Source organism: Camellia sinensis, chromosome 14 (assembly GCF_055761805.1).
Source record: "Camellia sinensis isolate YWXY chromosome 14, ASM5576180v1, whole genome shotgun sequence".
Lineage (NCBI taxonomy): Eukaryota > Viridiplantae > Streptophyta > Magnoliopsida > Ericales > Theaceae > Camellia > Camellia sinensis.
In genome coordinates, this window is record NC_138974.1 from 5,757,501 (window position 1) to 5,811,215 (window position 53,715).

Below are 53,715 nucleotides of genomic sequence, written 5' to 3' on the forward strand. Positions count from 1 at the left end.
TCTAATACCAACTGTTAACCCAAGTAGGCAAACCAATAGGGGGTGAATTGAGTTATTAAAAATAATTTCACAATATTAAATATAATAGCCAAAATATTCGAATTTAACAAATAAAAAATGGAACAATAATAATTAATATAAATATAGCGACCCCGGTCTTCTCCCATTTGATTATTGTATCCGAACTTAGGTTCCGTAGATTCTGTCATTGTATAATTGTTGTTGTTGTCCCTTATTTTCTCATTTGGACCTATAGGATGTGTTGGGCAGGTTTATTTCAGGTTGGTTGGGTTTAGAAACCAAGTCTTGCTGTCCAGAATTTTGGATCTTCGCTCGAGCGAGGAGTTTGTCGCTCGAGCGAGCTGTTATTTTTGGTTCTTCGCTCGAGCCGGGGTTTGGTAGCTCGAGCGAGAGGTTGCGTCTGATTTGGACCTGTAGCTGTGCATTCTTGGCTCGAGCGAGCTTTTCTTCGCTCGAGCGAGTTAGTTCGTTCTTCGCTCGAGCGATAGTTCCTTCGCTCGAGCGTGTGTCTGGTTATAGACCTGAGGGTTTGAGTTCTTCGCTCGATCGAGTTTTCTTTCGCTCGAGCGAGCTTTTGGGTTGTTGGCTCGAGCAAGGCTTCCTTGGCTCGAGCGTAGCTTCTCTGTGTCTGGTCGCTCGAGCGACCAAGTCTTCGCTCGAGCGAGCCTGTCCAGTTTATATACACAGCAGCGGGTTTTGATCAGTCTTTTTCATCTTCTTTTGATTCCAAACCCTAGGTCCGACTTCTCTCTCTCCCTACTCACCTTCTTTCTTAGATTTGATCTATTTAGAGGGTGTTTCTACCCTAGTTGCTTTATTAAAAATATAGAGGGAGTCGAGGGCTTTCATTTAATCTGAACATTTGGCGATTTGGAGCACATTGGTATTTGGGCACTCATCTCTGTCTTCACCATTTGGGTTGTTTTCTTCGAGGTAGGGATTTCCTACTCCATTTTATAGGTTTTGTTCTAAGCTTTGGTATTTTGATATGTTGGGGATACTTTGGTAAATTTTGGGAAAAACCCTAGTTGTATTATTAAATTAATTTGTATAATTAATTCATGGAATTGGGAAAAGATGGTTAAATTCATGGAATTGGGGAATTCATTGATTAAATGGCGTAATTGGATAATTTGAATCATTTGTCTATTGAATTGTTGACATAGTTATTTTCAGTTTAGAAATAACTGTTTTGTGCTATCGATGGAGGATAGTCGTGATTGTTGTAGACATTGCATGTGGATTAGGAATAACTGAAACTAATCACATTGATTAAGTCATTAATTTTGACTATTGCATTGATACAGAAAATACGTGTATTGATTGAGCATTGCATTTGCATACATTGTTTTGTGTGGGAGGAGATAGGGGATGTACTCCACGGTTTAGGGGAAGATAGGGGATGGACCTCTAAACCGGATTTTGTTTGGGAGGAGATAGAGGATGGACTCCATTAGCATCACTTTTATGTGTGCTTATTTATATAGAAGTGTTTTATTGATACAGCACTAAAATGTGTATCAATCTGGAAGTATGAAGTGTTTTGATTTGAGCTTGAGTCTCATTTATTTGTTGATATTGGAAGGATGTGAATATGATATATGTAATTCACTGTTGTAAGTTTGGACAGGTTCTGAGCCATGTTGATAAAATTGGAAAGTAAAACGTGTCTTAGACAATAGTGTCATGAGACTGTAAAATGAAGTAATTAATTATCTTGGTTAACCATCTGTTGAATGCTATTGCTTTATTCATTGCTTATATGTGGTTTAGTATATTTCTACTGGGCTGTGGCTCACCCTTTATGGGAACATCATTTTCAGGTTCAGGTGATAAGCTACCTCCAAGGACTTAGCTTGGAAGGACTTGGATTTTGAAGACTATTTTTAGTTATTTGTTTTTTTTTTTATTGTTAGTACATGTAAACACTCAAGCCTAGGGCTTTATTTGTATTTGAGTTAGAACTCATACTTTGTGTCCAAGTGTTGGCTTGGAAAGATGTAAGCTGGTAGGGCATTTACTTTGATGTTACATGTAATGCTTTTGTTTAGTAAGACTCTGATGGATATTATAATGAATTATTAAAGTGTTTTCTTTAAATAATGCATGTCAATGATATATATAATGGGTATATTTTGAGGGCGTTACAACTTGGTATCAGAGCGTACCGGGTTTGAATACTTTGGGTACGTGGGAAGTGATTAGTATCACAATGGGTTCGTCTCATTTGATAGAGACTTAGTGTAACGTTATATGCTTATGTGATAACATGTTTATGTGATTATGTGGGTATGGAATGTAGTTTCTGGGATGATGATTGGACCCTTGAGTTTCTAGTAGTCTTGTTGGAAGGGCACTTGATCACTGCTGCTTCCAACCGGAACTATAGTAACGCATTGGGACTATCATTATCCGGGAATGAAATTCGTAGGTGCTTATGTGATTATGTGCTTACGTGGAATGAATTATTGTTGTCCAGTGCATTAGGACGTGAGTGTTTAGCTTCAGCACATTTATTAATGTGCTAATGTCTTTGTTTCCTTTATTAGGATGTCAGGACGAGGACGAGGACGCGGTAGGCGTGGTAGGCCGGGTAGGCAGGAGGTGCCTGTGCCAGAGGAGATTCCGGCAATTCAGGAGGGAATTGGCCAGGCCAATGTGGCCGAGCCAGTAGGCCAGCAGGCTATGGGCGCTCTAGCCCGAGAGATAGCAGGGGCATTCAGGGAGTCAGTAGGCATTCTCAGAGTTGAGAATCAAGCTCAGGTTGTTGTTGCGGATGCAGGACCCTCCTTTCTGAAGAGGGAGTTCTTCCGGTCTAACCCGGATGAATTTGTGGGTGATCCTAAAGAGCCGCTTAAGGCAGATGAATGTCTCGAACAGACAACGAAGACGTTTGAGATGCTTGGCATCGAAGACGAGGGGTTGAAAGTGACCTTGGCATCTTTCCAGTTGAAGGGGGATGCGGGTCAGTGGTGGAAGTTTACTAAGGGTCGTATAGGAGGTACATGTGAGGCTTTTGTGAATGCTTTCCAGGAGAAGTTCTTATCTCCAGCAGTCAGGGAGAAGCTGAGAGACCAGTTTTGTCAGCTTAAGCAGTCGAGTTCTTCAGTGGCCGAGTTTGAGGCTGCATTTACTAGTTTGTCCAGGTTTGCACCTGAGTTGGTGGCGTCTGAGGAACGCCGTTGTATTGAGTTTGAGAAGAAGTTGAGGCGTGGCCTCAAGTTGAGAGTTGGGGGAACTATGATTCGGGATTATGGGCGTATGGTTGATGCTGCAGCCCACATGGAAATTATGATGCAGGAGGAGGAGGAAGGACAGAAGGGCTCTAAAAGGAGTCAGGATGGTCAGAGTGATGGTAGGAGACAGAAGGGTTTTAGTCCTTAGCAGTCTCAGGGTAGCTTTTCTAGATCGACTTTTCCTGTGCCGAGTGCCAGGTCGGGAAAAGGCAGTCAGGGAGACATTACCTATTTCAAGTGTGGCCAGCTGGGCCACAAGTCTCCAGTTTGTCCTCAGAGGGGAGGAGTGCAGAGAGCAGCATCATCTTCGGCTCGATCTCAGAGCCAGAGTCAGGGTAGAGGCCAGCCATTCTCGTGTTATCAATGTGGTCAGTCAGGGCATATGAAGAAGTATTGCCCGCAGTTGGGTGGCACACCTGGTGCATCTGGTTTGAGGCAGATTCAGGGTCAGCAGCCAGCTCAGTCGGGTCAGGCCTCGAGGGCCAATCAGGGGGCTTCATCGTCCCAGTCAGTGCAGCAATCTTATGCTCCTAGGGGTGAGCAGGTTGATCAGAGGTCGTCTGGGCGCGTGTACGCTGTTACCGCGCAGGATCTTGTACCGGCACCATCAGTTGTGAGAGGTACCTTCTTGTTTTGCAACTCGGTTGCTAATGTTTTGATTGATACGGGTGCATCTCATTCCTTTGTGTCTGCTGCATTTGCATCTATTTTGGAGTTGGAGTTAGCACAGTTAGCATCTCCTATTTGTGTAGTGTCACCTCTTGGGGGTGAATTGATTTTGAAACACGGTGTTAGGGGTTGTGATATAGAGGTTGATTACCATAGAATCCCATTTTCCTTTGTAGTTATGCCTATGAGAGGTTTCGATGTTATTTTGGGTATGGACTGGTTATCGTCATACCGGGCAGTTATTGATTGCTACCGCCAGAGGGTCACTTGTTGTACCGTGAGCAGAGAGTATTTTCATTTTCTGGGGGACCGGGTGGGTAATGTGTTGCCACCGGGGTATGTTCCGCGAGGACGGAGTGAGCTTAGTGGTCTACTTGCTAACCTTTCGATTAGTGAGGATGATGAGTCTCAGATTGTGTTGCCAAGGGTGGTTTGTGAGTACTCGGACGTCTTTCCCGAGGATCTTGTTGGTTTGCCACCGCATCGAGAGATTGAGTTCTCTATTGACCTAGTGCCCGGCACGGCGCCGATTTCTATGGCACCTTATCGTTTTGCCCCAGCCGAGTTAGTTGAGTTGAAGATTCAGCTCCAGGAGTTGCTAGATAAGGGCTTTATACGTCCTAGTGTTTCGCCGTGGGGAGCACCGGCCCTCTTTGTTAAAAAGAAAGGTGGTGCTTTGAGACTTTGTATAGATTACCGGAAATTGAATCGGGCTACGGTTAAGAATAAGTACCCTATGCCTCGTATAGATGATCTGTTTGACCAGTTGAAGGGTTCCCGTTGTTTCTCTAAGATAGACTTGAGATCGGGTTACCACCAGTTGAGGGTCAGGGAGGAGGATATTCCGAAGACGGCATTCCGTACACGGTATGGCCACTATGAGTTTCTGGTGATGCCATTTGGGCTCACCAATGCACCGGCAGTTTTTATGGATTTGATGAACCGGATCTTCCGGAAATTCTTGGATCGGTTTGTAGTCGTTTTTGTGGATGATATCCTTATCTATTCGCCTTCTGAGGAGGAGCACGAGGAACACTTGAGAGTGGTGCTTGAGTTACTTAGAGCCCATAGGCTGTATGCCAAGTTTGGGAAGTGTGAGTTCTGGCTGAGGGAAGTCAAATTCTTAGGCCACGTGGTATCCAGGGAAGGGGTGTCTGTTGATGCATCCAAGGTTGAGGCAGTGCAGGATTGGGCACAGCCTAAGAGTGTGTTTGAGATCCGCAGTTTTCTGGGATTAGCTGGGTATTACCGTCGGTTTGTGAAAGATTTCTCCAGGTTAGCGTCACCGTTGACTAGACTGACTCGGAAGGGAGTCAAATTTGTATGGGGTGAGACTTGTGAAAAGTCGTTCCAGGAGTTAAAAGTTAGACTGACCACCGCTCTAGTATTGATTATTCCAGAGAGAGGGTTGGGTTATGCAGTCTATTGTGATGCCTCACGAGAGGGTATGGGTTGTGTGTTAATGCAAGAAGGGAAAGTAGTTGCCTATGGCTCACGTCAGTTGAAAATTCACGAGCAGAATTACCCTACGCATGATCTAGAGTTAGCAGCTGTGATATTTGCCTTGAAGATTTGGAGGCATTATCTTTATGGTGAGAGGTTCGAGGTGTTCTCGGATCATAAGAGTCTGAAATATTTGTTTACACAGAAAGATTTGAACTTGAGGCAGAGGAGGTGGATGGAATTTATAGAGGATTATGACTTTGAGTTGCATTATCATCCGGGAAAGGCCAATGTGGTGGCCGATGCCCTTAGCAGAAAACCTGTTGGTGTCATAGCTAGTATAGCCATCCGAGAATGGGAGATGTTGGGTACACTTGGGGAGTTTGACTTACTTCTGGGCGAATCCGTAGAGGCTGCGGCCTTGTTTTCTGTTGTTGTACAGCCTACACTCGTGACTCGAGTGTTAGAGGCTCAGAGGGGTGACCTTGAGGTAGAAACCCTCCGTGAGAAGATTTCTGGTGGGAAGGTTGAGAAGGGTTTGGCAGTGTATCCCGACCTCAGTGTGAGATACCGAGACCGTCTGTTTGTGCCGGAGTCTTGTCGAGAGGAGGTACTTCGAGATTTTCATCATTCACGCCTTGCGGTGCATCCGGGCGGCACTAAGATGTATCGGGATTTGGGTCGCCAGTTCTGGTGGCGGGGTATGAAGAGAGATGTGGCAGCTTTCGTATCTAAGTGCCTTACTTGTCAGCAAGTGAAGGCCGAACATCAGAGGCAGCGGGTTTGTTGCAACCCTTGCCTATTGCCGAGTGGAAGTGGGAACACGTCACTATGGACTTCGTTATGGGTCTTCCGAGGACTCAGCGGGGTAGTGATGCTATTTGGGTGGTTGTAGACCGGTTGACTAAGTCGGCGCACTTCATTCCTATGCGCGTGAGAGATTCGGTAGATCATCTTGCCGACTTGTACATTCGGGACATAGTGAGGTTACACGGGGTTCCAGTGACGATCGTCTCAGATAGAGATCCTCGTTTTACTGCCAGGTTGTGGCAGAGTTTGCAGAGTGCCTTAGGCACTAAGTTGACCTTTAGCACGACTTACCATCCTCAGACTGACGGGCAGTCCGAGCGTACTACTCAGATCCTTGAGGATATGCTGCGGGGTTGTGTTCTAGACTTTAGTGGGTCGTGGGAGAGGCACTTGCCGTTGGTGGAGTTTGCCTACAACAACAGCTTCCAGTCTAGTATCGGTATGGCACCATTTGAGGCCTTGTATGGCCGACCGTGTAGATCTCCTGTTTGTTGGGCCGAGGTGGGTGATGCACCTCTGTTGGGTCCGGAGTTGGTAAGGGAAACAACGGAGAAATTTGAGCTTATCCGTAAGAGACTTGTTACAGCACAGAGTCGTCAGAAATCTTATGCCGACCGTAGGAGGAGATCTTTGGTGTTTGAGGTGGGTGATCATGTCTTTCTGAAGATATCACCCAGACGGGGTTTGATGAGATTTGGGAAGAGCGGGAAGTTGTCCCCTCGGTTCATTGGTCCGTTTGAGATCCTTGAGAGGATTGGCGAGGCTGCTTATCGTTTAGCTTTACCACCGCAGTTGTCCGGAGTACATGACGTGTTTCATGTGAGTATGCTTCGGAAGTATGAGCCGGATCCAACACATGTGTTGGATTGGACTGATTTAGTGATTGATGAGGATGTTTCGTATGAGGAGAGACCGGTTCGGGTCTTGGATAGGCGGGATCAAGTTTTGCGAGGCAAAACCATCCCTTTGGTCAAAGTTTTGTGGAAACACCACGGAGTGGAGGAAGCCACTTGGGAACGTGAGTTGGAAGTCCGCCAGAAATATCCGGACATGTTTGTTGATTTGTAATCTTATAATTAGATTCTGTTATATTGTTGAACTTAAGAGCTTTATATATGTCTTAAGCTGTAAAACATTGAGTTTGTATTGGTAAATGGGTGTATCTTGAAACTTGCTTCATTATAGAAGTTTAGTGTAATATTGCATCTGTTGAGTACATTGTTGAATGGGTTGTATATATCATGCGATTGAATATGATATGGGAATTGTTAACATTGAAAGGAATAATGCATAATAATGATACAGGTTCAGATATATGTTGTGTTATATGTTTAATGTGAGATGCCTCTTGATAAAGAGATGAAATGACCAGTTTTGGGTCAAGATGTTTACTAATGAATTGTAAAAAAAAAAAAAAAAAAAAAAAAAAAAAAAAAAAAAATCTGTTTTCAAAAACTTATGCTTAATTTCGGGGACGAAATTCTTTGAAGGGGGGGAGGTTATAGCGACCCCGGTCTTCTCCCATTTGATTATTGTATCCTGACTTAGGTTCCGTAGATTCTGTCATTGTATAATTGTTGTTGTTGTCCCTTATTTTCTCATTTGGACCTATAGGATGTGTTGGGCAGGTTTATTTCAGGTTGGTTGGGTTTAGAAACCAAGTCTTGCTGTCCAGAATTTTGGATCTTCGCTCGAGCGAGGAGTTTGTCGCTCGAGCGAGCTGTTATTTTTGGTTCTTCGCTCGAGCCGGGGTTTGGTAGCTCGAGCGAGAGGTTGCGTCTGATTTGGACCTGTAGCTGTGCATTCTTGGCTCGAGCGAGCTTTTCTTCGCTCGAGCGAGTTAGTTCGTTCTTCGCTCGAGCGATAGTTCCTTCGCTCGAGCGTGTGTCTGGTTACAGACCTGAGGGTTTGAGTTCTTCGCTCGATCGAGTTTTCTTTCGCTCGAGCGAGCTTTTTGGTTGTTGGCTCGAGCAAGGCTTCCTTGGCTCGAGCGTAGCTTCTCTGTGTCTGGTCGCTCGAGCGACCAAGTCTTCGCTCGAGCGAGCCTGTCCAGTTTATATACACAGCAGCGGGTTTTGATCAGTCTTTTTCATCTTCTTTTGATTCAAAACCCTAGGTCCGACTTCTCTCTCTCCCCACTCACCTTCTTTCTTAGATTTGATCTATTTAGAGGGTGTTTCTACCCTAGTTGCTTTATTAAAAATATAGAGGGAGTCAAGGGCTTTCATTAAATCTGAACATTTGGCGATTTGGAGCACATTGGTATTTGGGCACTCATCTCTGTCTTCACCATTTGGGTTGTTTTCTTCGAGGTAGGGATTTCCTACTCCATTTTATAGGTTTTGTTCTAAGCTTTGGTATTTTGATATGTTGGGGATACTTTGGTAAATTTTTGGAAAAACCCTAGTTGTATTATTAAATTAATTTGTATAATTAATTCATGGAATTGGGAAAAGATGGTTAAATTCATGGAATTGGGGAATTCATTGATTAAATGGCGTAATTGGATAATTTGAATCATTTGTCTATTGAATTGTTGACATAGTTATTTTCAGTTTAGAAATAACTGTTTTGGGCTATCGGTGGAGGATAGTCGTGATTGTTGTAGACATTGCATGTGGATTAGGAATAACTGAAACTAACCACATTGGTTAAGTCATTAATTTTGACTATTGCGTTGATACAGAAAATACGTGTATTGATTGAGCATTGCATTTGCATACATTGTTTTGTGTGGGAGGAGATAGGGGATGTACTCCACGATTTAGGGGAAGATAGGGAATGGACCTCTAAACCGGATTTTGTTTGGGAGGAGATAGGGGATGGACTCCATTAGCATCACTTTTATGTGTGCTTATTTATATAGAAGTGTTTTATTGATACAGCACTAAAATGTGTATCAATCTGGAAGTATGAAGTGTTTTGATTTGAGCTTGAGTCTCATTTGTTTGTTGATATTGGAAGGATGTGAATATGATATATGTAATTCACTGTTGTAAGTTTGGCCAGGTTCTGAGCCATGTTGATAAAATTGGAAAGTAAAACGTGTCTTAGACAATAGTGTCATGAGACTGTAAAATGAAGTAATTAATTATCTTGGTTAACCATCTGTTGAATGCTATTGCTTTATTCATTGCTTATATGTGGTTTAGTATATTTCTACTGGGTTGTGGCTCACCCTTTATGGGAACATCATTTTCAGGTTCAGGTGATAAGCTACCTCCAAGGACTTAACTTGGAAGAACTTAGATTTTGAAGACTATTTTTAGTTATTTGTTTTTTTTTATTGTTAGTACATGTAAACACTCAAGCCTAGGGCTTTATTTGTATTTGAGTTAGAACTCATACTTTGTGTCCAAGTGTTGGCTTGGAAAGATGTAAGCCGGTAGGGCATTTACTTTGATGTTACATGTAATGCTTTTGTTTAGTAAGACTCTGATGGATATTATAATGAATTATTAAAGTGTTTTCTTTAAATAATGCATGTCAATGATATATATAATGGGTATATTTTGAGGGCGTTACAATAAAAGTAAAAGCGATAAGGAAAAAAAATCAAACACAACGATTAATAGTGGTTCGGCACGCCGGGCCTATGTCCACTCCTCAAGGATCCTCCTCGAGAATTTCTTCACTATCAAAATGAATCAATACACCACGAAAGCTTCACCAAGCTTGTGGATTTTACACAAGACTTACTTTTATCCGTTGAGCCTCACTCAACAATAAATGTCTAACCCTTACAAAATCCCCTCACAAAATAATCAATAAAGATAAGAGGTATTTCAATCTCTTTTATAATGATTTTTTCACAAAGAGAAGATATGAAAGTGTAAGAACAGAGACAACACTTAGATTTGAAAATGAAAGAGTAGAGTGAAAGTACAATCAAGATTTCTATGCACACAAATTTTTTCTTTCAAAGTTCTTGATTTTTCTCCGAACAAAACACTTATATTTATACCCAAAAATCTATCTGTTGGGAAGACAGACACTCCTCTACACAGCGCTGGAATAGATAGCATGCAACTAACTTTACTTTTTTTTCTAGCTTTGCAGCTGGCAAATTCAAACACTTCACCAAGGGATTGATTTGATTATATAAATATAATATAAAACTCAATCATTCTCCTTCAATCAATACCTTTGAATATTATATTATTTATATATATATATATATATAATTATAATATAAATGATATTCACGTATATATTTTTGCAATAAACAATATACATACATGTAACATCATATATATTAAACATAATCAAATAAAAGATTCGCCCTGAGACACCACTTGAGTATGTTTTTTTTATCTTTTTAAATTATATATATATATATATATATATATATATATATATAATATTCAAATGATGCAAAATAATGGCTCATGATATACTCATCACGTGAGTGTGTCTTACATACAATTAAACTATTAAAAGATGCAAAATAAATTTGAATTCGGTGCAACATATATCAAAAAGATATAATATATTTTTATATTTTGTGTCAAATTATTATAACATGTATATATTAAAAAAATCACAAATTATCAAATAATATTTGAGACATCATCAAAATTAAACCACATGATTAACAAAATGGGTTTCAGTTGTTGAGATATTTCTACAACAATGCAATCTTCCATAGACCATTAACAATAGTTATCTCTATCAAAATATTCTAAACAGGCAACATTAGAGCATAACTAACAACAATATATAATGATGTTGTCAACAAGTTCAACAAGGTATAAAGTGGAGCAATTTCAAATCATTATTCATCTAAATCAATTATTCAAATTCTCATCATTTCATCAAATCACATTCATACCCAGACCGAGTTCTTTGGTCACGGTGTATCGGTGGCCTATATTGGTAGGAGTCAGGATTTTCTAGTTTCCTTAAAAAGATTAGGTGGCGACTCCAAGTCTAGTGATACGGTCTTTATTTGGCATTTCAATAGCTTAGTAAATTTTCTACGAATTTACCAGATTTAGACCCTCACTCGTTTCACATTGTACATTATGAACAAAGACTGGGGCGAATTGTCAGTGTAAACACCTCATTTTGACTAACCATAAGACTTAGGTGTTTGGATGCTTCCCGATGATAAAAATAGTGTAGTTTGACAAAAGTTTGGGCCATTGTTGGGCTCGTTGAACATCTTTTTGTTCCATCAAAACTTGCCATTTCAATATCTTTCAAAAATAGGAGAAGGAAGGAGGCCCAATTAAATTCAAGTTGACAGATTTTACAAATAAAAAACTATTTTCATGATATCAATTGGAGTTTTATTGGGCTTTGTTGTGCAACTAGATAGTCCAAGAGTTGAAGCATGGACCTACACATCCAGTAGGCATGCATGTTTTTTAAGCCTTTGTATATCTTTGGTCCAACCGCACATCCCACTAAGGGCCGCAAAATGGGTTCACAGTCGCACTATGTATGTTCTGCGGCCACTCCACCATTGTATGGGCACATGCATGAAAATGCGGCCACACGGGGATCTTTGCCTCAGCAGATTCAATTTTTGAAAGATCTTGTTACCTTATTGGGAGAGAGGCGCTTTGAGATGAAGTGTATTGACATTAGGCTTAGCCCTAATATGTAAGTAACAGTTTAATACATATAAATAACAGTTAGCCAGTTGTAACAAGTCCGCGGGGGGGGGGGGGGGGACCTCGCTGCTACAGTTCGGACTCGATTTGTGTCACGGTTCTTAATCTGAACCAAAGAGTCCAAATCTGGCAAATCGTTTTGAGAAACAGATTTTTGAAAAAGTAGTGCCAAACATGGACTGCTTTGCCAGATACAGAGTCGCCACCTAAATATTTTAAAATGGGGGAATTTAGGAAACCCTGACTCGGTGCCGAAGGCCACATGTCCGTCATCACCAGAGTTGTCTCGGCTCGGGAGCTTGGGTACGATCGGGGAAGGTCAGCTATGAGCACCCCCTTTCGCCCGGTCCGAAGACCGGCCTCTACTAACCGTGATATCCGTTTTTGAAAACTTTACGTGTTCTAAAACCAATTATTAGCCTAGAATTACTATGTTATGCGCACAGCAAACAAGTATAGACTAGATTGCCTAATTTGGAAATAAACATTGCATATCCGTTCGGTTTGAAAATGCTTCGGAATTTGCTACTCGCAAGTAGGCTAAAATACGGATTTCAACGAGTTTTTTCCAACTCAAACAATCCAACCTTCACCCACAGGCATTCAAAACAGTTTAACACATAAGCATCTAGCCACATGTTAAGCATGCTGTCATGGCAACATTCACACTCATGCGATATGCTAAAGCATTAAAATACTTACATAGTACTCCATGCCAAAACAAAGAACTTGTTAGCAAACATGCATGATCCAAGTCCATGTTAAGTGCCTAATGCATTGCATACAAAATGTTGCTAGAATAGGCTCGGCTATCCTAAACATGTCATGTGAAAATGCACAATTATCACGTATTCAGTTTGGGAATTGAAGTATTGATGCAGTTAGCGTGATGTACCGAGCCTAATGCATGCAATACAAATGCATGGATGCACACATGCATAGCATAAGGTATGCTAAAATAAATGTGCCATAATCTACCATCATAAGCAGGTAAATAAAAGGGAAGAAAGAAGTGGGGTTGGAAGACATACACACCACCCACACACACTTATTACAGATTTACCCTCACTCGGAGGGACCGAATAAATATTACAAATTAATTAACTACGCAAGCTAATTAATATTACAAATTAACTAATTTAATTAACAAATTAAATAAATTAATTAAAGCAGGAAAACGCCTCGGGAAGCGCGCCGCCATGCGCAAGCTGCCTCTGTTTTCCTTCTTTCACTCCTCTGGAGGCTGTAAAAACCTCAGGGTTGCATCCCTGAGCACTGGGGAGTACCACCGGCTAAGTGGAATCACCACCGGCACTGGTGTGTATCCATCGGCACAAAATTGAAGCTGTCGGCAGAGAAAAGATTGCCGGCCGGCACCTTACACTGCCGGTCGGCAAAGAAAGCCTGCAGAACCTGCAACTCACAGCAACAGAGGGAAAAACAAGGCATGGCAGCACAATTCAAGGCATGTATGCACCAACCATGTCTCTTATCATTGTAATGACTCAAAGGGACATGTGCCTCGATTCCCGGACCACCAATCACGCATTTCCATGCATGATGGCCCAAGGGACCAAGTATGCAACTTTGATTTCAAATGTATGCAAACCAATCAAACAAAACTCCCAATCCCTATCACACAAGTCAAGGGACAAGGAATGCATGCAAGATGCAATGCAACCTAGGCATACAAGCTAAGGATGCAACATGGCATGGCAAGGCACTTATGCAAGCATACAAGCATACATATGGCAATGCAAATAGATGGAAAGGTGGTCTTATACATGAATTAGGCAGCTCTAAAATAGGCCTAAAACAGTAGCCAAAGTGCTAAAAAGTGAGGGCTAAATGGCATACACACACACATGCACATAAGGACCAACACTTAAGCACAAATCAAACAACATTCAAGCACACTTGAAAGGAGGAATCGTGGACAATTAGCATGCAACATAAGCATTGAAAATGCATGTTAGGATGGTGCCAAACCAAGCAACAAAATCAAGCCAAACATGCAACAAATAGTCTAAGTGTTCAAAGCAAATCCAAGGAGCATTGAACTACACTTGCAAGACTAAACATGGTATGAACTTATTGACCCAAAACAGAGTTTTAGCACATCAATACAAGGCCTAAAGGACTCCTTAGATGGCATCTAAGTGGCTCAAATACAAAGGCATACACAATAGCCAAAACATGGGGCATGCAACACATGCTTATGAGGCATTAAAGATGCATGCAAGGCAATCAAGCAAGCATGGAAATGGGACTGAAATAACATATAAAGTGACCCCAAATCACCAAAACAATGCAAAGATGGCATGCTACACATGCACATACCCAAGGCCAACAAGCCCAAATACAAAGGAGCTATATAATGCATGCTAAAATCAACCCAAATACTTATGGACAGACCTAGAACATGGCAAAATAAGCACATAATCTTCACAAGACTAAGCCTAAAACATGCTCCAACAAAGGCTAACAACCTAAGGCACATTAAGGCATAAACAAGTCATTACATGGCAACTATGCTAAACATGCATGGAGTTCCAAGACCAACTTGAAATCATGTTATATTATGGATATATAAGCATGAAAAACAAACCAAACATGCTCAACACACACTCAAGCATAGGCTTCCTTAAGAGGCCAAAATATGCCCTTTTCAAGGACAACAAGGAGAGGGGGTGGCCCTCTCCTTCTTGGGACTTCAAAGCATCATCTTCACCACTGAAATCCCTCAAGATTTCAGTAGTGAAGAGACCTCAACACCAAAATCCCGGAGCTAGCACAAAACGGCTCAAAATGAGGCCTTTCGAGGCCTAAGGGTGGTCAACAACCCTCAAACAACAAAACACTCTTAATAAACAATAAAGAGGGCTTAAAAACAGAACTTTTTTATGTTATACAATAATCACAAAAACAGCTCTAAGATAGGTGGAAAATCAATGCAAAAATGGGGGGAAAAGGGACTAGTTTCTTACCCTTGTAGTCATCTTCAACAATGGTGCTCCAATGGCCTCCTTTGGCTCCAAACCAGTCAAGAAACTCAAGAACAAGCCTTTAGAACCCTAGTTTCAAGAGGAAGGTGAAACACTAGGTGTTTGTGTGCAATAGTGAGACACAAAACACCTAGTGTACAAATAAGAGGGAAAGAGAGATAGAGAGTGTATATCTAACCCTAACCCTAGAAAAACCAGAGCTTGGTCTGTATTTTCCTCTCTCTAAAATGTCTAAAAGCTCTCCTTCTTGCCTTAGAGAGAGCCTCTCTCTATATCCCTCTTGTAAAGCTTACAAGACAAGCTTTGCAAGAGGGAGATCCCTCCATACACGTGTATGGAGGGGAGCAAAAGCAATACAGCTGTTTAAAAATATCTGCAAAAGCAGATGAACAGCAATCGGCCGGCCAAAAATGCCATCTTGGCCAAAAAGAGTGCCGACCGGCACAAAAAAGTGCTGACCGGCAACAAAGAGTGCCGGCCGGCAAACTATATTGCCGGTGGCAGCAAAAACCAGCCGGTGGCATCTAGCCACTGCCGGTGGTGGGTGGGGATGGTCTACAAGCCCCACCCTGCCTCTCAAAGGCAAGATGCAAGTGTTTGGTGCAAAACCAGACACTAAACGGTCGAGTTCGGGGATCCTGAGGCAAGGCGCGCGAGCCGAGACCTCCGGGAACTCCAAACGAACACAAACATGGAAGATCACCGTGTGTTCAAACAGTGACGTCCAAGTCTTGAGGACGGTCAAAAATGGGGTGTCTACAGTTGCCCCTCTTTGACAGAACTCGAAAGTCATAACAATGACGGGAGTGAATGTCAAAGCCCAAAGACGACCCATTTTTGACAAGGCCGAAGACTCAGACAAGCATACAAGACAAATAAGGTATGCGCCCGGAGGCAGGGGCAAAATGCAAGACAATGCACGAAGCCGAGCATAACTTATGATCATGCAAAGAAAGCTGTAATGAAGCAAACATGCGACAGTTTTAAGCTAGCATACACCAAACTACACTACAATGCAGAAAGGATGTAAGAGAATTATGTAATTCTCAATACGTCTCACTCGGAGGATACAATACCTGTGCGGCTCGTCTGGTTGCACCAACCTCAAATGAACCGTACATACAATATCATGCCTGCAAAGAAAACAAACTTAACAGGTACAATATTGTTAGCAATATGCATGACAATGCAAGAATAGTGTACTCGAAATGCGTGACAGCGCAAAGCAAGTGGGGAGCATAACAATGCTTGCGAAAATACAGACATGTAAATGAAGCATGCGGTCTACGCAGGCAACAAAATTGATCATAAGCATGCGATCTACGCAGATAATGAAGTTTAACAAACATGCGGTCTACGCAATCAAAGCATGCGGTCTACGCAGGTAATGAAATTGATAATGCGGTCTACGCAATCAAGACATGCGGTCTACGCAGGTAATGAGATTTGAATAAGCATGCGGTCTACGCAGTCAAAACATGCGGTCTACGCAGGTAATGAAATCGATAAATCATGCGGTCTACGCAAGCAAAACATGCGGTCTACGCAGGTAATGAAATTGATAAATCATGCGGTCTAAGCAATCAAAACATGCGGTCTACGCAGGTATTGAAATTGAACATGCGGTCTACGCAATCAAAACATGCGGTCTACGCAGGTAATGAAATTAAACATGCGGTCTACGCCATCAAAACATGCGGTCTACGCAGGTAATGGAATTAAGCATGCGGTCTACGCAATCAAAACATGCGGTCTACGCAGGTAATGAAATTAACAAACATGCGATCTACGCAATCAAAAACATGCGGTCTACGCAGGTATTGAAATTGAACATGCGGTCTACGCAATCAAAACATGCGGTCTACGCAGGTAATGAAATTAAACATGCGGTCTACGCCATCAAAACATGCGGTCTACGCAGGTAATGAAATTAAACATGCGGTCTACGCCATCAAAACATGCGGTCTACGCAGGTAATGAAATTAAACATGCGGTCTACGCCATCAAAACATGCGGTCTACGCAGGTAATGAAATTGATAAATCATGCGGTCTACGCAATCAAAACATGCGGTCTACGCAGGTATTGAAATTGAACATGCGGTCTACGCAATCAAAACATGCGGCCTACGCAGGTAATGAAATTAAACATGCGGTCTACGTAGGTAATGGAATTAAGCATGCGGTCTACACAATCAAAACATGCGGTCTACGCAGGTAATGGAATTAAGCATGCGGTCTACGCAATCAAAGCATGCGGTCTACGCAGGTAATGAAATTAAACATGCGGTCTACGCAATCAAAACATGCGGTCTACGCAATCAAAACATGCGGTCTACGCAGGTATTGAAATTGAACATGCGGTCTACGCAATCAAAACATGCGGTCTACGCAGGTAATGGAATTAAACATGCAATCTACGCAAGTAAAGAAATGATTACAAACATGCGGTCTACGCAGGTAATGTAATTAACATGCGGTCTACGCAAGTAAAGAAATGATTACAAACATGCGGTCTACGCAGGTAATGTAATTAACATGCGGTCTACGCAAGTAAAGAGATGAACATGCGGTCTACGCAAGTAAAGAATTGACATGCGGTCTACGCAAGTAAAACAATGATTACAAACATGCGGTCTACGCAGGTAATGTAATGAACATGCGGTCTACGCAAGTAAAGAAATGATTACAAACATGCGGTCTACGCAGGTAATGTAATTAACATGCGGTCTACGCAAGTAAAGAGATGAACATGCGGTCTACGCAAGTAAAGAATTGACATGCGGTCTACGCAAGTAAAACAATGATTACAAACATGCGGTCTACGCAGGTAATGTAATGAACATGCGGTCTACGCAAGTAAAACAATGATTACAAACATGCGGTCTACGCAGGTAATGTAATGAACATGCGGTCTACGCAAGTAAAGAAATGATTACAAACATGCGGTCTACGCAGGTAATGTAATTAACATGCGGTCTACGCAAGTAAAGAATTAACATGCGGTCTACGCAAGTAGTGAAATGATTACAAGCATGCGGTCTACGCAGGTAATGTAATTAACATGCGGTCTACGCAAGTAAAGAATTAACATGCGGTCTACGCAGGTAATGTAATTAACATGCATGACAATGCAAAATGCAATGAGATGCGCAAAACAGCGCGACGGAATGCAATGCGCAAAACAGTGCGACGATTTGAAATGCACAAAACAGTGCGACGATTTGAAATGCACAAAACAGTGCGATGCTAAGTGCGACATGCATGCCACACGGAATGTAAATGGGCTTAAATGCGCAACAACGCACGTATCCCAGAATGCATGACAATGCATGGAATGGAAATGCAATGATGATGCATGAGAAATGTGCACGATAATGCAAAGGGGTGTGTGTTGCAACGCATGTAACATGTGCATAACAATGCAAATGTGTGGCGCATGACAGCGCAATGTAATGCACCGAAGTAGTCTGATGAACTCGTGCAACACACATGGGGCAACTTTTGAATTTAAAAAAGGATACAAAAAGGATACACCTTGCATGAATTCGAGTGCCACGCACTGGAGACACGGCCCGCGGTCAAAACGGAGGCCGGTTGAATGTCGGAGATGCACTTTCTTGCACGTTCTTGAGCTATGAAGACCACGAACTTCTCATATGGCCTAAACAAGGCTGTGGGAACCCCACCGGCCGAAAGATGATGCCACCGGCTGGCCATCGGCACAAAAACAATTCCATCGGCACAAAAAAAAGTGCCGGCCGGCACAAAACGTTGCCGACCGGCAAACAGTTGCTGATGCGGGGCAGTTTTGACTTTTCACCTTGGGTGTTATAAAATAGGGCTTCAAGCCCTATTTCCTCATTTCCTCTATGCCGAAATCCCTTGCTCTCTCTCTCTAGAGCTTTTTCTCTTCCCCGTTTCTCCGTTTCTTCGCGTTCTACGCCCGTTTCGTCGTCGGATTCGCGTTTCTCTTCGCGTTTCGGACGTTTTCCACCGATCACATTCTCGTTTCGGTGCCTCGTTTGGCGTTCTCGCCTTTTCAGGGTTTGTTCCCCTCACTTTCCTCTTCATTTCCGTGCCCTTTCACATTCCGGCCTTCCCGGCCATTTCCGACCCTCTCAGGAGTTGACTTTCCGGTTGACTCTTCGTATTCCGACCCGGTTTTCCTTTTCCGGGCAATTTTCACACTACTCTCTTCATGGCGGACGACATTCCACGTGGCGGGACTCCATCGGACCACGAGATGGATCCCGGGGTCGAGCTCTTACCACTGAGCGAGCGCCCGTTCGACCCGGCGACCTACCGGCCGGCGATCCACGTTCTGCCCCCAGACGGCCTGCGTCTGTTCCGGAGCTTTGAGAGGTACGCGGCGCCTGAGCTACTACTACGCGAGCCTACCTTCCACCTTTCATTCGGCACTTCCGAGGTAACTTTTCATCTTCTGCTTTACTTTCTGCAATGTAGGATACAAAACTGCCATAGTTAGTTGTATTCTCTAACTGTTGAAATCTGATATGCCGTAGACCGTAGTTGACTGTAAACATACATACAACTGATATCTGCTTGAGACTGACACATGCACACACACTGCACTAGCCCCGAATCATTCAAACACACTGCGCTCACTGTATTTCACTGCATACACACTGGCACCCAGTATTTGTCTGAATCTGTCAAACTTGCACACATACCACATCTGTTTTGAAACACCCAAACACGCTGACACAGCACACGTATTTTACTGTAAGCACACCGGCACCCGGTATTTGCCTGAATCTGACAAACTTGCATACATGCCATATCTGTCCTTTCAAAACTGCATTTTGAATGTTGTCCTGCAATTGTCATTTTCTGTTTGCAGGAGGGTTCCCATACCATTCGCGGGTATGGGAATACTAGTGCATGGGAGTGGTATGATGAGCTCCCTGATGCGGTCCAGCGCATCGTGGACCGGGCGGGCTTCGGCACCTTCTGCCGAGGGCTCTCCAGGTTGTCCACATGCAGGCCTCTCCTTGCCGCTCTGGCGGAGAGATGGTGGGACACCACCGATTCTTTCCACTTTCTGCTGCAGGGGACATGACGATGACCCCTTATGACTTCTCGATGCTCACAGGCATCGGGGTAGGGGGGGATCCGATCCCTTTCGACACAGACATGGATGGGTGGACCGCCGCTCAGGTCCATCTACTGGGGGAGGCCCCGCCACTAGCTCATCCAGGCTTCGTGCGGTACTCCTGGTTCGAGACACAGTTTCGGGTCCAGCCCGCATTGAAGGAGGTGCAGATGACCCCAGAGGACGAGGAGAGGTATGCTCGCGGCTTCCTCATGTTCCTGTTCGGGACTACCATCTTCGTCGACCGGGCGAACACCGTGCCTCTTTGTCTTCTCAGCGCACTGGTGGACGTCCGGGATATCTTGCACTACGATTGGGGCGGCGCTGCTCTGGCCACCCTGTACGGATATATGAGCTCGGCTTCTCGTGGCAGCGGCCAGCTGCTTGGAGGTTACTGGCGGGCTTGGGAGGTACATTTCTTCTCCACTTTTTCATTCCTGTCTCGTACTTTCTGTACTCAGTACACGGCACACACTGTGGTCTGCTCTACACTTGCTGTATACTGTACACACGGCACACACATACATTCTGCTTTACACTGACTGTACACTGCTCACACTGTACACTGTACACAATACACTGCACAACACACGGCTCTGCCATTTCTGCTTTATTCTGTATATTCTGCTTTTCTGATGGTCATACTGATATCTGTTTTGCAGCTGTGGGTTTACGCCTACTTTCCTAGGCTTGCCCCCATGCCAGTCGCGGAGCCTCCTCCGGCTGTCCCGTTCTCGAGTCGCTTCGACGGGAGATGCACCCGGCGACCACGGGAGACATTCGGCTTCTTCCGCCGATATTTTGACACCATCACCCCGGCCGAGGTATGCTTTACTTTCAGTTCATTTAGCTTCGCTTTCCCACTGCATGTTTCAATAACAGTAGATAACAAACTGTCCGTCACTTTCAGATCACATGGCGGCCATGGGCCTCCTTGCCGTCGGCGATGCGGGGTCGGTTCCCTGGTGCTGAGGAGACCTCGCGTTTCCGGATCTTGCTAGAGGGCCCGGTCTGTCGGGCTTGGTACCTGGGGGAGCGTTTTCTACGCCAGACCCTGGGGTTACGTGAGCAAATAGTCCTGGCTCACCCTCCTGCAGAGATGAGGGAGACTGAGGGGCTTACCGCTGAGCAGCTGGATGATTACTCCATCGGCTAGGAGGAGGCCGGCTTCCGAGGCACCGGCGACTATCAGGAGTACGTGCGGACGTACCTGATGCGACCTTTGAGCGGCCGTCGAGCAGAGGGGGCCAGGCCTGTAGCATCGGCGGCTGGGGCCGGAGCGGGAGCAGGGGCTGGATCTTCGGGGAGGGCCCGGGTCCGTGGTAGGGGCAGAGTGTAGGGAGGACGAGGAGCTGGCTGGCCTGCCCTGCCTGCTGTACTGACTTTCCAGGGGCAGGGTGGGTCGACCTATCAGATCCCCTTCGCCCCTCCACCGGCTGGTCACGAGTTCATCGATGTCCCCGATCTACCTCTGGTATGTATCACTGCACTTCGTACAGTCATCTCATTTCAGTTTATTTGATATTCCATAGAATATTGATGCATCTGATACTTTTGCAGGCCTCTTCTGAGTACACCCGTCAGTTGTTGGCGATGAATGCCTCGATGATGGGGATGCTCCAGCGGACTTTTGACCTCCTAGCCCTCTACAGCATACCGGTATGTCCTTCTGACACTGGCCTGAAACCATTCATACACTGCTTTACATAATCTGATGCACGGCACAACACCTGATACACTGATCTCACAGTATCTGAACACTGCATACACTGCATTCTGCATCGTACTCTGTACTGATAAACTGCTCACGGCATTCATACACTGTACTCACACACTGCATTCTGCACTGATAAACTGCTCACGGCATTCATACATTGTACTCACACACTGCATTCTGCATTGCTAAACTGCTCACGGTATACTGATGCATTTCCCTTTTCGTGAACTTTTCAGCCTCCTTTCCAGATTCCCATGGCAGGAGGTGCTCCAGCTAGACCTGCTGTCCCTGCTCGGGGGAGAGATGAGGAGGGCAGGATATTTCCCCGTACCAGGGGAGGGCGTACTCACGTCTGGAGTAGCTCGCGAGCTCCAGTCCCGGACGATGACGACGAGGAGTCAGAGGCGGAGGCCGAGGCGGAGTCCGAGTCATCGGAGGAGGAGACCGGAGGCGATTCTAGCTCGGGCTCTGACGACGACGCTGATGATGCTCCTGGACCCTCGTCCAGGAAGAGGACCAGGACGGACTGACGGCCCTTGGAGCGCTCGGCAGAGATGCGGATTTTTGCTATCTTTTCTTTCTTTCTTGTACTTTTCTTTTTGGTTGGTAGATAGATTACCTTGTACTGCCGCAGGCAGATTTTGTTTCAAAACTTGTACATTTGAAAAGATAATGAAATGAAACGGACTTTTTATCTAAAAAAAAGTGTTTACATTGACACATTTCATGCATTGCATCGCATCTCATCATGTTACACCTCAATGTAAATGGAATTGATTGGTTGTCTGAAAATTAAACGCTTGCACTGTAATAATCAGATAACTAAACAGCCAACAACAAAATAACCCAAGCAACCCACTGCCTGATTCTGGACACACAGCCCTTACTCTGCTGGGTGCACACAGCCCATAACACAGCATTCGATTCATTCTGCACACGGCGAATTCCAAACAAAACATCCCAATCTGACAAGACGGCCTACAGCGGTGAAACCAGCTAGGGTTGAAGCATGCTCAAATGTAGAGAATGGCATAGCATTCCGAGTGTAAGTGATTTTTGAAATCGAATGAAGGTTTTTCAAACCGGGATATCGAGCCTACAACTGAACACAGCGGGGAGGACTCAAACAAAGAGGTACACGACCTAAACATAACGAGACACGCTCGGGAGAGACTCAAAACAAAAGACGAGACCGTCAAATGAAAGAGACATGACACACAGATGCGTAAACGAAAATGGGAGACCTCGGACCACGAGGAGCCAGTTCAATCTGGGCATTGTTTCTCTCCCTTTCTGATTTGTGATTCTCACATCACTCGGCTCTCGAGCTCGGATTTTTTTTCTCAAAAACCCTTTTCCTCACTTTTCTCTCAACTTACACCTCTCTATTCTTCATTCTCTCATTTTTCATCCCTCCCCGGGGTGATTGATGGATAAATAGAAAGGTGTGGGTTCATGCTCAACACCGTTAGCTCACAGTTATTTCTTCTGGCGGGCAGAGCGCTCTTCTGGTAAGTACGTCGATGACGGGGGAATGACAGAACGCCTGGCTCAACTGTGCCCCTAGTTCATCATTTTAACCATTCTTTGTTTTTGCTTTCTACTAAAACAATTTTGATCAAAATGAGAGTCGGATTAACGTACTTGTTCGATTTTTGATTTGAAAAGCATGCAAGTCAGGCAGCAAGTACTGAAAATTTTCCTTTTTGGGTCCAAGACAATGGTCCGGTTTTGGAAAATGAAATAGTTTTCGAGAAAATAGTCAACCTCAGTAAAAATTTTCAAAAACTATTTTTCAAATAGCTGATGCTCAACAAGCATGGAACTTACTCTTTGAGACGCGCAATCTCGGATCGGAGGCAATGGAAAATTGCCCCTGGTTTGAAGGGGGGTGGGAGGCAACGGAAAGTTGCCCCTAGTTTGAATGGCGTCTCACGACGGCTTGTGGCAACGGAAAGTTGCCCCTTGTTTGGGATGGTGCCGCAGCAATCTATAAACAGTCTTCATTGGCGATGGTCGAACTCTCAGACACAGCGATGACGAAGACGGTCACAACACATATATGGACACAATCACCTTGAAGGGTGTTGGCCACTGGACTTTGGGGATGAAATCGAAACCATTGCATGGACTGAAATGCTATGAAAGCGTTGGGGGTTGGACTTCATGATGAAGTTGCCTACGTATCCCAAACATGGGAATCAAGCCTTATGTAGTTCCGGTTAAGGTCCACTCGGGTATTTTAACCTTCACTTTGTTTGGCTCTCATTTTTGCCAAGGCGCCCAATGCGGGTTTTCGACCTTGCGAGCTTCTTTTCATTTTCTTTTGTTCGTTTCTTTTTTTTCTTTTTTTTTTCTTTTCTCAATCTTTCTTTTTGTATTTTTCTCTTTTTTTGTATTTTTCTCTTGCTCTAACTTTTGCCTGGGCCGCCCTTCCGGGTTTTCGGCCCAGCGAGCCTCTCAAAGGGTAAAAGTGTAACAAGTCCATGCCAAATGGTTTTTTTTTTTGAAATTGAAGCCTCTCTGTGTCTAGGAGAACGGCTATTGCACTGATTTGCGGAGAATCCATCCCGGTTTCTCTACGAGCTTCTTCCGACGAGATCTACTCCCTCTGATTCGGCTTTGGTGCCTCTTGCTCGAGGGCTGTTTCGAAACTGGCTACACGGGCCTCCATGGCGTTTGTCCGTTGAACTTTCTGAACATTCTGAACGGGTTCAAACTCGGAAAACAAATAGGTTGAATCTTGAGGCTGAGAGCGATCCTAGGCTGCGCAATCTCAAAAGCGATTCCACACAGGTCTTCGCAGGGCCGCGTAAAACATTTGTTTTTGAAAGTTTTTTAAGAAAACGACAAATCACTCGCGCCGAAGATAGTGTGGAACCAATCTGGATCAGGCCAGGATCCTTCTCAGTACTCACGCCGACAAGCATGGTTTCATTCATTAAAAGGCTTAGCACGCCTCTCTTTCTCTCAAAATGATCAAAATTTTACAAAACCCGAGGAATTCCTTCCTCTTCGTATTTATCACCGCAGTGTTCAAAAGTTTGTTTTTTTTTGAAAAACTTAGGTTAATGCAATGAGTTTGGGCACACAGGAGAGCAGGCGAGATGTACTGTCAGCCCATTCAAATTCTCTGGCACTTATGCTGAAAGCAAGCATGAAGTTTGAGATAGCAACAGCTGTTTCATTCGGCTTTGTTGGTGCAACTGGCCCCTTGGCAGAAACAGACTCAAAACAAATAATAACAAAACAAAACCGTGTTCGGGACAACAACCCCAGAATCACCTGGTATTATATACAACGGGGACTGACTCGATACAACCAGACAGACCCTTAAGCAAAAAAGACTGACTCAACACAAAAGACTGACTCGATATCCAAGCCAGGATTTACAAAACTCGGTTTCACCGATGCTCAAAAATGCGTGCCAGACGCTTCATCCAAAATGTACCAAATGTTGCCCGCAGGCGGTCCACTTTACATACTCGCAGTATTTGAGCCCTCGAAATCCAACAACTGAGTGGTGACGGGCTTGCCTGAGGTGGGTGGTAGGATAACCTTGTTATCAATCAAATCCTGCACTTCATGACGAAGGCGGGAACATCCATCGGTACTGTGACCGGACTGTTGATGGTACGCGCAGTATAAGGTAGCATCATGGGTGGCAGGGAGATTCTTCGGGAGTGGCCGGGGCTCCAAAGGCTTAAGGTGCCCATTCTTCGCCAGTATTAGCAATGCCCTTGACAAAGGCATGTGGAGGTCATGAAAGACCCTGCGCCCTCGGGGCAGGTACTTTGCAGTTTGAGGATTCTTGCCCGATGCGCTGGCAAAAGGATCGGCTGGCGCTGCCTTGGCTTTTTGAACCTTTCCCGGTGCAGGGTTGGGAACTACAGGAGCTGTCTGGGCATGACGGGGCCCATCCCGGTTTTCTGCCTGGCTTGAACTGCCTTTGATCGGAGCGGGGAAAGCATCATCTACAGCTTTGGTCACTATTGCAGATGTTTGTTGCTTGCTCATTCCTCTAACTTTCAGAGCCTCGACTGCCCACAGCAGTTGTTCAATAGGGTCGGCGTCTACCTTTGCCTTGTCTTTTCCTTTGGCCTCAGCCTTATCAAGGGTCTGGGTTGGTGTTGGCATGTCGTGGCTATAGCCGGAAGCCACCTCTGGCTGGCTGAGCTCTATCACGATCCGCCCCAGTAGCGGGGGCTCCTGTGGTATGAAATTCCCGGCATATGGCGCCGCTGGCGGTGAAGCCGACATTCCATAGGCGAGGTGTGCCACAGACCTTTGGAGATCGCCTATCATCCCCATCAATTCAAAGGTGGTGGGCTCACGAGCCTGATATAACTGGGGAGCCCAAATCGGGTGCACAACGGGCGACCTGGGCGGATATGACATACTGATGCTGGCCTCACTCTGCGGAGTGGTCCCCTGCTCCAATGCAGCCGTCATAACCACAATTTCTTCTGAACTTTGTGCCGCCATAAATCCTGCCTCAGCAAAGGGGAGACACTGGCTGTTCTGTATCAACTCTGCAACTCTCTGAACCTTGAAAGAAAAACAGACAGCATTTCAGCCCAAACTGATCAATCGCGGGTGTAGCCAAACAACTGTACCCTACTGCTGATCACTATTCCCAGAAATTACTGTTCCCGAAAACTGAACCGATACCCGCGGATAACTGATTCTCACAACTGATACTGATACTGGTGTCCCTAGGTTTGATACTCAAACTTGCAAACTGACATGTGCGTTTCCTGTAGAAACACATTCTAGAAGCACATAGCAAGTAAAGAGAGCTCAATCACCCCTATGTTGGGGTAGGGTTTCCCTGTCCTATTTTGTCAGGAGCTAGGGTTTCACTACGCACACAGCGGTTTCAAACAACTTAGCATCGGGTAAGCAACCTGTCCTAGCTTGGAATGGTCACTATGGATCCGAATATGCACTAGGTCGAATGGCCAAAAGGGTGCCCCGGTAAAACCGAGGTTTGTGTTCCCATACTGTCAGAGCCCATAGCCGGTCAGCCTTATGGACATGCCTTGACAAGGCAAGCCTCCGGCAAACCGTTCAGGAATAGTAGATGGCAAACACTGTGTTCCTAGGCGCACCAATGCACATGCTATGCAAAAAAAACACATAAATGAGATCAAAACAGGATATCACGAGTTCGAGTCAAGCTCTCTAAACTCCCCAGCAGAGTCGCCAGAAACTGTAACAAGTCCGCGGGGGGGGGAGGGGGGACCTCGCTGCTACAGTTCGGACTCGATTTGTGTCACGGTTCTTAATCTGAACCAAAGAGTCCAAATCTGGCAAATCGTTTTGAGAAACAGATTTTTGAAAAAGTAGTGCCAAACATGGACTGCTTTGCCAGATACAGAGTCGCCACCTAAATATTTTAAAATGGGGGAATTTAGGAAACCCTGACTCGGTGCCGAAGGCCACATGTCCGTCATCACCAGAGTTGTCTCGGCTCGGGAGCTTGGGTACGATCGGGGAAGGTCAGCTATGAGCACCCCCTTTCGCCCGGTCCGAAGACCGGCCTCTACTAACCGTGATATCCGTTTTTGAAAACTTTACGTGTTCTAAAACCAATTATTAGCCTAGAATTACTATGTTATGCGCACAGCAAACAAGTATAGACTAGATTGCCTAATTTGGAAATAAACATTGCATATCCGTTCGGTTTGAAAATGCTTGGGAATTTGCTACTCGCAAGTAGGCTAAAATACGGATTTCAACGAGTTTTTTCCAACTCAAACAATCCAACCTTCACCCACAGGCATTCAAAACAGTTTAACACATAAGCATCTAGCCACATGTTAAGCATGCTGTCATGGCAACATTCACACTCATGCGATATGCTAAAGCATTAAAATACTTACATAGTACTCCATGCCAAAACAAAGAACTTGTTAGCAAACATGCATGATCCAAGTCCATGTTAAGTGCCTAATGCATTGCATACAAAATGTTGCTAGAATAGGCTCGGCTATCCTAAACATGTCATGTGAAAATGCACAATTATCACGTATTCAGTTTGGGAATTGAAGTATTGATGCAGTTAGCGTGATGTACCGAGCCTAATGCATGCAATACAAATGCATGGATGCACACATGCATAGCATAAGGTATGCTAAAATAAATGTGCCATAATCTACCATCATAAGCAGGTAAATAAAAGGGAAGAAAGAAGTGGGGTTGGAAGACATACACACCACCCACACACACTTATTACAGATTTACCCTCACTCGGAGGGACCGAATAAATATTACAAATTAATTAACTACGCAAGCTAATTAATATTACAAATTAACTAATTTAATTAACAAATTAAATAAATTAATTAAAGCAGGAAAACGCCTCGGGAAGCGCGCCGCCATGCGCAAGCTGCCTCTGTTTTCCTTCTTTCACTCCTCTGGAGGCTGTAAAAACCTCAGGGTTGCATCCCTGAGCACTGGGGAGTACCACCGGCTAAGTGGAATCACCACCGGCACTGGTGTGTATCCATCGGCACAAAATTGAAGCTGTCGGCAGAGAAAAGATTGCCGGCCGGCACCTTACACTGCCGGTCGGCAAAGAAAGCCTGCAGAACCTGCAACTCACAGCAACAGAGGGCAAAACAAGGCATGGCAGCACAATTCAAGGCATGTATGCACCAACCATGTCTCTTATCATTGTAATGACTCAAAGGGACATGTGCCTCGATTCCCGGACCACCAATCACGCATTTCCATGCATGATGGCCCAAGGGACCAAGTATGCAACTTTGATTTCAAATGTATGCAAACCAATCAAACAAAACTCCCAATCCCTATCACACAAGTCAAGGGACAAGGAATGCATGCAAGATGCAATGCAACCTAGGCATACAAGCTAAGGATGCAACATGGCATGGCAAGGCACTTATGCAAGCATACAAGCATACATATGGCAATGCAAATAGATGGAAAGGTGGTCTTATACATGAATTAGGCAGCTCTAAAATAGGCCTAAAACAGTAGCCAAAGTGCTAAAAAGTGAGGGCTAAATGGCATACACACACACATGCACATAAGGACCAACACTTAAGCACAAATCAAACAACATTCAAGCACACTTGAAAGGAGGAATCGTGGACAATTAGCATGCAACATAAGCATTGAAAATGCATGTTAGGATGGTGCCAAACCAAGCAACAAAATCAAGCCAAACATGCAACAAATAGTCTAAGTGTTCAAAGCAAATCCAAGGAGCATTGAACTACACTTGCAAGACTAAACATGGTATGAACTTATTGACCCAAAACAGAGTTTTAGCACATCAATACAAGGCCTAAAGGACTCCTTAGATGGCATCTAAGTGGCTCAAATACAAAGGCATACACAATAGCCAAAACATGGGGCATGCAACACATGCTTATGAGGCATTAAAGATGCATGCAAGGCAATCAAGCAAGCATGGAAATGGGACTGAAATAACATATAAAGTGACCCCAAATCACCAAAACAATGCAAAGATGGCATGCTACACATGCACATACCCAAGGCCAACAAGCCCAAATACAAAGGAGCTATATAATGCATGCTAAAATCAACCCAAATACTTATGGACAGACCTAGAATATGGCAAAATAAGCACATAATCTTCACAAGACTAAGCCTAAAACATGCTCCAACAAAGGCTAACAACCTAAGGCACATTAAGGCATAAACAAGTCATTACATGGCAACTATGCTAAACATGCATGGAGTTCCAAGACCAACTTGAAATCATGTTATATTATGGATATATAAGCATGAAAAACAAACCAAACATGCTCAACACACACTCAAGCATAGGCTTCCTTAAGAGGCCAAAATATGCCCTTTTCAAGGACAACAAGGAGAGGGGGTGGCCCTCTCCTTATTGGGACTTCAAAGCATCATCTTCACCACTGAAATCCCTCAAGATTTCAGTAGTGAAGAGACCTCAACACCAAAATCCCGGAGCTAGCACAAAACGGCTCAAAATGAGGCCTTTCGAGGCCTAAGGGTGGTCAACAACCCTCAAACAACAAAACACTATTAATAAACAATAAAGAGGGCTTAAAAACAGAACTTTTTTATGTTATACAATAATCACAAAAACAGCTCTAAGATAGGTGGAAAATCAATGCAAAAATGGGGGGAAAAGGGACTAGTTTCTTACCCTTGTAGTCATCTTCAACAATGGTGCTCCAATGGCCTCCTTTGGCTCCAAACCAGTCAAGAAACTCAAGAACAAGCCCTTAGAACCCTAGTTTCAAGAGGAAGGTGAAACACTAGGTGTTTGTGTGCAATAGTGAGACACAAAACACCTAGTGTACAAATAAGAGGGAAAGAGAGATAGAGAGTGTATATCTAACCCTAACCCTAGAAAAACCAGAGCTTGGTCTGTATTTTCCTCTCTCTAAAATGTCTAAAAGCTCTCCTTCTTGCCTTAGAGAGAGCCTCTCTCTATATCCCTCTTGTAAAGCTTACAAGACAAGCTTTGCAAGAGGGAGATCCCTCCATACACGTGTATGGAGGGGAGCAAAAGCAATACAGCTGTTTAAAAATATCTGCAAAAGCAGATGAACAGCAATCGGCCGGCCAAAAATGCCATCTTGGCCAAAAAGAGTGCCGACCGGCACAAAAAAGTGCTGACCGGCAACAAAGAGTGCCGGCCGGCAAACTATATTGCCGGTGGCAGCAAAAACCAGCCGGTGGCATCTAGCCACTGCCGGTGGTGGGTGGGGATGGTCTACAAGCCCCACCCTGCCTCTCAAAGGCAAGATGCAAGTGTTTGGTGCAAAACCAGACACTAAACGGTCGAGTTCGGGGATCCTGAGGCAAGGCGCGCGAGCCGAGACCTCCGGGAACTCCAAACGAACACAAACATGGAAGATCACCGTGTGTTCAAACAGTGACGTCCAAGTCTTGAGGATGGTCAAAAATGGGGTGTCTACACCAGTAACATTTAAATAGTAATGGTTAAACTATAATTGTAAAACTCAAGGTTACTACAGTCCACCGAAGAGACTTGTCCTCCTAACCATTAAGATTGGACATCAGAATATTTGGAGCTCCTTCTTTTGCTACTTTGCAAACCTAGAATATTTGGAGCTCCCTCTTTTGCTACTTTGCAAACCTTACCACGGATGTCTACAACGATTATATACCTGCAACGCCATTAGTAGACCTCAAAAGATATGGTAAAATATTCAAAAGGCTAAATTACCAACATGTAGCAATTGACTAAAAGCCACGCTTTGTTTTTGACCTTCCATATTTTAAATTTTTCTTAATTTATTTTTAAAATTATTTTTTTTGTTGAAATTAGACAGAAAATGACACATTAATAGTCACTTGATATAAAAATATTTTATTATATATAATTCACACCTCTGACATAAATTCAATTTTCAATATAATAATATATTTTTTATGATATGTGGTAATTATTGTAATATTTTCTATCAAATTTTGAACATAAGTTAAATTTGGGAGTAAACTATAAGAAAGTTAAAATATGAAAGGCTAAAGTAGGAAAAATAAACTTTAAAGACCAAAATAAAAAATTGACCAAATATAAAAGGGCAAAGTGTAATTTACCTTTTATTTTATCTTTGTTTTCTGAGAAATTCTACTTATATCACCAATTTAACTTCTTACACCCTCAAAATTTAACTTTTTTAACTTTTATTTTTTATTTATATAATTTCTATAATTCCTTTATTACCCCTGTCCCTAACCTTCCTCCTCATCCTTACACCCAAAACCTAAAAAACCTGAATCCTAATTTTCTCTCACCATCACCTCCAACCACCATCTTTATCGGCGCAAGCCCTCCAACCGCCTTATTTTTCTTTTGTCCTAAACCTAACCCTGATTTCGTTATCCACTGCTGCCTTTTGCAACTGCCATCGCAGACACCACCACGCAATCACCACCCTCTCACTGTTGTTGCCATCATATGGAGTCGTTGTCGAAGAAAGTGCCACTACCACTTTTTATCTCTACGATCCTCATGATGATGATGATTTGTGGTATGATAACTAGGATTGGGAAATCCGTGGCAGAATTATCTGTGATCTCTATAGTGATTCTTCTATTGACCCTAAAGGTCATGTTTTACAAGGTCTGTCCATATCTCTCTCTCTCTCTCTCTCTCTCTCTCTCTCTCTCTCTCTCTCTTTATTTGTAGACATATGTATGTAATGGACTACAAATCTCATGGATTGTTTCAATCAAATTTGTGTCCATCAAAAAACCTGATTGCATTGAATTGAATTAATTGTGATGTTGCTTGGTGATAGGAAAAGTTGACCTTGATCTTGATGCTATCATTAATTCATTTCAAATTTATGATTTTGGTTGCGATTTATGATAATCTTTATAAGTTACCTCCATATCTATGTTGGGTAAGGTCGGGTTTCTCTTTACTTGTTGGGTTGTAATTGTAAAGAACTAATAAAATTAGGGTAGTGAAGTGGTGGCGGAGTGGCGGGAGAGTAGCGGCGCTGGTTGTGGGCCAGTGGAGGTGGTGATAATGGGAGAGAATTAGGGTTAGGGTTTTTTAGGTTTTGGGTGCAAGAAGAAGGAGAATAAGGAAGGTTAGGGATGAAGGTAATAAAAAGAATTATAGAAATTTAAAAAATATAAAATAAAATAAGAAGGCTGCTATTGCTATTAGCACCTGCCTAAATTCTTTGGACCCCCCATTTCTTTGAGCCCCCACCCTAGACCCTAAATTACAATAAAATTTCTTTGAACACCCCGAAATTTACCCGTATTCATAATATTATCACACCTAAGGCACACCCATCTAATTTTGCACACCTCTCTCATTCTCCTTTTGATGACTGTCTATCTCTTGTTGAAAAGAACTCTGACAGTCATTACATCAGTAAACACCATTGCCTCAGTGAAGAGCATATTGCATCGACGGTCCATCATTGAAATTCCTATCAACTCTCAACGAAAGGAGGAATCGACTCGACGATGTCTAAAGAATGCCATCGAAAAACTCGTCGGAAATTCCTGTCCACCATTGTAGAAAACTCGTCGAAAATTCCTCTTACGTAAATATCGACTCCCCATCTTATCAACAGCATTGCCTCTTTCCTTTCTATCACATTTTTATTTTTTGGTTTATTTCGGCATAAAAGGGAGTTTTAGAGAGAAAAACGTTCATGAAAAACACGATTTGGTGTTGAAGATGCAAAAATTGAATTGTTCAGCACATTAGTACCAAAAATAAAGGTTATATTCGGTTCAATAGCACCAACTATCTGCATATTGTTCAGAACCCATATATGGAACTAAATGTTTGTGTTCAGTACTATGTTACCGAACATAATCTTAACAGTTGGGAAACCAGTACCGAACAGTTTGAACAAAATAGCAATGATTGAAAATGACCGAAAATGTTAATATAAGACAGATAAACTTACCAATGGAACGCTAGCCTCATCAGAATTGTTGTCATCATCCTCCATTGCTCTACAAGGTGAAATAACTGATGAAGAGTAATACGTTGGACTTGAAAAGAGCTTTTTGGTTCAAGGTTTCTGATTCAAGAGGGTTTATGATGGTGATGAAGAGGATATATTCAGGATTTAAGATGGTCATGAAGAGTAACAAGCTTAGGGTTTATGTTGGTTGGTTATGAAGAGTAACATGTTTACGGTTTAGAAAGGTGAAATACATAGAGATAGATGTGGAGGTAGGGGTGGGTGTACAATATTGTATAGTGTTAATTCTTATTTGATAGGTGAGTGTTCCATTAAATGATCTTTTTTAATGTAGAGTTGGTTTGGGAAGTGGGTTGGCTTTTTGGCTTTTTTGGCTATTTTAGCCTGGGGCTTTTTAAAAAGCCTAGTTTGGGAAGAACTTTAGGCTTTTTTGGCTTTTTTGGCTTTTTTGTGAGAGAAAGAATGTAATGATTATGGGTTGGATGTGATGTTTTGTCTTATTAGGCTAAAAAGCCTATTTTGTTTTTTATAGCTAAAATAGCCAAAAAAAAGCCCCAACTTTTGCTTTCCAAACGAAGCCGTAATTTGATTTTAGGGTATAATTGTAATAAAAGAAAAATGGGGGATTTGGTGATAGACCCCTCACTATCTAATTTGTCTTTCAAAATGACAAGAATTATAAAGATCCTTTCAAAACCCCATAATATTTTAAAACTTGTTTCTTTTACTATACTATCCTCATATATATATATATATATATATATATCAGCTCTCCTGTAAAGTCATCCTCACAGTATATTTTAGAGTAAAATTTTACTTTGACTACTAGTAAATTTTACCCTTATTCAGAGAATCAGGGTAAAATTTACTAGGATTCAAAGTAAAATTTTATATCGTTACGCACAGATATTGCTTTAGAGGTAAAATTTTACTCTCATTTTATCAAACAAAAATAGAGCACATACCAGAGTAAGATTTTACTCTCGTTCTATCAAAAAAAATCAGAGCATATATAAGAGTAAAATTTTACTCTCATTTTGTCAAACAAAAATAGAGGACATACCAAAGAAAAAAAATAGACAAATAGAGAGATGGAGAGAGCACATATATTGCCTTAGATTTGGTTCAAACTAGAGTAAAATTTTACGGTCTGAAAAACAGAGCATGATGAGGACACAGAGAAAAAGAGGGAGAGAATATAAATCTGAGATGATAGATCTCAAATTTGAGGTCATCAATCTTAGATCTGAAGTCTTGGACGCTAACGACGATGATGGTGGCATCGAATGGCACTAGTAGTTGAGATGCCAGTGGTGAAACAGTGGTGACAATAGTGATGACGAACAACATTGATGGTTGAGATGGTGTTGGTGGAGACGACGGAGGTGGTGGAAACGATAGTAGTCATGGTAGTCGTGGTAGTAGAGATGGTGATGGTGGTAGTGGTGTAGACGGTGGTGGTGGTGGTGGTGGTGGAGAGAGATCTTAAAAAGACATAGAGAAAGAAAGAGTTGAGAGAGAGATGATAAACTGATGGAGAGAAAGAGGAGAAAGATAGAGAGTGCGTGTGTGAAGGGGTAAATTTGTCACACAAAATATAAATCTAAAATTTTTTATCCTTTATACAAGACTTTATAATTATGAGGGCATTTTGAAAGTATAATGTTTTTTTTTTTTTTGGTCATTTTAACAAGAAAGGAAGATAAGAGGAATTTATGGCCAAATTTCCCAAGAAAAATTAGAAATTGGGGTGTCCAAAAAATTTAAGCACGTGTTAATACTCTAAAAAAAATTGAATTTTAAAGGTGTAAGGAGTTAAATTAGTGATATAAGTAGAATTTCATTATTTTCTTGCATCAATCTTAATGAATTTTTATATGTGTCGTGATACTTTGACGATATGTTTGGATTTTTTATTTTTATTTTTATTTATGGGAGAAAATAAAAAAGCTAGAAATTGTGTGGGCTATTTCAATTTTGAACTCACGAAACCGTGTGGACTATTCAACGAACACAAGGTTTTGTTGGTAAAGGTGTCAAAATCAAATGATCAAAAACATTGCTTATGTACCCATCAAATGTTGAGAATTCTAGAAATAATCAAATGTTAAGAATTCACTAATAAAAATTTTAAAAAATACTTTTTAATACTTATCAATTTGAAGATTTAACTAATATATGATATAAATATAAACTAATACAATTTTAAAACTTGATTAGTGCACTTGAGGATGCGTGACTAACTGGATGCATATGAAAGCATGGCAAATATTCATTTATTTATTTTGCATGATATTTAGTGATTCAAGAAAATATAGGCTTGAATCTTATTTTCAAATTTTTTTCATGTCTAAAAAGTTAATCCTCCCCATTAGTACACATATATTGATCTGTTCACTGTACTAATTGATTCATAGCCGAGTTAATACCCAATTCACTATAAATATGATAAATTCACAATTAATATGATTATTATAAAAACATTTTTCTCTTTAATTCTTTGAAATTACAAGCTAACCCATTTTCATTTTTATTAATTGTCATTCCATTAAAACTCGTCCTTTTTGTATTGCGCATATCATGTGAGGTGAAATTGAGTCCAACATTATGACAATTATCGGTATTTTATTTTATGGACTTTTAATGGTCCAGACAACTATATATGTGGCTCTGATAGTGTCATTGAAACCATACTAGTGATCCACAATGTTGCCCATTCTAAGGGGTATTAATATTCAATAATGGTGACCAAAGACTAACAAGAAAGAAGGGGTACATTTGAAATTATGCTATGGATATAGAAGTCTTTGCTGAAAGGAAGTCTTTTCCTTTGCCTAAAAACACTTTGGTCTTTGTTTTTTTATTCATTTATTTCCATCTACCCAAATCGAGCTTGATCTATCTATCAATGGCTCGTGCTCTACGTCATCATCTACTCTTCCTCTTCTTGTTACTCTTCCTCCTGCCATTTTCTATTGTTGCTCAGACTAATGGTACCGTAGACGTGGGTACATCTATCACTGCATATAACAAGGACACCCCATGGCTTTCACCTTCTGGTGTTTTTGCATTTGGGTTTAAACCACTTGAGGAAAAAAATCTCTTCTTGCTCTCCATATGGTATTACCAAATACCAGACCAAACCATTGTCTGGTATGGGTATCATGGTGTCCCTATCTCAATTGGATCCAAACTAGGCCTAACTGTTGACAGAGGGCTAGTGCTCAGTGACCCTTAAGGTAATGAATTGTGGCAGTCTTAGCCTATTCTCGACAATGTTGCATATGGTTTTATGAATGATAGTGGCAACTTTGTACTTGTGCGCAGCGATTCTGTCAATCTATGGGAGAGTTTCAAAAATCCAACTGATACCATGTTGCCTACACAGATTATGGAGTCATGTGGGGTAATATTTTCTCGCCTTTCGGAGACCAATTTCTCGCAGGGAAGGTTTCAATTCCGTTTGTTGCCAGACGAGAATCTTGTCGTTAATACCAGAGATATCACTACCAATTTTGCTTATGATGCTTACTATATCAGCGGCACGTATAATCCCTCCAATTCGTCCAATTTTGGTTACTAAGTGATCTTTTATGACACAAGATTCATGTACATATTGAGAAGGAATAACCATAGATTCGATATGACACCATAGAGTATGTTGTTCCCAGCTACTGAAAATTTTCACAGAGCAACTCTGAATTTTGATGGAGTTTTCACCCAATATTATCATCCGAAGACTTTCAACAGCGGTACAAAGTGGACTCCTATTTGGTCACAGCCAGATAATATATGTGTTGATATTTGTGGAATTGAAGGCAGTGGGGCTTGTGGGTTTAATAGCATTTGCAAACTCAATGATTATAAAAGGCCAAATTGCAAATGCCCGCGAGGGTATTCCTTACTTGATCCAAGCAATGCGTATGGAAGCTGCAAGCCAAATTTCGCACAAGGTTGTTTAGAAAATGACATCAATTCCACGGAAGATATCCACGATTTTGAGACACTAATCGATACTGATTGGCTAACATCTGACTATGAACAATTGGTGTCTGGGACTGAAACGCCATGCAAAAGGTCTTGCATCAATGATTGTTTTTGTGCTGTTGCCATTTTGAGAGGAGATAGTTGCTGGAAGAAGAAGATGCCACTTTCAAATGGGAGAGAGGACAATGTTGTTAATGGTCAGGCTTTCATGAAGTTTAGGAAAAACAATCTTCCTCTATTACAGCCTCCTCCTCAAACTCTTCCTGCTCCTCCGGTTCCAAAAACAAAGAAGAACCAGAGGACCTTAATTCTCATTGGATCGGTTCTATTGGGTAGCTCTATGTTCATCAATTTTGTATTGATTGGTGCTGTTTGCTTGGGCTTTTTCCTCATCTACCACAAGAAAAGCATAAAAAGTCATCATGTCAATCACAATGCTGTGGAGACTAATCTTTGTTATTTTACTTACGAAGAGCTTGTAGAAGCTACAAATGGTTTCAAGGAAGAACTGGGAAGCGGAGCTTTTGGTATTGTTTACAAATGGGCGATACAAATGGGTACCAGAGTAGTTGTTGCAGTGAAGAAACTAGATAGGGTGGTTCAAGAGAAAGAGAAGGAATTCAAAACTGAAGTAAATGTAATTAGGCAGACACATCACAAGAATCTGGTCCGACTACTCGGATTTTGTGACGAAGAACAACATTGGATGTTAGTGTACGAGTTCATGAGCAATGGGACTTTAGCAAGCTTTCTCTTTGTGGAGAAGAAGCCAAGTTGGAATCAAAGGACCCAAATTGCATTGGGGATTGCCAGAGGACTTGTGTACCTGCATGAAGAATGTAGTACCCAGATCATCCATTGTGATATAAAGCCTCAGAACATACTTCTGGATGATTATTACAATGATCGGATTTCTGACTTTGGGTTGGCTAAACTTCTGATGTTGAACCAGAGTAAGACCAGGTTCTGTCTTGTGCTGTTCCAGGTATATGGCATAGACTCCCATTTATATCATTAGAAAGTACTCACTGAAACTCTCTATATTTCAAAGGAAAGACTAAAAACAATTTTTGGGATAGTGAGACAGGATGGTTTGATGACCTAACACAATTGAAACTTTTTGTTAATACTCGCAGAGAATGAAAACTTCAACAATTTGGTTTTGCTAAAGAGATATATAACCGTGGTATCACTATAGGAAATCAGGCTCTTGGTGGCAGCGTTTCAAAAATGCCGCCTTAGGTCTAAAAAAACACTACCATAAGAAAAGGCGACATTTCTAAATTGCATCACAGATGCAGCTGCCATCTTAGGCTTACGGTGTTTCAAAAACATCAATAATGTCTTACAACGACAATTATGAAAAACGTTGCAATATCCTAATATCCTAACGTCTATCACCTTCTTTCCGTCTCTGTCAACTAATGATGTCATATCCAACATTTAGTGGTGCTTTCAAGAAACACCACATTTTATTTATTTATTTTTTTTTTTTGGAACTTCCAAACCCTTATCATACCAATTTTAGCCTTTTGGTTTAAAAAGAAATTCTATTATTCCACCAAATCAAAAAATCATTTGAAAATTCTCACCAAAAAAAAAAAAAAAATTGGACGAAAATTGGAGGGGGGGGAAAAACAGAGGGTGATGAAATAAAGAACCTATTCTTATATATATATATATATATATATATAAAGTTAAGTCAACCTTTTTAGACATTTAGCTAAGACCTAACCGGCTTGTAAGCAGATTTCTTGTATTCACACCATATAAAATCCTTGTACAAACTTCTTTCATACACTCCTAAAACTTCCATTAGTCATCACCTACATCAAAACCAATCAAAACCAAAAGATCAGTTAGGTTCACAAACCAAGAAAAAGTAAAAACTAACACACGCACACACACACACACACACACAAAGAACGGAAACAGAGCAAAACCTATTGAAGAAAAAAATAAAATTACCAAATCTTTTTTTAGAAAACTTATCAACCTAATCATAGGTTATAAAACAAGAAAACTCTATGAATTACAAAAAGAAAAATCAATGGAATAACGGCAATTCAACATCCTCTTAACCAAATAAACAGTAATCATTGACAACATAGTTTTCAAATAGACACTAATCAAAGAAAAATCAACCTACTTCTTGACCACTACTCAAAGCAGTAGAGCCATACACAAAATTAGTTCACATAATGAGCTCTAGCAGAGGGATGGCATCTATATCCAGTAATATCTGATTTTGGAGGATCTTAACATTGATGTGTGCCGAGAAGCCATATATAAATTGAGATCCACCTTCAGGTCCTCCAACAGAACTCCTAGTATAAGCAGTGTGGGTGTTGATTTTTGACCACACAACCAAATGGGGAACTCAGCTGGAGAGCAACGGCAGAATAGATTAAGCCCGAACAACCTGTCACAGAAAGATAAGAATCCGGCGGTGGTTCGTCCACCCGGGGGTGCTCCAACTATCAAGTTAGTAATCGAATATCTCTCAAAGATAGCAAGCTGTCCTTAACTCACAAGAATTAACTTACTGCTCACAATATGTTACACATACTTGAGACCTACGGAGGTGCCCTGGTTTTATAGCCAGCGCTGACCTAATCCTTATAGAGGCCTAACTTCAATGGACTCAAGCTCAATGCTTATCTTAGACTCTCTGCTAGATAGGGTCCCTAAGAGCTTTATCTTTATCCAAACTGAGATCTCCCATTTTCTAGGACTCTTATCCTTTATCTGCTCATCTCGAATTCCGATATCTTCGCAGATAACCTCGACCTAGCCGAGATCATCTCAGAGTTAGGACTAGGCCACGTGGCACCTCGGTTGACACTCCAACGTCACCTTGACCACGTGCTGTCACTCACAAAATATGTCCATACAACTGCCCCCTAGGTTCTATTACCTCGGCAACTTGAGGTGATGGAACCTACGTTGCTTAGTTATATTTATGTCGATTGAAATTCATCCTTCCCTTCGACCGAGATCATGACTCATTGGTTTCAAATACCCAGGACTCAACTGTCCATCTCTTATCAATGACCAAAAACCAAAAACCCAATTCTTTGAGTGCCTTAACCGAGATCGTTTCTCTAGCTGAGGTTGTTGCAAGAATTCTAAGAGTTTTATCTGCGCATGAGCTGTCATGCACGGTTTTCTCAACTGTTTCTTCCATGTGTCACACCCCTACTGGCTCGTACCGTTCACACGTCACTAAGTCACATCAATCTGCCCACTCCACCTGACAGGCATGTAGTCCTAGGCATTCCATTATGGTTTGCCATCCTTTTGAATTTTTGACAAAACTCTTACTCTCTCTCCGTCTCTTCACTTTTGAGAATTCAATTTGCCTTCAAATTTTCTCTTTCTAATGCTTCTCTTCCAAACCTCCATTTTTGTGCTTCCAAGCTCCTACAACTGCTCCAATCATCTCCTTCGGCGAGCAATTCATCGTTTGGTTCTGATTATTTACACCGTTTGACTTCGGTGAGACTCAGTCCGGCATCCTTTCTATCAGTTTCACTCGGTAAGTCCTCAATTTCTTCTTTTTAAGTTTTGCCATATATTCCACTCTGTATCTATTGCTGTGGAACTTACATGTGTTTTTGTAGTTGTACTTTGTTTAGTATGAGACACTCTCTATTCTTGAATCTGTCTTGTTCCTCAAATATTCATCATTGCACTTGCTTGTGATTCGTGCACATTACTTTCACACAATCACACTGCGTTTGTAATTCTTCATGTTCTTAGACTGCCATCCATATGACTAAGCATGCCCTTAGCACATTGTACTAGTCACTTTGAATGTCTGGCATTGCTCTTGCCATATCTGTGTTTCTTTCTACATTTTTGCTTTGTTCAATTCTTGAATTTTGTTTTCCTTTAATGCTTCTTAACTCTAAATCTTGCTCATTTTTTTTCTTTTCTTACTGTATTTCCAGGTTTTTCCCTCAATTCTTGTTTTTGTGTAGACTTAAAATTGGGTTTTTCTTAGAAACCAAATACTTATAAGAACTGAAACAAACTCCCCATAGATATGAAAAAACCCTAGCCCCAGTGCTAATTTAGGTTTTGGCCAAGGTTTTTAAACCTATATCCATCACTCTATTACCCAACCCCTTCTTGCCGAGATAATGGGTATGTTTAGGTCAAGGGTAGACACCCCAAAAAAACTCGAGTACTTTAGGAAAGAGTTTTCTATCCCTACTGATGTCCATATTAGGTTAGCTAGGAATGAGGACTCTATCATGCCAGATGGAGACTTCATGTCCTTCCCCATTGTGTCCTTCATAGAATGCAGACTTCGGCTTCCCTTATACATTCTCTTTAGGGAAGTACTTCACTACTATAAACTCAACCCTATGCAGCTAGCCATCAATTCCTATAGGGTTATTAATGGTATAATTGCTCTATCCCGCTAAGAAAATGGTAGGATAACATTAGCTGACATTCAGTATTGTTATATCATGTGTGGCCTAAAGTCTGAAAAAGGCTACATTTACTACCTGAAACCCAGATCCACTACATACAAAATCATAGCCAACCTCCCAGAGTCCAACAAGGGTGAGGGAGATGATTACCTCATTGTCTCGGTCAATTGGGAGTTTGCTTTTGATGATGATCTTCATCTCTTCACTCTACGCCGATCCGTGTTTAAAGAGGGTGATGGTAAGAACTGAGTCATTCTTTTAATCCTATTTCTGTTAGGACTTATCAACTCATATATCTCTTTATGAATGTTTTTTCTTTTCTTCTTGTTCTATTTTACAGCTCTTCCCCACAAAGGACTTCCGACAAACTTTTTTCCCCGGCAAGGACTTGAAAAAGCTGTTGGGCTTGCCTATTGACCAGCGCAAAGCTCCTCTGCTCCTTAATTACATCCTAACATACAAGTTGGCATTGCCCGACGTCCCTTGGAGAAGTCAAACTCCACCGTCTGCCTCAACCCCTCCAGTAACTTCTTCACCAAGAGCTGATCAGGCTTCCTCTTCTGATCCAGTTGAGTTGCCATCAACATCTGCCCCCCAACTCATCCCGATATCACAACGCCAATGCCGATGACATACTTGCCGGTAAAACCCGAAGTCGCATACAACGAGATTCTAAAGAATCAGTATTTAACCCAGCAAACCCTCCAATCGCCCTGCCAACAATTCATTTTGGCACCAAAATCACTATCACTGCAACCACTGAGGAAATGGGCCGTAGCGAAGCCATTGTGGAGGACCTCTTGGCCGACCTGCTAGGAGTGGTGACAGTTCAATCCTCTCCATCAGGGTCCCAGCCCAAGCCAAAACCAAAGAGGGTGAAAAGAGTTAAGGCAAAGGCCCCAGTTACCCAAGTGGACACCAAAGACATCGTGCCGATCTCCAGACTGGCCGAGGTCGAGAAAAATGCTTCTGCCACCAAGAAGAGGCCTGCCAAGGCCGAGCCATCTGATACCGCTCGGTCGAAGAAGCCGAGGTCTAAAGCCACAGCCAGCCCAAATGCTTTCCAGGCCAATGAACCGTGGGCTCCTACCATTGTTATTGGGGACCACCCAATCAAGGCCAACAACAGTGCCATTGACAATATCGAAGTTGGCGTCACTCTTTCTACCGCCGTTCTTCTGCCTACTGATCTAAATCGCATGGCCGAGATCTCTGAATACGAACATTTTGCTTTGATGATGCAACATTCCATCCTGGTAAGGTCTCAATACTTGAAACTTTTGGCTTTTTACTTCAAGTTCTTATACTACAAAAATTTTACTAACTTGTTCATTCATTTTCTTCTAGGTGATCCAGCATGCCCATTCCTTTGCAATGAAAGCCAAAGAGATGAAGAAGGAGTTAACAAAGAAAACCTGAGACGTTGCTTGCTTTCTTGCCTCTTTGAACAATGCTGAGGTAAAAATGAAAGTTCTATTGGATCAAGCCAAGGCTGCAAAAAGCGCGCAAGACCAAACCGAGAAGAGGGCCGAAGCGGTGGAAACTGTGGCCAAGGTTCTCCAAGCCGAGGCCTAGGAGGCTGAAACTAAAACCGCCAAAGCCTAGGCAAAGCTCCGAGAAGCCTTGGCCACTAAGGAGGCCAAAATCAAAGCCGCCGATGAGAAGACATTCTCAAAAGGGCAAGCTGCTGTCCGTGATGCATACAAGGCCCAAGTTACCCAGGCCTGTAACCGAGGCTTACTCCTCGGTTGGACTGCGGCCCTAGACAAATTGTCTGTCCCTGCGGACTCTTCTCTCCATGATACCAATCAACTCAAATTGCCATTTCCTCCAGCTCCCAAGGATTCCTAAGACGAAGCCAAAGACGAGGACCCCGAGGCTAATGATGCTGATGAAGAGAAAACTATTATTGGGGCCAAGTCCCTAACTTTGAATAAGCAAGTCCTAGACTTGATTCATGATAAGGAAGAGGACTTGGTTTCCAATGGTACTTCTCCCAAACAAACAACTTCTAAAGCCGAGGGCCTTTCAGCCGAGAAAAGCTTACATCAGACACTTCTGGAAATTGATACTAAGATAGCGGCGGAGAAGGAAACCACATTGCCAACCGAGGCCGACGCAACGCCAACAGCTGAGGTTGAACAATCTGAGACCAATGCCCATGACACCAACACTTAGAAGTTTCTTTTCTTTACTCTGTACTTTTCTTCTTTCAGTTGTACTTTCATTTTGTTTGAACAATTTTAAGTTTTGATTTGGCTGATGTGCCTTCTTTTATACTCGAACAAGTTGTCTTTTTGCCAGGTTATAGTGCCTTTTTGCCTATGAATAAGTTCCATCTTTTGAATGCAAGTCTTATATTTCCTTCTAAGTGTTGAATGCTTCTCTTCATGTTTGTTTACTGTTTTTTTTCAATGCATGCTTCTATACTTAGAATATATTTTATGTGTTTCTTCAAAGTACAACTTAATTGTATAATCACCTCAGGGGGGTACGTCAATTATAAACCTTGACTGTTTGTTTTGGCCAACACTTGGAATACCTCGAATAACACTTAAAAACATTTTGAAATATTCTTACAAGTGCTTGTTTCTTTAAACTTTATTAAGTATACTTGCTTCTTCACTTCCACTTACTGTCTTCTATCAAGACTTCATCCTTCCAAGCTTGACAGCCTGGTTAGTCACCTCGGATAAGATGTGCACCAGAAACACTTTTCATAATTACCTCAGCTAACTACAACTCGTAAATTTCTCTAAAATTTCAACAAGTGTTAAACCCATTTTAGCTTATAAATTTTTTTGTAGAATTTCAACAAGTCCCCAACTTTATTTATCATTCCTACTTCTTGCCCCCTAATGTGAACCTAAGTTTCATTTAAGTTCACATTATGCGTTTATAATCTTTCACCAAAGTCAGATTCAAACCAAGACTAGCCGAGGTGTTCAACCTTGGTTTCTCTGTTAATTCGACGAAAGCACACTGAGCTCCACTCTAAGTTTAATTCTGCCGACATGGCATGCCTAGATTAACTCAATTTAGTTCAACTCTATTATATGCAAATATAATTCAACTCTGTCATATAATAAGTCTAAGCTATTCGTCATGTTTCATTCAGAAACATCGCCAACTTAGTCAACTCTATTATATGCAAGTATAATTCAACTCTGCCATATAATAAGTCTAAGTTATTCGTCATGTTTCATTCAGAAACATCGCCAACCTAGTTTAACTCTATTATATGCAAGTATAATTCAACTCTGCCATATAATAAGTCTAAGTTAATTGTCATGTTTCATTCAGAAATATCGCCAACTTAGTTCGACTCTATTATATGCAAGTATAATTCAACTCTGCCATATAATAAGTCTAAGTTATTTGTCATGCTTCAATCATAAACATCGTTATAGGACTGGTCAGTCCTCTCGCACAAGTTTAAAAATTGTAAAAATCAAACTAGAATTTTATTACTTCGGCTAATGAAATTATGACATAAACTTTGAAAAAACAAAATCTAATGATAAAAAATCTTCAAGTTGCAAGTGTTCCAGGGTCTTGACAACTTTTTATCATCAGTGTCTTCAAGCCGATATGCCCCATTGCTGGCAACCGAGGTGGTTCTATAAGGCCCCTCCCAGTTTGGGTCAAGTTTTCCCTCCCTGGGATTTTTTGTTGCTGACAACCTTTCTTAGGACGAGGTCCCCAACTTTAAACTCTCTTGGGTTGACCTTCTTGTTATAAGCCTTGGCAAGTTGTTGCTGGTATGCCCCTAGCTGAATTGCTGCACTCTCACTTTTCTTCTCCAACAGGTCCAGATCTCGGGCCAAGTATGCCTCATTAGTCCCATTCTCTACTCCTTGGGTTCTGATCCCATGAATGCCGACTTCTGGTGGGATAACTACTTTAGTGCATAAGACATGGCAAATGGAGACTCCCCAGTTGATCTTCTCGATGTAGTCTGATATACTCAAAGTACATTGGGCAACTTTTCCACCTATTTTCCCTTTGCTGCTTCCAGCCTCTTTTTGATCCGATCCAAGATAGTCTTATTGGATGCTTTAGCCTGACCATTGCTCTGAGGGAAACTTGGAGCGGAGTAGTAGTTCTTGATTTTGTACTTTGCACAGAAGCTTTTGATTAGCTTATTGTCAAACTGTGTGCCATTGTTTGTTATTATTGCCCTTGGGATCCCAAATCTGGTGATGACGTTCTTCCATATGAAGTTCTTTACATCAATATCTCGAATCTTCACAAGGGGTTCAGCTTTTACCCACTTTGTGAAGTAAACAATTGCTACCAGCAAAACATTTCTTTGCCCAGTTGCTTGGGGCAGTTGTCCAACTAGGTCCATGCCCCACTAGACAAATGGCCAAGGGCTGGATACTGGGTTTAGATCTACTGCTGGCTGATGTATCAAAGGTGCAAACCTCTAACACTTCTCGCACTTTCTGACGTAGGCTTCAGCATCCTTCTGCATGTAGCGTCACCAGTACCCCTGAGTAATGGCCCTATAAATAAGTGATCTGCCCCCAGCATGGCTTCCACATACTCCTTCATGTATTTTATACAAGAAGTCCTCAACTTGGAAGGGATGCACACATCTCAAAGGGGGACCAGTGAAGGAACTTCTGTAGAGATGACTATTTGCTGTTAGGCTGAACCTGGTCGATTTTAACTGGATTTTATGTGCCTCTTTTCGGTCGTCTAGTAGCTTGCCATTCCTAAGGAGCATCACCATTGCATCCATCCAACTTGGTCCCATCTCCACACACATTGCTTCGTACTCTGTGATTAGTGGTTCCATACTTGGCCTTGACAAATAAGTAACCATTATTGTCCTTGCCTCTCCTGATTTCATTGCACTAGCCAGGTTAGCCAAGGCATCAGCATGGCTGTTATCATCTCGGCTGACCTGTTGAAGCCGACAATCCTAGAACAAGGCTAGCAATCTAACAACTTCTTTGACATAGGCTATCATTCTTTTATCTCGAGCTGCATACTCGCCTGTTACCTGATTCACAGTAAGTTGGAAGTCACAAAAGACTACCACATCATCGGCTTCCATTGCTGCTGTTAACTTGAACCCTACGATCAGTGCCTCATACTTTGCTTCATTGTTTGAGGCCTTGAACCTCAAATGAATAGACTGTTCTAACATTCGTCCATCTGGTGATACTAACACCACCTCTACCCCCGCTCCGTGACGATTTGAACTTCCATAAACAAACAGGCAGAAGGAGTCGCCGATGTAGATGTCGCAGGGCTTTGGTTTTTCTTCTTTCTTTTGTTTTTCTTGAGTGGGGCTCTTTGGCCCCAACTGGGTTTCTTTTTGCTCTCCTGGGCACCCCAAGCCATGGCTCGCCAAAGTCCGATGTGGGATGGCTCCAAGTGTGAACTCAGTTATAAAGTTTTCCAAAACCTGGCCCTTAATTGTTGTTCTGGGCCTAAATTCCAGGTCATATTGGCTCAACACTACTACCTATCTGGCTACCCTGCCTGTCACATCTCCTTGTTGCAATAGGGACTTCAAAGGATGCTCAGTCAGTATCACGATCTTGTGGACGTAAAAGTAGTGATTCAGTTTCTTCGAAGCCACTACCAAGGCTAATGCCAATTTTTCTAGGGGTAAGTACCTAGTCTCTGCACTTGCTAGGGTTTTACTCACATAGTATATTGCCCTTTGTTTTTCTTTTTCTTTTTAGATTACCACTGCACTTACTGCGTGCTCTAAAACTGCCAAGTATAAGAACAGTTCCTCTCCAAGTACTGGATTTGAAAGAACTAGAGCTATTGTCAAGTACTTTTTCAAGTCGGCCCAGGCAACTTCGCACTCTTCTGTCCACAAAAAATTTGTGGCCTTCTATAATAAACTAAAAAATGGTTTACACTTATCCAAACTTCTGCTTATAAACCTGTTCAGGGCTGCGGCCTTTCCAGTTAACATCTGCACTTGTTTTGCCGATGTCGGGCTTTTCAAGTCAACGATGGCCTTGATTTGATCCAGGCTTGCTTCAATGCCTCTTCTGGTAACCAAGTATCGTAGGAACTTACCAAACCTGACTCCAAATGCGCATTTCGAAGCATTGAGTTAGAGCCGATATGTCCTTAGGATGTCAAAAACTGCCTTTAAGTTGGCCAGATGATTTGCAGGTTCTGTGGCCTTCACGACCATGTCATCAATGTAAACTTCTACTATCTTGCGAATCAGATGTCTAAACATTTTGGTCGCTAACCTTTGGTAGGTTGCACCTGCATTTTTCAATCTGAAAGGCATCACTCTGTAGCAGTACAACCCTTTTGGGGTGATAAATGCAATTGTTTCCTTATCAGGGGGATACATTGCTATCTGGTGGTATCCCCTGTAAGCATCTAGGAAGCTCATCCTTCCATGCCCTGAAGTGGCATCTACTAACTGGTCAATCTTGGGAAGTGGAAAACTGTCTTTGAAGCGAGCCTTATTCAAGCTGGTGAAATCAACACAAACCCTCTACTTGCCGTTCTTCTTTGTCACCACCATAGTGTTAGACAGCCAAGTAGGGTAGTTCACCTCGCGAATGGCCTTGGCTTCTAGTAGTTTGTCCACCTCCTCCTTAACTGCCTCAACATGGATCAACGTCGGCCTCTTTGCTTGTTGGATGACAGGTTTAGCCAACCTGTCTACATTAAGCATATGCCACGTGACCTTGGGGTCAATGCCTGGCATCTTGTACAACGTCTAGGGAAATACTCCTATATTGGCCCATAAGAAAGCTTCCAACTCCCTTTTCTCATTCTCGGCCAAGCTTGAGTCGAGAAGGAAAATATTTTCATCCCCTTTTTGGACCAAAATTTTCTTCAAGGCTTCCTCACTCTTCTCAACCGGTTCTTTGTCGACATCATCTATAACTTCCATGTCTTCATCTTCAATTTCTGTTGTTTCTGTCTCTCGCACGTTACAGGTGGATTTCATTGCTACCATGGAGCAATTTTTTGCCTGCACCTGATCCCCTCTAACTTCCTCAATTTCATGCTCCATTAGGTACCGTAATAGTTAGTGTAACATTGAGGGAACTGCCCTCATTGCGTACAACCATGGCCTTCCCAAGATAACATTGTAGAGAGAGGAAGTGTTAATTACTGTAAACTTTATACTTACATTTCTAGTGCCTGCCTGCACCTCCAAATTTATTGCTCCCAGGGGCCATGTCGGCGTTCCATTGAACCCGACCATTGGGCTGTTGGACTGCTCCAAATCATCTTGATAAAAGCCTAGCTCCTTGTAACATCGGACATACATGATATCAAAAGAGTTGCCTTGGTCGATCAGAATGTGCCTTACCTGGCGTTCCTCAATCTTGAAGGTCACTACTAGAGCATCATTGTGTGGATACTGCACCATGTCTATGTCCTCCTCAGTAAAGGACACCATTGGTCCCTGGTACTCGTTTGTCTTAGGCCTCTTTTGCTGGACCTGACACACATGCTACAAGTGTTTTACCTTCTGGGTTTCTCCTCATACATCATTCTCATTAACCTTTGAGTGGATCACATTGATCACCCAAGGTTTTACTTGTTATGGTGGTGGTGGAGGTGGTCCTACCGATGCTTGGGGTAATCTCGCCTACTCTTCCCTCGTTCTGGCCTCTTCTACCAAGTCCCTCAAGTGACCCTGTCTGACCAGGTCTTCCAAATGCGTCTTCAGGGCTCTACACCCCTAAGTAAGATGCCCATCCTCATTGTGGTAGGCACAATGCTTCCCAAGGCTTCTCCCCATAAATTCGCCAGGAATCTTCTCTGGTGCTCTATAATATAGCTAGTTCCTGATCCTTTCCAGAATTTTATAAACCAAGATCCAGAACACAGTGATGACTACCTATGTAGCCCTCAACCCTGTTTCTTGCCTGTTAAATGCAGTATTACCTCGGCTTCGCTTCGGCAAGCCGTTTCTCTTCTCCTTCTTTGGCACCTTCGTTCCCGATGTATCCTCTTCTGCTCTGGCATATTTCTTGATCCTTGCTATGAGCTCCTCCATACTTTTTGGTAGAGTCTTTGCTAGCGACTTCCGAAGCGTGCAATCATCCTCTAGGCCATTCTTAAAAGATACGACTGCCAACTCCTAGTTGCATCCTAGTATTCGGTTGAACACCTCATAATACCTTTTGGCATAAGCCCTGAGGCTTTCACCCTCGCCAATTTTCAGAGCCATCAAGGAGTCTACCCTAAGCGGCTGCAATTTGTTTGTAACAAACCTGGACAAAAACATCTCAGCCAGGCCTTCCCAACTCTTTACAGTTTCTTTCGACAACTTGTGAAATCAATCCAAAGCGATTTCCCCCAAGGATAAGGGGAACACCTTGCAGAGCAATGGTTCATTCTCGGTATACAAAGGCATTGAATTCGGATATAAGCCGACGTAAAAGTTTGAATGAAACTTATCGTTATAAATTTGGAATCTCGGCATATGGAACCTTTTTGGGGCCTCAAACCAATCTTACTTCACTGAGAACGGCAGTCTCAGTTTGACGGGGGATGTGACCTCGGCGTTCTACCGCTTCCTCTGGAGGTAGTCCCTTAAATCCTCCTTAGTCCAACCAGGAGCTCAACTGTCAATGGATTTTAACCTTTTTTGGTGCACTGCTCTCGATGTCGTTATGTGTCATTTTAGACTTCTCTTTATTCACCGTGTCAAAACAAAGTTTGTTCCCCTAAACATGCCAATGTTCCTTGACATAAGTTCCTTTGGTACGAGGCATCCTCTAAGACTCTCCTCTCATTGACTCTGCTTGCCCGGCATCCCGTGAAGGCCGATGTGAGCATTCCTTTACCTTGTCATGCTGAGGGATTGCTGGAATTGCTTTCTGCCCCCCCTTTTGGGTGTCGTTCTTGGCTGCTGGAATCGGCGTGTCCTTCAATGGAAATGGTGGTTGCATGACGTTGTTCTACATTATCAAGTTGACAACCGATTGCAGGTTTGCCAACTTGTTAGCCACTCCTTTCATCTTGCTGTCCCTCCCCAGGCATCTATCTTTCCATACCTAGGGGTCGTTTTCGTTGTAATACTCGTCTCGGCTTGCTTTTTTCGGTGCATCTGCCTCTTGGTCAACGTCATTCCCCCCGGCATTTTGTTCCCATGGCCCTTCATAACGGTTTTCCTCCTCCATGTTAGGATTGGCATGTTTACCGCTCTCACTAGGTATGTCATCCCCAATCTCCTCTTTCTACCCGTCGTTGGCTATTTATTCTCCTTACGTTCCCACAGACGGCGCCAAATTGTGGGTGTTGATTTCCAACCACACAACCAAACAGGGAACTCAGCTGGAGAGCATCGACAGAATAGATTAAGCCCGAACAACCTGTCATAGAAAAATAAGAATCCGGCGGTGGTTCGTCCACCCAAGGGCACTCTGACGATCAAATTAGTAATCGAATATCTCTCAAAGATAGCAAGTTGTGCTTAACTCACAAGAATTAACATACTGCTCCTAGTATGTTACACATACCTGAGACCCACGGGGCTACCTCGCTTTTATAGCTAGCATTGACATGATCTCTGTAGAGGCCTAACTTCAATGGACTCAAGCTCAATGCTCATCTTGGACTCTCAGCTAGATAGGGATAAACTCTCTAAGAGCTTTATCTTTATCCAAACTGAGATCTCCCATGTTCTAGGACTTTGTCCCTTATCCTCTCATTTCGGATTCCGATATCTCTACAAATAACCTTGGCCTAGCCAAGATCACCTCAGCGTCAAGACCAAGCCACGTGGCACCTCAGCTAACACTCTGGCATCACCTTGACCACATGCTATCACTCACAAAATATGTCCCCACAAGCAGGTATCACCTATAACAGAAAAGAAAACTTGTGACAACAAATAATGCAAGAAAGAAAATTTTCAATATTGTCACTAAAGCATTTTCTAAATCCACAGTCTCGCAGAAAATATTAACAAAGATTGTGTCAAACATCCATGACATCAACACATAGCAAAAAAGAAAAATAAACAGCAAGTCACTAATTCACTAGATAAAAGATGTTTAAAATTCTACAATCTTCTAAAAAGTTCATACCAAATATGCATTTTGGTAAGAAGATATTACTTAAAGAGTGAAAAATCTAAAAGCTCCTGAGATATTAATTCGTGATTATGTTTCAATTTTAAATAGTGAATTTCAATCCCAATCAAATAATCAATAACAAATCGACACAACGATTTAACGTTGAAAAAACAACAATTAGAGCACCTCCAATTGTGATAAAAAAACCATGGGCCGAAGCCACAAAACAATCTACTAGGAAGATAAAAAGGAATTACACATGCGTACCCTCAATTCCCTAGCAAATCTACGCCCAAATTGAACCAACCCTAATGTGCCTCTTCCACCACCTTCTTCTCCTAGGAATTGTCTTGCCCAACGTTGAATCCGCAACGTTGATGTCGAATCTACAACGATGAGCCACTCCGGAATCCACCAAAGTTTCAGGCCCAAGTTCCTTGGAATCTACTGAAGAACACCTCTCTTTTTGTGAATAAAAGAATAAAGTTAAACCCCTTAATGATACCAATATGAAACTCGTAGATCCATCGATCACTCTCAAATCATCAAGGAAACACTTATAAAAATACCTTCCAATATAGAAAACCTTGGTAGCTCTGCTCTCCCAGAATTTGGATAGCTTCAACCTTAAAAATAGCAAACGGCGCACTTTATAATAAACAGATTCAGGAAGACAGCTCAAGCACACACTTCACCACTCGAGCGGTGTGAGTAAAGGTGATGTAAAACATATAGGGTGACCTCTCAAGTGCAACATTTACAGCTCCAGCGGTAAAACTTGCTTCCCAGAAGTTCGATTTATAGGCAGAGATACTGGATGTTCCTATTCACCGCTCGAGCACACAAATGGCCACTCAAGCGATAAAACAACTCGATACCTATACATAGTCAGCGAAGTGGCAAACATGAAAGGTTCAAGATCACAAACTTCTCTACATAAGCACAATTCGGGTTGGATACGCATCTAAACACTCACATCCTCACTGAAACAAAAGAACGAATAAAGTTGCAACTAAAATGAGTTTTGTCAAATAGGATTGCCAATTATAAAAACCTAACAAACAAAAACATCGAGAAATCATACTTACCAAACAAGAAACAATTGTAAATTCCAAATGGCACTTCCTCAATGCATTGTCACAGCACCAACTAACCTATTATAAATACAAAAAATATTTGTATAAATGAACTTGTATAATAAGATATTTGAGGTAAGTTTCATCAATTGACATTAGTTATTATCAACAAACATAATGATCAAATTTCAATTCCTAAATTTCATAGGCTAATCCTTGCTTGCTTCAAATTTAATTATATGGTCAATTATGACAGGGCACATCAAACCTATCATGTGAGTTTAACAATTCAAAAACAAAGAAAAACAGGTTTGTTTGAAACACCACAATATTCACCATAATAGAACCTCATGGCCCCTCATTTAGTTAAGGAAACATGTAAAGGTTTGCTATAGAAGAAATTTTTTATGAATTATTTTTTAACAAAAAAGATACCATATGCATTAGCAATATGATAATGAGAATAGAAAATTTTATATATTATAATTACATAAAGAAACAAGAAACAATACCATCTTATTGCCAGTGAAATAGCAATGAATGTTTATGGAATCAAATGACTGAAACTTGTCATTCTGATGTAGGACAAATAGGGACAACGCTAGATTTTCAAAACAAATGTTATTTGATGGCCTAAACAGTGAATAATTGAGGATATCAAGGGTTAGATGGGGAAGGAATTAGGGTTGATTTGGGGGTGATTGGATAAAGTTGAGGTTGAAAAGTGCACTTTTCGAGGGTTGTGAATAGTAATCCAAGAATAGTAAATTGTAACAGAAAAGAAAAAGAAAGAAGAAAGAAGAAAGAAGAAAAAAGAGAAGAAGATAGATCTATGCATCCCACCTAGATTCTATAGGCATCACATCTAGGGTTTGATTGCATCACACAATCCATAAGGCAGTTTCAAAGATCTCAACTTTTTATAAAATATCAACTTTATTAAATTATAAGCATTACATGGCTTTATATAGAATTAAGAGACTTCCTAAACTAACTATAACCAAAAAAGGAAATTACTAAAATATCTTTAATTTCTAAAACTAATTTAAGACCAAATAAGAAACAAAAACAAAGACTAATTAAG

General features: G+C 42.1%; 1 protein-coding gene across 1 annotated transcript; it reads left to right on the forward strand.

Moving 5' to 3' along the window:
• The first annotated feature begins 36,739 nt into the window (after window positions 1–36,739).
• Window positions 36,740–42,149, forward strand: LOC145806774 (G-type lectin S-receptor-like serine/threonine-protein kinase LECRK3). The gene is made up of 2 exons (XM_082904586.1): window positions 36,740–38,061; window positions 41,859–42,149. Exons 1-2 carry the CDS (start codon window positions 36,748–36,750, stop codon window positions 42,147–42,149), a joined length of 1,605 nt encoding a protein of 534 aa, XP_082760712.1. The 5' UTR covers window positions 36,740–36,747.
• Window positions 42,150–53,715: the final 11,566 nt, after the last annotated feature.

What these genes read in the sequence shown, in the direction of transcription:
- LOC145806774 (XM_082904586.1), top strand. Translation starts at nt 36,748, where the DNA reads ATGTTGTTCCCAGCTACTGAAAATTTTCACAGAGCAACTCTGAATTTT. An exon ending in TCTGTCTTGTGCTGTTCCAG is followed by an intron (nt 38,062 to 41,858) that starts GTATATGGCATA and finishes TCTATTTTACAG; the next exon opens with CTCTTCCCCACAAAGGACTT.